Raw genomic sequence first — 72,089 nt, forward strand, 5'->3', positions numbered from 1 at the left:
GAAGAACTATTTGATGAAGGAATTTCTAATGAATGTGATGCAATAATAATAGATATGTTGGATAGGAACAACATTCTAAATGAGAAATTAGAGCATTGAAAAGAGAACACGAGATACAAGTAGTAAGAATTTGTGAAGCAACTAAACAAAATAAAAAGGTAGAGGAAGGAAAAGGAAAGGATGAAGAAGACAAATCAATGGCAGATGAAGACAAAAGACAAATGGCTACATGACTTGATGAAAGGATCAATGAAGTAAAAAAAATGACCTGGAATCAATTTGAATTGGTTAATGAGTTACTAAGTGAAAATCATGAGATTTAAAGAAAGGAGTTGGAGATTGACAATTTGAAATCTGAAAATGATAGACTGGCGAATGAGTTGAAAGCTAAAAAGGAATTCATTGAGAGGTTGAAAAAAACTACAGAGGTTATGATATTTCTTAATTAATAAATGCATGCACCAAGAAGACCTCAAGACACCTTTGGACTAGGGCTATTACAAGCTCCTATTAGGTATCAATCAAGGAGAATAATCAAAGTAAGGAGAATAAAAGAATGTGACCATGAAGCCAAAGAAAAAGATTCTTACATGCTATTATTGTGGAAACCTAGGCCATACAAAAAATGTTTGGAAAGTCAAATTCTAAATCCAAATTCAATGATTATTATTTATCTTGAATTAAAAAAGGTCATCAAGCACACAAATGTAGATCAAAGGGCAATATGACACCAATTACTTCTATATTTTAAGGTTACTACTATGCATGTTAGAAGTATGGTCATAAGGAAAAAGATTGCATATCTAAAGCAAAGAAAAATTTGTCACCTAAAGGTCAAAGAAAAGTACCTAAGCAAGGTAATATCATAAATTGGGATTACAATACCTATGTCAATTGTTAATATTGTGGAAAACATGGACACATTGCAACAAATTATGCTAGGATACATCCTAGAGGAAGGTATGGAAACTCGAGAAATTTTGACTAGTATGTTTCAATTTTTAGAAGTTCAATCACCTAGGAAAGACTCTATGAGCTGAGCATCAACACCCAATTTTTAGGAGAACAATAAAAAGGAAAAATTCAATGCTAAAGAAGTAAGGAATGAAATGAATCAAACATGAAGGAAGAAGTTTGATGGAAGTAGTAGTTCCAATGGTGAAGTTGTGATCATCAAATCCAATGTATTAGGTGATCCCCTCACCTCAAAGTAAAGAAAAGAGGTATGTATGGAACTATATTTAAAAAATTTATATCATACACTAGTTCCTAATATTGTATATGTATAAGTCCAAATAAACATAATGATAGATTCATAAGGACAAAATATAATGCTTGAGTTGAGATGAACTATGGTATTAAATTGAAAATCTAGGATGTGCAATTTGTAGCATGTGTTGAGTGATTGAGCAAAATGAGCAATAAAGTGATTGCCAAATTTCATAGAGTTGACTGAGATAGCTATTGGGTACTTACACCATGTATAAAGTATTAATTAAAGACCTAATTCAACCATTTAAACCTATATAGAAGATCTTATTGATAATTTCTCTTACCCACTAATTGAGAATCTACAGAGAAAGTAACCAAGTGATTGAAGAGTGAGTTCAAGCTAATTTGTGAAAGAATTCCTTGCATGCCATTGATGGTACAAGGTTAGTTTTGTGAGGTTTATTGTGGATTGAATTGTTAATCTTGGGAATCCAAACCCTAGTTACATAGTGGCATCCAAAAGTGAGAAGAAGGATGTGTTGAAGGGTAACAATGCTCATATTGTTTGAAGTGAAGTTTTCCCTCGACCAAAATTCAAGTTGTACCCTAACATCACATTGAAGGGAGATTATTCTCATGTATTATAATTGATTCCATCTTGATTAATTATGGTTCATGATGTGAGATTATGTTACATGTACAAGTGAGGATAAAATGGTGACTTTGAGATAAGGAATGCGTATGACAAGTTATGTAAAAATTATAGATTGAAAGGTGAATGCAAGGTAGTAGTCAAGAAAGGGTTAACACATGCCCTAAATTTCTTGAGGATTTTTAAAGTAGAATGGATCAAGGTTGTGTTGAGTCACATTTATGACATGATGTTGTGGCTTGAGAATGGACTAGTAAAGATTACTAAGGTGATTGTGAAACATGTTACATGATACCTTATTACAAATAGGTTTAAATAAATTTGATGCCAAGGAAATATGGAATTGGTAAACTAATGCTTGTCCTCAAGCATTGCATTTCCTAGTCAGTGACTTGAACTCCCCAACTTCTATCCTCCTTTCCTACTGCTCTTGAAGGTATAGTAGAATCATCTTTTTCTTTCCTGTACTTCCCTTCTATTGTCCTCCTACAGCTCATCGAGTCTATCAACATTAATGTCATATAAAGGCCACATGAGCACTAGAGGTTGCATAGTGAGTGGGCACCATAATTTTGGTCTGGCTTGTTTCCCCAACTCTAGATTCTTTGGAGCTCAATGAAGGGTAGCCTCCAAATTGATGGGACTATGTGGCTCTAACCTTTTAAGTGACTCAGATAATTTGGCCCATATACTTCTAGCACTAGCCATAGCTCTCTGGAAGGAAAAGTAGGGTAAGTTCTCATAATCAACATAGGCCTTGGTTTAGGTAGTGAAGATTCTATCCGTTACTTCCTTATTCTTATCCCCATAAGTTAATCTAAACCAGTCCCCAAGGACTTCTTCTGGTTTACTGCTCTTAGCTCTTAATGGCAGGGGCTTTGTCCTTTCCTCATCTCTATAATTATTCAGTTGCTTATCATAGTTTTCTTCATTAGACATCTAGGACATTAAAGCTCTTAAATGTATATCCCCTATATATAGTAAAGGATTCCATTGGGTTTTTTAAGGGATAATAAAATTATGCACATACAATTCACAGAGCAAATTATGCAACCAAGATGGAAGAGTCTGGTATAAACCATATAATTCTTGGGCCAATTTGAATTCTACATTAATATCCTTAAGAGTTAGCATAAGTTGGAATAAAATAAACTGTTCCTTTAAACAAAGAGCATAGATCTATGGCGGTGGTCTACAGTCAAGTCCTCGATTGGCCAATTTGAGAGCATGATCCATTCATTGTTTTTTATTTGCTAATTGCTCCTTCAAATATGCAATTTATTCACCTTGAGATACTATGACTTTCTTAATCTTTTTCCTTTCCTCTTCCCATAGGGCCTCAGTAAACATATGTTGTCCAAACAACTAGAAAAGGATTTTCTACAGGGTAATGGAACCACTGTCTTCTTCATGGTTTCTTTTCCTCTTTCTTTTTTCCCTCCATGAATGATCTACAAAATCAATAAGCCATGTTGATTTACAGGGAACTAGGGTAGTGTTTGGATAAAATTTCTTAGGAACTATTTCATCTTTACTACTTGAAGTACTTGGTTGGCCTACTAGGTATCATTTGGATTTTTATTAACTTCAACCCTACATTCCTCATTAGGGTTTTTGAGAATGTCTATAGTTTTAGGATGAGGAGGAGAGTGATTAGGAACAATTTGTACAGGGGATTCTTTAGTAGATAGCTTGGACAAAGTGGATTCTTTACAAATTCACCCTCTCATTCTAGGGCTTCTTCTTACAAGGGTTTCCTCTTGTATCATAGCCCTTTGCCTACCTTTTCCTTTTGGTGTCTCTACTATAGGAGTAACCACTATAGGAACCTTCTTAGTTCTCTTTTGCTTTATGACTGTAGGGTTTGGCTCTTCTTTCACCAAAACAGAGATTTCTTCTTGCAATTTTCATTTTCTCTTTGTTCAGCTAGAGGTAGGTTTCTAGGTTTCTTGAATAGGTAAAGGCATAGTCCCTTGCACATTTACTTGGAAATTTTCTTGTACATTTCCTTGCACATTTTTTTCTTTAGCCTCTTGAGTGCTTTTCTCAGTAGGTTCATTAGTGGGAACTACATTCTCTTCACTGGACTGTTCATTAAGGGCAACCTGGGGTCGTAGGGTTTTAGCTTGGACAAATTCTACCCATGACATGGGAGAAACATCCCTAAGTGACCTTTCCATGAGTAACTTAATTAGGGTATGATGGGTGATAGAATTGTCCTTCCCCTTTTGGGTTTCTTCCACACTAATACACAACATATTGTACAAGAAATTGGCAACATTTACCGGATGATTATGCCTTACATGACTAAGCAATTTAAAATGGTTTGCATGTAAATATGAAAATATTCCTTCACATGTGAGGTACCTAATAATGTGCATGGCTAGCTCATTGTATGGCATTAGAAGAGATGTTCTTTTGCAACCTTGCTTGGTGATGTCCATCTGTGGATTAGTTGGTATAACAAAGTGAGCTCTGGTTGATCTTGCATCATGCATATTGGGATAATGTTCTCCTATTGCTGATAACCAACTTACTTCTACTATATGCTCTTCTACAGCAATCACCATTAAACCCCACATAGAAGCTTCTCCTTCATGAAATATCTTTGTGAATTCTATGGCTGCTTCATCATCAAATGTAATCAAACTTAGGAAATACCCTAACCAATCACACACATTAAATCTCCTTATGGCCTCTACATCTAAGAGAAAAATGGTATGTTCCACTAGTTCTCATCTTTGCAATTGTCCACCCATTTTTGCTTAACACTTTCACTTGCTTAACCCTTTCACTGTCTGCACTGCTTGCACTATTTCCCCCTTATGAATTCAGGCTTCTTTTGTTTTTTAACAAACCCATTTCACATTTCATTTGATAGGCAATTAATGTCATAATGATTTTTTATGAGCAATAATATGGCTTTAATGAGAGTAAATCATGGATGTGTGTGAAAATCATCCAAAAATGGAATTCAGATCACTTAAAATTTAATTACAAGTCACATCATAGCCTAACAATAAAATCATTCAAAAATAAGGGGTATGACACCTAGACACTTGTGTACTTGTAAGAATTGAATTCCACCGATGAAGGAAATATGAAGTTTTGGAAAAATCTTTATGAATAAATGGAAATGTCATTGGGTATTAGTGACCTCCTTGCCCCCTATGAAATATGGACAAGTGTCTACACTTGTCAAACTTAGTATGGGGTATAGAACTTGTATTATGCTACCATAATATAAAGAATGCAGTATTAAATATAATCAATGAAATTTGCGTACTATAATTGAATAATAATTTGAAATTCTTATACTTGTTATTTGAGAGTTGCACATACCAAAAGGTGGTGGAAGTTACATCAGCAGTGACAACATACATCAAAAAACTTGCAGTGTTTATTGAAAGCATTAGAAAATGATTATGTAGAAAGTGGGTGGGTGGAAGGTAAAGAAATGAGATGAGGTGGATGGGTGGAAGGCAAAGAAATGAGATGAATTGGATGGGTGGAAGGTAAAGAAATGAGATGAGGTGGAAAGCGAATGGAGAGATTTGGAACTTTATGTGGACATAAAGTCTTTATTGTAAGCATGCACGAAGAAATTAATGTTGAAGAGCGACAGTCAGAAGGTCAACACCTTCGACTGCAGGAAGAGTTATTTGGTTTGTATGTGAATTTAGCTGCTAGAACTGCTACAGGAAGTCCTCTTTTGTTTGGGGCCATTTATATAACTTGAGTCTATGACCATTGACTAATAATTTAAAAGGTCCTAGGTTAGTGGGAGTTAATTGTATAGCTCCATTGTCAAAGACATGATTAATTTCATATGGATCCAGCCATCTCATCTACATCTTTCCTAACATATCTTTAAATTTGGAACCATATAGTAGTGCCCAGTCACCAACTTGAAATTTTTTATTGATAATGTGGGAGTCATGCCAATGCTTTATTTGTTTTTGTACAATTTTAGTGTGCTCCAGAGTAGTTTTGTGCATTTCATCCAAAGAGTTAAGGTGTAGAAGACATTCTCTCTATGCTACAAGAAGTTCAATGTCTAACTCCAATGTAGTTCTTAAAGTTTTAGGTTCAAATTCAATGGAGAGCATTGCTATTTTACCATATAGGACCTCAAATGGTCTAAATCCTATAGTAGTCTTCCATGTTGTTCTGTAGGCCCAAACTGCTTATTGTAATTTGTTGGTCCAATCCCTATAGTGCAAATGAACTATTTTTGTTAGGATGTTCTCTAATTCATGATTTTTGACCTCTACTTGACCATTAGCTTGAGGGTGATAAGGCCTGGATTTTTGGTGCCTAATATTATATTGTTCATCAATTTTGAGATCATATTAGAGGTAAATTGCACACCTTGGTTAGTGACTAGCTCTTTGGGTATACCATAGCGAGTAAAAATTTCTTCATATAGAAATTCTACAATATTTTCATCCTGAGTATGCTTTATAGCCTTGACTTCAACCCATTTGGTTAGGTAATTAATACACACAAGGATATAGGATTTCCCATTGGATGGAGGATCAATTGGACCAATGAAGTCCTTGCCCCATTTGTCAAATGGTGTTAATGTCATCTATGGATTAAGAGGAATTTCATCTGTTCTTGTTGGTCGGCCCATCCTTTGACACTTATCACACTTTCGTGTATAGTTGGCTGCATCTTTGTGAAGTGTACGATAATAATAAGCAGTTGTCAAGATTTTCAAGGCTGTTCTTTTTGCTGCAAAGTGCCCTCCACATGGTTCATTATGACATGCATGTAGAATGTCATATGTCTCATCCTCTCTCACCCATCTTCTCATAACTTGATCAGGTCCAGTATAAAACAAGAGATTATCTATCCAAGAGAAATAAAAACTTTTCTCTACAAGTAGCTTCTTTTCCTTGTAAGAAAAATGTTCTAGCATTTTATTAGCTGCAATGTAATTAGCAATATCTACATACCATGGAGTTTGAATAGCAATATGAAATAAGTGCTCATCTGGAAATGCATCATCTACCAAAGTACTGTCATTATCATCATGATAGATTCTTGATAAATAATCAGCTACAACATTGGCTCTTCTAGGCTTATCAACTATAGTTATATCGAATTCTTGCAACAATAGTAACCATCTTACTAACCTGCCTATTATAGCAGGTTTGTTCATGAGATATTTAATTGCTTCATCATCAGTATGAACAAATATGGGGTAGCCAATTATAGAATTTGTTCAAGGCATAAACTACTGCTAATAATTCTTTTTTAGTCAATGTGTAGTTTAATTCAAGTCCATGAAGGCTCTTGCTAGTTTAATAGATTGCATTTTAAAGATTTTGAGATTGTTTCCCTAGAACTGCACCTATGGCATAATCAAAAGCATCTATATATATATATGAAAAGGTAAATTCCAATAAGGGGCTTGTAAAATTGGGGATGCAGTAAGAAGTTTCTTAAGCTACAGGAAGGCTTCATTAAGTTTAGATGTCCAAATAAATTCAGCTTCCTTTGTGAGTAAATTATACAAGGGACTAGCTATTTTGCTGAAATCTCTTATGAAATGTCTATAATATCCAACATGACCTAGAAAAGATCTTACATCTTTCAATTTTGTAGGTATGGGTAATGTTTGAATTACCTCTATCTTAGCTAGATCCACTTGTATTCCTATAGTTGATATGAAAAAACCAAGTACTACACCTTTCTACATAACCATGAAATTTTTTTCACTATTAAGTGCCAAATTATGTTCTTGAGACCTTACCAAATTTTTTTCCAAATTTTTCATTGCTTCCTCAAATGTGACTCTAAATGTTGTGAAATCATCAATATATATTTCCATACAATCATGTGATATATCAGCAAAGATGCTAATAACAACTCATTGAAATGTTGCAGAAGCATTACATAGACCAAATGGAAAAATAGAATATGCAAAAGTACCCCATGGGCATGTGAATGTGGTTTTGTCTTAGTCTTCAGGAGCAATGTTGATTTGAATATAACCACTATACCCATCTAGAAAAGAGAAACACTTCTTGCCAGCTAGAGTGTCTAGAACTTGGTCTATGAATGGTAAAGGAAAGTGATCCTTTTTAGTAGCCTTGTTCAATTCTCTATAATCTACACAAATTCTCCATTTCCCTCCCTTTTTGGGCACTATGACTAGGGGTGGCACCCATCTACTATCAAATATAGGATAAATAAAACCAGCAACAAGCAATTTTTGCAATTCAATTTTAACTATTTCCCTAAGGCTTAGATTTATCCTTCTCTAGGGCTGATGGAGTGGTAAACACCATTCATTGATGTATATCCTATGAGTGCACAATGTAGGATTCAACCCTTTCATATTACTATAATCCCATGCAAAGGTTTTTTCATGCTTTTGAAGAAACTCTTGTAATTGTTCCATTTATGTGGGTGTTAAGTTAGGATTAACATGAAGATTATGACCTTTAGATAGTTCAACAATAGTGGTAGACTCTACCATAGAAGCTTCAGAGATTGGACTTGCTTCTAATTCACATGGTAAGAGTTGATGGAGAATATTAGGTTCTTTGAGTAGAGTACAATTCTCATCACATTCCTCATATGTGATTAATTCCAACACAGAACTTTTAGATACATCCTTTTCTACCACACAACTATTGGTAAGAATATTTTGTAGTACTGAATCTTCCTCTTGCAACTTTAGAAAGTATTTTAAATGTAACATCATGAGCTATACTATAGAATTTAATTCTTCTTCTTCATTCCCTAAATTTGGCCAAAAAGATGTGCTCAAATCTGGTAATGGTTGTGCTAGAGGATATAAATCAAATTTCTTTGTTTCTTGGCCATTGGATATGGTCATATTCCTTGATCTACAACTTATATTTGAATCGGCTATAGCTAACCATGGTCAACCTAGTATGTCAAGGTAAATAGATAGATTAACTTTTGGGGACAAAATCATGAAGTCTGCAACATATTCTAGAGAGTCTAAGGTTACAACTATGTTTTCTATCATCCCATCAAGGGTGATAGTAGAATTGTATGCAAGTTGCAAAATTATTGGTGTAGCCCTTAATCCCTCTATTTTCAACTTCTTCATAGTATCTTTGGTCATGACATTTATAGTAGCTCCAAGATTTATTAAAGCATTTTTAATAGACTAGATATTGATACTGACATTTGCAACTGGACTACTTGGATCAAAATATTTTGGTGTGGTCAATTTTCCTAACATAATATCAACCAATTGTCCCATAGCATGTACTATGGTGGGGTCCTTTTTCTTCCTTCCAAGCTTCTTTAGGTAGGTATCTCTAATGTCTTTTTCATAGATTAGAACATCTTTAATGGCTTAGAATAGGGGTATTTGGACATGCATGTTCCTCAATTGATCAACAATATCAAAAGGTTGTTCCTCTTTTTGTACAAGTTTCCTTTGTGTAAGCTTTTTTGAAAAAGGAGGTTCCATCGTTGGTTGAGCTTGGGTTGAAATAGTGACATTGGTATGGTTAACTACTTTAGCAATTGGGGGTTTTGATGCTACAAGAGTATCTGATATTTTAGTTATAAGAGGCAGTTTAGGTGCTGGTAAAGTTGTACCAGATCTCAGATGTATATCTGCAACATTTAGAGTATAAGTAGGATATTGCTGAGCATCAACACTATACATGGGTTGCTATGGCTATTGGCTATTTGGATTTAGCTAAGGTTGTGCAGGTAACTGTTTCTATTTTTGAGTTCTAGGATTTGCAAGTGGTGGCATTAAAGTAGGTTGTTGAACTGGAGGTGGTAACTATGGAGTATTGGTATTTTGGTTAGGCCACTATTAAGGTCCCCTCCATTGGTTCATAGACTACCAAATCCATTGGGGTGGTTGCCATTGGTTCTGCTGGTTTTTCCAATAGTTCTATTGGTTCTACCATTGGTTATTATGTTGGTTAGGCTAGGATGGTTGGGAATTCTGAGGCCATTGGGGTTGTTGTGGATTGTTTTTCCTAGCATTATTCAAATTAGGTTGATGTTGTGGAATTCCTACCATATGAATTTGAATTTTGCAAAAGAACCTGAGGCATACCTTAACGTTGGGCCTATGGCTGATGTTGAACAATAAAAAAATACTTGCTCATCATCTCCATCTATCTTGAGGTACTCAGTTGGAAGATGTTGGTTCTCCATACTTGCAACTAGTTTGCATTGGCAATCCTTCTTTTGCTTCCAACAATAGATTAGATATCTTGAGCTTTAAAATACCTTGACTGATTCCTTTAGTGACTGTGGAATGAGGTCCTCAGCCTTTCTTCATAGTTGACCTTGAATATTTTTGACAAATCTTCTTGAGGTCATCCTAGGAAGCATGATATACATATCCACCAACCATCAGGTCCAATGCTTCTAGACAATCATCATTCAAACCTCTTAGAAAAACTAGCTTTTGTAAATCCTCAGACAACACATGTTGAGGGTCTTTTTGCAATGTATACAAGAAACATGAAACATAGTCTTCCAATGTTTCTTCCTCCTTCTTTGATATCCTGAAGAAATCATCTCCTCTTGAACTAGATGCTTTGCAATACTCATATTTATCCAGAAATAGAGTTTGCATTTCATCCCAAGTTCTTATTGCATTAGCTCCTAAGCCCATGAACCATCGTAAAGCTCACTCCTTTAATGTTGCTGAAAATAATTTGAGCTTATGGGCATCAATGTTGTAGTCAAAACTATGATAGAGTATATCAAACTCAAACAAGAAAGTTTCAAGATCTCAAGTTGTAAAGCCATAAAACTTTGGGAGAGCAGTTGGAGGGATGTTTTTGAGATTAGCATTGGTTACAAGACTTGGAAGAGGGAATGGAAAAGTAGGTTGTTCCATTATTAGAGGTATTAGATTTTGAGGTTGTTGCTGAAAAAGAACATTGGGTACTAGGTTATTAACAACTGGTGGATTTAAAGTATTGTTATCAAGGAAACTAGCCAAAATTTTAGAAAAAGGTTGAATACCACTTGTATCTATAGGTTCTTCTTGTGAAGATGATTCTATAGGAAAAATAGGGCTTGCATCTTCAAAAGGCAACTCAACTTCTTCTTCTTCAATTTCTTCATTCAAATTAATAGACTCTCATGGAAGAAATCTGCCATATTCATCTCGTTGTCTTCCTGTTCGATGCATGTAATTGAATTCTTCACACTGGTGATGAAAAATTTAAAACTAGAAATTTTTAAAAACTTGATCTAAGAACTATGACTCAAGAATGCTCCTAGCTTGACAACATCCCTAGCAACGGTGCCAAAAATGGTCTGCCTCACAATAAGTGTACAATAATCATGCTCTAGGGCATGCTTAGGAATAATGTATTCAATCTAAGGATTATTTTTCCCACTATGAGGTGCATTTAATCTTGTCAACCCAAAGATGTATACTTGAAATGGTCGGCACAATATGTGCACTAGGTCTCTTCATGAGTCATTATGCTTATGCTATAGGAAAGTAAAATGCAAGAAAAAGAACCTAAAATATCATTGCAAGAAACTAACACACTTAACTGGAACAAATACTAGAAATGTAATGAAATGTTAACAACTATTCCAACTCAGTTCATCTACTATAACTATTCTCACATATGCTGCAAGAACATTCACAGAGTATGATTGTGGAAGAAGGAACTACAACTTCTACTTACACTACTAGAAATGCTAGAAAAGAAATCTATACTACTCTAATATAATCTAATCCACCTCCCAAGTGGCCCCCCTTGGTTGGCTTCTTCTAATCTACTAACACAGAATAGAAGCCAAAAACTATTTCATTATGTTTTAGAAATTTAGTACATGGGAACAATACATAAAACTATAAAAAGAACAACTCATTGCAAAAGTTAACAGTTTCTTGTCATAAGATTTTTCCTTCTACCTAAACTAACACACACTGCCTGATCCCTACAAATAGAAGATTGACATTTATTCTGAAATAGAAAATTAAACAACCTAGCTACAAATGCACAAGAGAGAAAGAAGGAAAATAATAGCTTAAAGTAGGAATAGAAGATAACGACTTAAATCAAAAATAATAAAGTCTAGGCAACTGATTTGACATAGCAATAAATGCAGAGAATATAGAGAGTCTTTATGGCTCCTCCATACTTGTAGCCACGTCCTTCGATACTATTATGACTTTTCCACCATGGCTTAACTTCAACATCCTTCTCCTTGAATGCTATTAGCTATCTTCAATGTTCATCTTTGAATTCTTCCAATCATCTTCAACTTCATTGCTAACATGTTAGTTGTAATCTAGAGATATTTGAAAATAAGCATTATCAAATTAAATTCAAATATAAGAACAAACATTCGATAATTATGTGAAATACTGCATCATATATATGATATTGGCAAAAGATGACATACTATCTACCCATAGGGTAACCATTGGTTTAGGTAAACATAAGTTCACAAATGTTTTGATGAAAATGAAACAAAGTATATAGAAAAGTGTTTAAAAACTATCATGAAATAGAGGCAATAATTAGCCTCATCATCTGCCCCCTGGTAAATTAATGCTTGTCCTCAAGCATTGCATTTCCTAGTCAGTGACCTGAACTCCCCAACTTCTGTCCTTCCTTTCCTGCTGCTCTTGAAGGTATAGTAAAATCCTCTTTTTCTTTCCCACACTTCCCTTCTATTTTCCTCCTACAACTTGTCGAGTCTTTCAACATTAATGTCATATAAAGGCCACATGAGCATTGGAGGTTGCATAGTGAGTAGGCACCATAATTTTGGTCTAGCCTATTTCCCTAACTGTAGATACTTTGGAGCTCAGTGAAGGAAAACCTCCAAATTGATGAGACTATGTGGCTTTGACCTTTTAAGTGACTTAGGTAATTTGGCCCATCTACTTCTAGCACTAGCCATAGCTCTCTGGAAGGCAAAGTAGGGTAAGTTCTCATAATCAGCATAGGCCTTGGTTCTGGCAGTGAAGATTCTATCCCTTACTTCCTTATTCTTATCCCCATAAGTTAATTTGAATTAGTTCCTAAGAACTTCTTCTGGTTTACTGCTCTTAGCTCTTAATGGCAGGGCTCTGTCCTTTCGTCATCTCTATAATTATTCAGTTGCCTATCATAGTTTGCTTCATTAGAAATCTAGGACATTAAAGCTCTTAAATGTATATCCCCTATATATATAGTAAAGGATTCCATTAGGTTTTTGAAGGGATAGTAAAATTATGCACATACAATTCATAGAGAAATTTTTTTTGCCAAGATGATAGAGTCTGGTATAAACCATAGAATTCTTGGGCCAATTTGAATTCTACATTAATATCCTTAAGAGTTAGCATAAGTTGGAATAAAAGAAATTGTTCCTTTAAACAAAGAGCATAGATCTATGGTGGTGGTCTATAGGCAAGTGCTTGATCAACCAATTTGAGAGCATGATCCATTCATTGTTTTTTATTTTCTAATTGCTCCTACAAATCTATGATTTCTTCACCTTGAGATACTATGACTTTCTTCAATATTTTCCTTTCCTCTTCCCATAGGGCCTCAATAAACATATATTGTCCAAACAACTGGAAAAGGATTTTCTACAGGGTAATGGAACCACTGTCTTCTTCATGGTTTCTTTTCCTCTTTCTCTGTTCCCTCCATGAATGTTCTACAAAATCAATAAACCATGTTGATTTATAGAGAACTAGGGCAGTGTTTGGATAAACTTGCTCAGAAATTGTTTCATCTTTACTACTTGAAGTACCTGGTTGGCCAGCTAGGGTATCATTTGGATTTTTATTAACTTCAACCTTACATTCCTTATTAGGATTTTTAGGAATGTCTACAATTTCAAGATGAGGAGCAGAGTGATTGAGTTTATTGTTCAAGTCATTTCTCATAAATTCTATTAGTGGAGCTAACTAAACAATGTATGATGTGTCATTGTAGATGTAGGACACAAAATAGTGAATAAGGACCATAGTTATGATCTAGCTCATCTTCAACTCACCCAATTGGCTAAGAACCTGAGAGAAAAAAGGAAAGCAAATAATAGTTCATGTAAGTTTGGTTTTCTTATTGTATGCATTTTCTTTTATGTGCAAAAATAATTTCCTACAATAGGGTATATACAAAGGCCAATATCCCAAAAAATTAGTGAATATATCTGTCAAGTGGGTAAATATTTAAAAACTATAATTTATAGTTATTTTGATGATTTCAAATAGAAGATGAGTCAAAAATTGAGAATCCCTAAGTTGGTTGTTGATCAATATTATAATCACATGTGTTTTCTTGTTAAAACTGATTATACTTATGTTCAAGCTATTATACCAAGAGTCACATGGCTAATACCTCTTTAATATGAGGTGAACACTGATGAAGTCTCAACTACTATAACTAAATTATTGATCGAAGAGATAGATAAGAATATTGAACCATTTGACATGTAGGAGAAAACCAAGGTGAAAATGCTAATGCAAATAAAGGTTTGAAAATTAGAGAGGAAAAGATAGAAGATGATAAAGAACCTACAAGATATATTTGGTAAACTCCATTGATGATCCCAGAAGGGAAAGGAGAGGATATGAACAATGTAGAAGATGAAGAAGACAAAGAAAAATAAATAAGAAAAAGGTAAAATAGAATTTGTAGTTGCCAAGCCCAAGGAAATCAAGGAAAAATATGTTGTTGTGGTAGAACCAAACGTGAACAAAAATATGAAGAATATGGCTACCAAGCCTACTCCCACACCACCAAGGGTAACAAGACAAAGAACCAAGGTAGCTAACACCCTAGTTACCAAGCCACCAAAGAAAGGTATAGTAAAGGTCACCAATCCCATTAAAAAGAAAAGTACTAATAAAAGGATAACATATATTGTAGAGGTTGAGGAGAACAAGATAAAGAAGAAACCAAGAAGAAGATTGATAGTGAAGCTTGATGATGATGAAGATGAGATGGAATCTAATGATTTAAGAAGAGAGACAAGTAATACTTGCAAAAATAAATGTTAGAATCACAATAATAATAAAACTAACTATATTATCCTACCCTCTAAGTTAACCCCAATCTTAAGGATGTCTCTAGATTTGGCTTCATAGCTCATAGCTACTTCATCGTCATCCTAGGAGTGCACCCCTTAAGATTCTTCCTAGATGGGCATCCTCTATCCAAGGCCAATGACATATGCATATGTTTGACAACATCATAATATTCTGGCAACGTAAAGAATTCTCAGCCCTGGTGGTCAGTTCAAGGTGTTAATACCATAATTCTCCTAATAGGTTAATGTATTATTACTCAATTATTGGCCATGGAAAACAATGGAGATCTTAATATCTCCATGCTCCATGCTTCGATATCAAATCTTGGCCATGGTAGACAATGTAGATATTAATATCTTACATGCTCCATGCATCGAGTTCACATTGATATCCATGGTGTTAACCCATGAGATAACACAATATTATCCACAATTATTTCTCATAAATATATTCATAAACATCATTCCAACCTCTTTAGTTTCCATATCGAGTGCCGACTAGATCTAAAATAGTTTGGGTAAGGGCAGATCCATACCATAAAATTTTAGGCTATGGGGACCGGTGCACCAGGTTTTATACATAACATAAATATACCTTTCTTACCTTCTTCTTTTCCAAGAGTCACACCTTTTCATAATACAAATCCTTAAAGTCACAACAATTAATAGTTATAATCCTTTCAAAAAGTCACAACACTTCATAACTAAAATCCTTTGGAAAAGTCTCAATACTTTATAATTAAAATATTTTTGATGAGTCACAACTGTTCATAATTATGACTCTTTCAAAGGTTCACATCCTTTCAATATCATTGACACCTTTACAGAAGGTCACTTCCTTATTTTCTTCATATTACTTACCTCTTCCATTTTTCCTTTTGAATTGCTCTCTTCTTCTCTTCCTTTTCTCCCCTCTCTAAAATAAACTCTCCTCCCTTTTATATCTTAATTTTAAGGAGTCATGTCTATCTATTAAACATCTCTTGAATTTTTATTAGATTTAGTTAATTTATATTATTCTATGTTATATTATTTATTTACTTACTTATATGTGTTTATTTTATTTATTATTAAATTCTAATTAGAAAGTTAACATTCTTTCTACAATATTGTCTCTTGTATTTAATTTTATTTCTTTCTTTCTTTACTCATTGAAATTTTATTATTTTTAAATTATTTAAAATATCACATTAAATATTATTTTATTAATAATATAGATTAAATAATTATTATTTTCTTGGTTTATAGTTTAGTATTATTTTTAATATAACTTTATTATTTATTTAATAACATTGTATTATCTAATTATCATTAAAATTCTATCTTAAAATGGGGATATGACACCAATTTAGAGTGTATACACACAAGAAGTCTCAAGATATTGATGAAATATGTGAAAAATTAAGGATTACTATAGGATTATTAGGATTCAATTATATAAAGTATCATACCTTGGGTAGGGTAGATAAGGAAAAGGTAGAACATTTTGTTGTCATGATGGTGCATTTCAAATACACACCAATTGAATTAGGCCAAGGACTACCTGAAGAATTGTATAATAAGATTTTTGCTAAATGGAAATGAGCATTAACAATAGAGAGAAATATGAAGGAGGCTACAATAGCCCAAGTAATGCCTAATTTAGGCAAGCAACATATGTATATAGCATTAAAGGATATTTTAAAAAGTTTCTACCAAAAATAATAGGCTATATGATTCTGAAGAATAAAATTGAAGAAGTTGTACATGAAAGAAGGATAACATGAAATAAATTTTTTGGTCTAATACCTACTGATGACAAAAAAATGATGAAGAAGAGAAGGAGACTGGAGAAATGGAACTTGATAATAAAGAAGACATCTATGATGATCCTGAGTAGCTAGTAGAGACTATACATCAAATGCCACAAGAAATTCAGAAGCAAATTGATATTGTCATAATAGAGGATGAATCCATAGAAAATCTATTGATAGATGTGACTAAGGTTGAAGCAGAACCATAAAAGATTGGGAAGACCAAACAAGAAATGAAGGAGAAAGCTCCTAATCTAAAGCCAATAAGAGAAGCATTATTGGACCCCAATGTTACCATTGTACAAATAAAATAATATCCAAAGATTAGAGGTCAAGAGACATCTCAACAGGTAACTATTAATATCATTGATACATCTACAATTTTTGTTGTTACAAATGTTCAAGTATAGATAAAGAGAAAGGATGATACTATTGTTACCGAGTAGAAAAATGTGCTAGAAAATGAAGAAAAAAATGCACACAAGGGAAGTAAAAATGTAAATGTTGAGGAAGAGAAGGTAGAAAGGAACCCAGATGATCAAGTAGAGAAATCTACTATTGGTGATGCAAGACCAATAGCCTCAAGACCTCTCATTGAGGGAACAATGGAGGTAGGATAACTAAGTTCCACTAGTGAACTCAAATCATTAGGGACCAAGTCTAAAGAGGTCAAGGATACACAATCAATAACTTAGGGACCAATATTTAAGCTTCAAACACAAGGCTTACAACTATCAATGATGATCCCTAACTCCAAAGGTAAGAAGATCAAAAAGAAGAAAATGAAGTCACTTGGAAAACTTGTGATAATTGACAAAGTTATTGTGATTCCAAATTGTGACATAAATAACTTAGTCTATGATTGGATGAAAAATCTATAAAAGTAATTAGCTAGTAAGAAAAAACAAGAAGAATTGAAGAGAGGGCAACAACAAAAGTAAGTATTGCATGAGATCAGAGATATTTTACTAGAGATTGTTGATGTGTAAAATATCAATGCACACACACCTATTATAGAATAATTAGTTTAGATTGTGGAAAAGCTAAATGACTTTGACATAGATGCTAATGAGAAAATGATGCAATAGTTAGGAAAGAAATTTGAAATGAAAGTTTTGGAGAAAGTCTCCATAGAAATTGCACTGAGGAAAGTTAATCTTTCAAACCTTGTAAATATTTTAGAAGAAGTTGTTAAGAATATCCATTCTTTGTATAAGAAAATGTGTGATGTTACATATTTTACTAAGAAAAATTAGGAGGTACTAGATAAGATACATTCTAATTTACAATATTTATGAAGTACATTGAGCATGAATGCACATTCAATCTCATTTTATTTTAACAAGTTGACATTTTCCCAAATAAGGTTGGTTGAGTTGATGGTTGTGGATGGAAAAATAAGGGCTAAGCTTATCTCAATTCAGACAATAATGATACCTCACTTGGACATTATACAGAGAGAGCTACAATGAGATAAGTGAAAAGAGATCCAAATCTCTGTACTACTAATAGCTTGGTAGATCTAGAAGCTATGCTAGAACCCCTGCCCCCTAGTAGCCATAAGTGACAAAAATAGGGGGGGTGGTAAAAGGATAGATCCATGTCACCTTTTAGGGCCTATAAACCTATTAAAACTTAACTTTTTTCAAAAACTAAAAATACCCTTTTATAGATCTTAGAGTCAATATCATCATTATATAAATTTCATTGTGTTTTGATTAGTTATAATATGTTATATTTTTCAAAGTAAGATGCTCCCTTGAAAAAGGAAAAAAATAGTAAAGCATACAAAAAATAAAATAAAATTATATATATATATATATGTAGAGGAGAACATCCTCTTCAAGAACATGTAATATTTTTTCAAAAAGGTGTAGATTTGACAAGGAAGTTTTTATGGGAGGACAAAACTATTTGTTTTTTATAAGGTTAACCTTGTGTACTTATAACAAATAAAATATACATTAAAAACCAGAATTTCTCTTTTTGTTCCCTATTTATACGTGTCATCTATAACATATTTTCAAAATATAGAAAAATGATGATTTACATATACTTGTTTGATAAGAACTACACCATATCTTTTTCATAGTTAAAAAAAGACTTCAAAATTTAAAAAAACATGAATAAAGTCTTATTCAATAAAATTAAAAAAATTATACACATAAAACTCATTAATGTCACACATTTCATCACTTAACATCATCTTAAAATTCTAAATACAAGTACAATTTTAATGTCATTAAAGTTGAATAGTTTGTATTCTAGGACCATTTTTATTTATAAAAGGTGACATGGGTTTGTGCTTTTACCTAGGGAATATAACATAAATTTTGATGAACAAAGAGTGCATGTATATACCAAGAGCACAATCAACATGTATATAATGAATGCCAAGTGTAAGGTATGAAAAATTCATGGTGGGGAGGGGGGGGTAGTTTTGAAATTTTAAAGGTTTACTATTTTGAAGTTTTTTCTATAGTGATCATATCGATCATGACCAAGCATTTTTGTCACTAATGTCAAAGGGGGAGATTGTTGAATCCTTAAGGCATGTTTTCTATTAATTTCAAATGCTTTTTCATTTTCTAAGGTGGAGTTGGTCAGTCATCACTATGATTGAGCCATCTTAATAGGCCAAATAAATGAGTGAAGTAGTGTACTTATTTAGCTAAGACCAAGTAGTAGTATATACCAAGTACACACCATTATCGTCAAGTAAAATCACACAAGCTAAGTAATGAAGAAGCCAAGTTAGATAGAATTATAAGCCAAGAAATCCAACAAGGGATGAGATCAGTATGAGCTAAGGGATAGAAAATGATATTAGTTAAAATTGAGCACCAAAACATTATAGAAGTCGAGTAAGATAGTTTTATATAACTATTTGTAATAGCACATAGTTGTATATAAATCATTTATTCTGAGTTGGAAGTATGTTTAAAAGATTGAGGAGAAATTCAAAGAGTTGATTATGTGTTCATTAAAGGATCATCAATCCCTATGTAAGGTAATTAATCAATCTAAAATTGGAAGGACTAAGCAACATTTAGGACAAATATAGATAATTTATTTTGACCAAGAAACTTTGTGAGATGATTATGAAGGAAGAGTAAACCCTACATCAATAATGAGAGATGAAAGAAGTTGTAGGAAGGTACTAAGTTAAGGTAAATTGGTGAGATAAGGATAGAGGCATCTTAGAAGTGAAGTATAGAGTAAAGAGATACATCAGTGTATGGAAGTGATCAAGGAATTAGATAGAAGATATTGGTTATCAACATTATAGTGCATACCAAAGGATCATGTACTAAACATTCTAATAGGTGTTTTAGGGTTCAAATCTCTTAATAGATTAAATATAAGAGGCCTTTATAAATATCCTAACAAATCTGTCACTTATTGTGATGTAAAAATCCTTTAATCAAGGTAAAACCTAGCAGTTATTTTAGCCTATAACAAGGAAGACCCTCACAGGGTAGATCATCAAAACTGATAAAAAATTGTAGCCTTAAGAAATACAAATTTAATGCTGTAGTAGTGATAATTTTATGGGTTTCATCCCCACCATAATTTTACCTTCACATTGGAGGGTTTTTATGTTACCAAATCTATGTGTTAATGTGTTATACATTTATGAGTTTTTATTCATGCAGTTAGAAGTTAGATATGATATTTTGTTGATGTGAATCATTACATTGATATGAGGTGAATGTTCAAATGAGGGTTTATGTGATGTTATCAAATGTGTTTCATTCTTGATGTGTGAAAAGTTTTAGATCTTGATTCACCCCTCCCTCTCAGTATCTCACTTTCCATATTAGATTTCCAATAGGGTGGTGGAATGATGAAGGAATTATGAAGGAAATAGCTTGAGGATTAGATGTATGAAATGGTAGGAAACTTTTGGAAGAAGATGGATTGGAAGCTTTTGTAATCTTTTGAGAGATACTATTTACTATTCTTTGTGAGGTCATTTTCAACTAGCAAAATGACTTTATTTCATGTAGATAAATCCTAGAATCTATTATTTATGTGCATAAAAAAATTCACTCAATGGAAGCATATGCTTTAAAAAAAAAAAATTAGACTGTACCTTTCTAAAGCATATGACATATTTGATTGGAATTTCCTCTACAAAATGATAAAGGCTTTTGGATTCAACTCGAGAGTCATTAATTTAATTTACCAACTCATTTCCACATCTTTGACTATAGTTTTGGTGAATGGGTCTTTGTCCAACTTTTTCAAACCACCAAGAGGTTTTAGGAAGGGAGATCACATTTCCCCCCCCTTTTTTTTTTTCTATAATGACCAAACCATTGGGTAGATACATTAATAAATTTGTCCAGGAAGGAAGAATTGTTGGATCATGGTGTAAGTGTCCCAAGGGTTGCTCACATTGCCCCTTAAGAGACCTAACTTGTCTCTACTAGGTACCTATTCACCTAGATCCTTGATTGGTTTAGGTGATTCACTAACACCAATCCAAACTCATCTTTAAAAGGTTGATGCCTTTTGCTTACCCTCAAAAGACTAACACTCTATTTTAGTACTCTTTTCCACACCTCACTTAGAGTGATCTAAGTGTAATTTGTTCATTAACTTCATCCTTCAATGTAGGGCCATCCATCATCCTAATATAACTCCATTTTCTCCCATATTTAGCCTTTTGGAAAGTTCTTTGTACCTCTTCCTTACCAATTTCAAGTTTTTGGCTCAAAAAACCTAATTAGGCCTAGTTCCAATTAGCCCTAATAATCCACTATTTCCTCTTTCTTGCTAAAACTCTCCAAACAACCTAAAAAATAAACTCTAGATTCAAACACCCTTTTGGATTCTCTAAGATATTTTTTAGGTATCAAAACCCTAATTTGTTCGTATAGGTGTTTCCTATTATATAGGTCAAATAGGACTAAAAGACCTATTTCCTAGGACTAGGCCAAAAAATTTCTTAGAAACTTACCTAGATGGATTGGTAAGGCCTCAATATCTAGGATATCTCAAGACATGACTATTACCTTTCTATAACTATACTTTTTATGTACAACACTTCTATCCCCTGCATGAAATCATTGTTTCAACACTGCTAAACCCTTAACAGGACCTTCCTAGCTCGCCTAGGGCTTGACACTTAAAATTGAAAGACAACTCCTATGGACTCCTAGCTTTATATACAACGTATAAAGAGGTCCCACATAAAGATCCAACCAATTATTTTGAGTTCCCATGGTTGAATCTCATGTGGGAGCCATTTTCCCTAACTCTACTTGAGTAAGACCAACAAACTTTCACTACCCTAAAACAATTTATTTAGCACACTAAACCAAAACTAAACCCTTAAATTATAAAATTAAAAAACATATATAATATGCTATAGATCATGGTACAATCACTGTATCAATACACTTAATGGATTAAAGTAGTACCATTTAGACAAAAGCTTAAGAAGTTGTTGTAACACAGTCCAAAATTCTATTCCACACACCAAAATTTAAAATGTATCCATCTCCACTACCTAAATTCGAGTCTTGGCTCTCATATATTCTATATACATCATTTTAGGGCTTGTTAGTTGAGCATAACTTCCCATAACTTGGGGAATCCAAAGTTTCCATTTTGCAACATTTGCAATAATTGTAAATGTTGCCATGACAAGTTTTTAGCAACATTTGGCATCTTTGCACTTATGCCTCTACCCTTGTTTCTAGGACCTCTAACCTCCATATCTCAAGGACCCAAAGCCTTTTAAAGCCATAATAGCATCTCCACATCCATTAACCACTCTAACCTCTAAGACACCTTAAAGATTCAATCTCCTTAACTCCTAACATTATGAAATGTAAAAACAACTAGCAAAGACTATTAGTGTGACTTTAGTCCTAATGAATAACTCACTTAGAAAAAATTTAAAGAGACCTTCTAAGGTCTAAAAACAAAATAACCTAAACTCTTGACTTGGCTAGAGTCAAGTACAAGCCAAACAATGGAGGTTTTCCTAGGTGTGCTCTTGCACCATCCTCCCCAAAATGAAAAGATCAATCAACCCTTGGATTAAGGATATTTGGATCCATCCCCAACTTTTTAAATTTGATTCCTTTATTTGTGTTGCATCAACATCACTCTACCCATGCTTCTTTATCAAGTGCTCCTTGTATTCCTTTGTTCTAGTCTTCTTATAGACTTTTGTGTCCAAGATGATATCTGATCTTGTACCTATAGTAGTAGGTAGTTGTAAGTCTTCAACATCCTTGATCACCTCATGTATGGTTTGGTCACTGTCCTACTGTGGTCCCTTATAATGCACTAGGTCTATAATGTTGAAGATGGGTGATAATTCACTATCTTCAGGTAGTTCAACTTGGAAAGCATTGTCACCATACTTAGCCAGTATAAAACAAAGTCCTATCCTCTTCATCTGCAACTTATGAAAGACTCCTTTCTTCAATCTTGATTTGTTAAGATGCACCATGACTAAATCATCAACATTCAACTAAAATTACCTTCTAGTTTCATTCACTTTAGCTTTGTGTTTCATGGTGTTCTCTGTCAATGTCTTCCTGATTGTCTCATGAACCTCTTTCATGGCATATGAAAAATCATCACCATACCCACTTTCTTTGATTCCATCTTTAAAATTTTTCAACTCATAGATGTAATAACCTAAAAATGGTCATCTAGACTATTAGCCCCCTTCTTAGCATTTTGGCTAATTTAATTAATCATTTACCTAGACCAAATTGCTAATAATCAATTAATGTGATTATAACCTATAGTTTGACTATGCTATCCTAATTTAATTATTTGATTAAAAGAACATGTCCCCTTTTAATTAAATAAAAGACCCATTTTTCTAACCTACTTAAAGTGCACACATAAAGTCTTTTTTTCTAATTTTTAAATTAAAAGAAAAGGCTTTGTGACTTTTGTCCTATATGACAAGTCAACTTATATTCTATTGGTTGATTTGTGTGTGCACACGGATCACTCCTCTTTTTCAAATTCCACAATTTATCATCCACCATCTTCATCTTAATCTCTACTATTCGTATGACTTTGAAAGGGAGAGAGCCTTACCTCTCAAAGGATCCATCCTCATTTTAATATTGTTATGTTGTAGGTTTTCTAATAGGTTTCCTTAAAGCTTTGTCGAGAACTTCTCATTCCTTGTCTCATTCTTTCATCACCATTTCATACTAGTTTAGAAACATCTTTCATGGTAGTTTAGTCCTTTTTTCAATAATCTAAGATCACATAGCATAACTAATTTGGATTGTAATACTTTCATTCTTGTTAACATAGCTGCATTTTGCATATTCATTCTAGCTCAGTCTCCATTTGCATTACATTTTTTGAGATTTCTCATTGTATACAATTGCATTTTTTCTCTTGTCTCAAAGAACTTCCTATTGCATGGTTTACTAGCAATAGGTGTATCTCTAAGGCTCAACTGAGAGACTTCATACTTGAATCATACATTCTTGCACTCCATGGATAGGAAGCTCTAAGCCGACATCCAAGCATTCCAAACTCATGGAATATTTTGAATGAAAGGTTTTAGAGTGTAACACCTTTTATGTGTACTTGAGGGTTTTTTAGAGTTCTCACTTTGGTTTTAAGGCTAACCCATATGTAGATTGGTTTGAAGGCCAAAACCCTAGGTTTTTTGAAGATTTGATAATATCTCCTAAGTGTCTTAGAGTTTGGTTCTAAATTTATTTTTTAAAGTTGACTATGTGCTCAAAATGTCTCAGTCCAATTTTCATATCATTTTGACTTGATTTGTGTTAGTTATTATTTTTTCTTTGTTTTGCATAAAAAGTCATTTTTGGTTGCAAATCAATGATTTTTTAGAAAAAATTACATTTTCAAAATTCTTTTTGAATTCTACAAGGGAAACTTTCTTTGTGTTTTCAATTTTGAGGTCATATTAAGGATCAAAAACTCTAGTTGATAAATTTGGTCTATTTTGACAAAATGGGTAACTAGGACACAAATGAAGAGATTTTTTCTAAATTTCTTTCATTTTTGGAAATATCTCTAGTTTTTAGTACAAGTTTCTTCTTTTTATTTCTATTTTTGAATCCTAAATCATAGAAAAAAATTCCAATTTTGTTGACTAGGTCAAAATCAAAGAGTAAAACAGAGATAATTTTGTGATTAGATTGCACTTTCTTTGCATACACTTGGTTGGCAGATAACTTGGATCTTTGAGGTAGCTAACCACTTTTTTTTGCAGGTCTTAATTGGCTATTATGCCCTAACCTTGGTTGTTTTGTAGGGATTTTCTTATTTTATTGCTAAAAAGAACACATGTCAAAGCTTCAAATGCATAAGGGCTACTGACACCTATTTGCAGGGTTGCCCAATGCATAAAAACCCAAAAAATTGCTTGCTATTTTTTATAGCATGTGAAATATATACTAATTGTTTATTTTTTTGTAGGCACATTAAACTTGCAATTGGGATTCCTTGGTGATAGGAGAGTATGCTCTTCACCCTTGTGATGAATCAAAAATCTTGACTTATCTTTGGATTTCAAAAACAAGTGGATAACTAAAGCTTCTTGGTGTGTTTGGGGGAAGCAATCAAGATAGGAGAGTAGTACCTTCACCCTAGTGGTGAATTAGAAATCTTGACCCTTGAAAGTGGATCCATTTTGTGGTAGTTAGAATCCTTTAGAGGGCCTACTCTCAGATAACTTGATAGGAATAACCCAAGTGGGGACAAGCAGATTACCCAGCTCTTCCAAACCACTATAAACTCAAGGCTACCAAGGAAACAAAACCTTGGTAGACATAGTTTTTGTCTTCACTTAGTTTGATCACTTATGGAATTTTGACCATAAGGAGATCATTAGGCAAGAACGCTTAAGGTGCTCTTATGACCGCAAAGTTTGTTACCCACTGCAAGGTGGGGTGTCCCTTAATTGTGTATAAGAGGAACAATATGAATGGAAGCCCTTTATAAATACCCTAAGATTAGTAACTACCTTATTTTTCCACTCAACTTCTTGGTGCAAGGATCAATCCTAGTGGACTACCTAGATCACCCAAGATTTTACACTTGCCATATGTGTTCCCATAGTTGTGCTTATGGCACTTCCATGAAAAAGAAAATATCTCTTATGGGCAACCAATTGGTGTGAGGCGAAGGAGCATCAAGCATGGGCTAGGTTGTTGAGTAATGAACCATAACTTTAAGGTAGATTTCTTGGCTATTGTTTTCAAATATGTTGACCAGTGTTAACATTCTTGCAAATCAAAGATCTCGATAACATTGGTAGGAAGGCTATTTTGATATCACAAATGTGTGTTGGCAAGGTTGTTTTTACCCTTGTTCAATTGTTTGAGACATGTTAAAACACCTACTATTTGCAAACCTTGCTGATAATTGACACAAACTGGAAACTTACACTATCTAATATGAAAATCACTTGATTGCAAAATTGAAACATTAAATTTTGGAGCCAAAACTAGTCCTTTTGCACAAAAATTGGCACTTTATCACTTGTTCTCTAGAGAAATATCACATGATAGTCTCTTTCCAAAATTGTGTCACCCTATTATTGTAAAGTTTATTGCCCTGCTATACGTCTCTTTCCAAAATTGTGTCACCCTATTATTGTAAAGTCTATTGCCCTGCTATACTAAAATCTATCAACTAGCCTTGTGTGAACTATTGTCTAGAAGAAAAGTATCACACAGATGTTCTAAATTGTGTCATATGACATATTGTATTATCCTACTATCACCTGGTTTCTGATAAAGTATCAACTGAGACTATTAATTTCCAAAATAGGGTTTGTGTTCTAATTTTTTTGATCTAATGTCTTGTCACTTCAGTCATTCCTGGTCCTGGTTGCACATCCAGATGTTAGGAAGCTATCCTAAGTTGAAAAGATGGGTTTAGTCTATCAGATGTAAGTCTTGAAATGTCATTGATGAATCACTTGTCAAAATCTAGTTACCATTCTATTTTAGCTATTTTCTATTGAGCTTCTTGCTCACTCACTCAGCTTGAGTCACTAGTGTTGTAAGTACTTGAGCACTATTTGACAAGCCATCTATTATAATTTGAAAAGTAACTAATCTTGATTGTAAGAGCTTCAATCTGATATACTTTTCTTGTCCTATTAAGAAAAGACAAATCTTTACGTGCCGGTCACAACTAGACACCAAGTTGGTAATGGTAACCATACCCCTTTCATTTTCAAACAATTGCAGACATAATCTAAGTGCCCTTGCAAACAACCTTGTGTGAAAGACCCTAAATCTACCTAAACACAAATAGTTAATGTGTGACATAATCCACTTTATAGCTTTGAGAACCTATCTAGTACACCCTTTGAAACACCCAAGGGTGAAAATAGTTTGATCACTATGGTGCACCCCAATGAGGTTTGACATCACTTAGAAGAACAAGTGCATGAAAATAAAAGGATATTGGAAGCAATATATGCTAGGGAAAGAGAAAATCAATGAGTTGAAATTGACAATCATGCACACCATGAGGGGAATAGAGGAACCTATTCTCAAAATTCTTTTGATGGTAATTATGGAAACAACATGCCTCCAAGAACTCCTAGAGTCACCATAGGGGCATGCCCTTCATCACATAGGCAATCCCATTATGAAAGTGATGAAGAAGTAACTAGTGAAGATGTTATCAAATTCCAATAGGACAATTTTGCTCGAAAATTGATGCTTAGAGCTTTAGAGGAAAATAGAGATCCCTACTTCAGATACATGGAAACAAGGGGATGGAAACTCCCTCAAGGTTTCAATGTTGAATGCATAATCCAAAAATGAGAGCCCACTAAGGCTGAAATCTTAAGGGAAGAAATACAAGAACTGAGGAAATAATTTGCACAATTGCAAACTTCAAAAGAGTTGCCTAAAACTTCATTTCTTGAATCAATATGTGCTCTTTCATTTGGTAGGACTCTATACATGCTACCATTTCCTAAGAATATAGAGGTTCCTATGTATGAAAAATATGATGGAAATGGTTACCCTCATTATCATGTGAGACATTTTTATGTTATTAGCACGAACTTTATTCATGAAGACACTTTTCTTATGCATCTATTTCCTAGAATTCTAAGAGGGCAAGCCATGGAATGGTTCACAAAATTGAGTCCCCCTCTTAAAACATTTGACAAGCTTGCACAATGTTTTATCCAACAATACTCCTACAAAATTCAACATTCAGTAATTGTGCTGGACTTATGCAACATCAAACAAAAATTGGAAGAACTTTATGCAATATACCTTCAACAATGGAGATCCCTATACTCTCAGTACCCTTGGTAGGTTTTTGAGGCTGAAAATTTTGACATTTTGTCAACATGCTTGTACCTGAGTTATACTTTGATCTAAGAAAATAGTTATTCACATCCTTCAATGCTATGGTTGAGAGTGCATATCGCATTGAGGATGTTGCTATCAAAAAGGGTGACATTGTTATAAACAAAGACAAAAATAACAATAGAAATGGTAAAGAAAAAGGCAGACCTTGGAATAAAAACAAGTATTTTGTCAATGAAAAATTAGTGGACACTCCTAAGACCAAGCAACCTACATTTAACCATTCTAATGCTACCTATGCTACAAAGTAACAAGAAGGTTCCAAACTACAAACATTTGACAAGAGCTCTAAGTTTACCAAAAAATGACATTTTTATACACCAATGGTTGAGCCTTACGAAGTGGTCTTAAAAACTTTAATTGCAAAGAAGCTGGTTACTATACCAGATAATTACCAACCCTATGACCCACCCATCAAACCCTCATGGTGGAGAGAGGATCATATTTGTAGTTATCATCAAAGAACAAGTCACAACACTAAAAATTGTTTCAAGGTTAAGAAATAATTCAAGACCTCATTGAGCATGGTAAAGTTGTCACAGATGGCCTCGTCAAAAATATTGATCATAAAGTCTTTAAACAACCCTTGCCAGAATACAAGAAAGGTCAAACTTCTAAAGCTACTAAAAAGAATCATGATGCCAAGATCAACTATACTTATGCTGATATAGATAATAATATAGGCATGCTTGAGCTCATTAAATATTTATGCATGGCAAGTTCTAAAGATGCCAACCAACTTGAGGATGAATGACCCAAAATTGTCCTAAAAATGTGCAATGCTCCTCAACATCATAATGATACAAGACCTAAGATGGTACTTTGAGTGGCCAAATCTTCCTCTTCACAAAGAGAACCACTTAACATCGTCACTAGGGGGCAATCTAAGGTTATCCTAAAAATTGCTCATGATCCTAAGAATGCTTCATCTTCTAAACAACAAACTACTGCTAGGATTTCCAACTATGACCTTATCAGCCAACTATAAAATACACTAGCTCAAATTTCCATTTTTGAGTTGTTAGAATTATATCCTTTGCACAAGGATATCCTCAAAAAAGCTTTATGCTTTGCCAATGTTCCCACATATATTGATGTGGAATGATTCCAAGCTATGGTGAACCATATCTCTTCACCTGACCATATCACCTTTTCTAAAGAAGATGACCAAGCTCTTAGTCATCCCCACAACCTTGCTCTCCATGTCAAAGTCCAAATCTTCTCCACTTGTGTTCATCAAGTCTTGATAGACAATAGTACAGGGTTAAACATCATTTCATTCAATGTGATCCAATAGTTGGGCATGTCTAAATTTGCCATCGACCCTAGATGCAAGGTCACTATAGAAGACTATGATTAGGTTGAAAGACCTTCTAAAGGTCTATTTGTGCTTCCAATCAGAGTTGGTCCAGTTGAGAAGGATATCATTTTCCAAGTCCTAGACATACCACTTGCATACAATTTATTGTTGGGATGACCATGAATTCATGACATGCAAGCAATGCCTTCTACGTATCATTAGTGCATCTATTTCCCTTTTAAGGGTACTAAAATAGTTGTCCTTGGTGATAACTCAATGTCTATCAACATGTTATCTACTAGTGAAACACTAGTTCCACATAATTTCTCTTCTCATGAGCAGACATCGTCCTATACAGGGTGTGAATAGAAATTGAAAATGATGAGTTGTAGTATGGGTGAATACACTCTAGACACTATTGCTGCTCTAGCTATTTCCCCTCAGTCTTATGGGAAATCGTCTGCCAAAAAGAAGCCTTTTGCTTTTTCCATGACTCTTTTTGGCACTTTTGTGTAGTCCTTAGTTCCCCTAGAAGTAGAGAAATAAGAACAAGCTATTAAATATTGGATCTATAGGGAAGAGGAGGAGGAAGTCACATTCACTACTCTAGTTTCTCCTAAAAGTTATGGTAAAGGCTATAAAATGTTTGGAAACATGGGATATCAAGGCCATAGGTCCTTAACTGGTAATTAAAAAGCTCTTATTGAACCTTTAAGTCATACTCAAGGTCATGGTACTCAAGATACCACTGGCATAGGTTTTGGGTTAGAGGATGACATACTAATATTTGATAGAAGTGCACCCATGTCTAGCAACTTAGAGGATGATGATCCTTCCTTTGTTGCTACCACTTCACAAGATGAGGACTTTATCCTTGTAACTTCTCCCCTTTGGGGAGAAGAAGCTCTAATTACCAATGATGATGCTGAAGCTTCCACTTCTCAACAACCAGAACTAGATGAATCTGAACATGAAGACATGAATAGAGGTAGGATTAGACAAAATGTTGCTCATCTGATTGCTAGAGATTAGAGTACAGACTCTCATGAGTATGAATGGGAAAGCCTATCAGACACATCTTGTGAATTAGGAGTGGATGTTATTCATGCCTATGCAACCCAACCAAATGTAGTAGATGAGTCTAGTATAGGGTTAGATGATTTTGGTTCGCAACATGCTTTAATGGATCATATTGGTCCCTTTAGGTCTATTCCTGATTTTGAATCCTTTGTAACATTCACTATAGGTTCAACTTTGCATGTCACTAGAGATGACTCCTTTCACATTAACAACCTTGAAGCTTCCACCTCACTCTCATTGATCCACCATGATCTCATAGATTTGTCCTTTCAAAATCAAAGACTTGACATACAATCTTTTCAAAATGACTATGAGATCACTTGTTACCTAAATGCCATTGAACTCATCACTTCTTCCACCAGTGAACCCATGGTTAACATGATGGAATCAGATATCAAGTACCTTAGTCATAAAATTAAAAGAAAAAATAAATGGTCAGATGGTGAAAACCACATTGTGGTAGTTTTTGAACCTAAAAATAGTAAAAAGAAAGATGTATCTAATGGTGAAAACCTCCCTGAGGCACCTACAGATGAGGTACTTGGTAGTTTTCCAAGCTATTTTCAAGATAGATCATCAGTTCTCATTAAACCCACACAACCTATCAACTTGGGGACAAAGGAATCTCCTAAAAATTATTCATGTAGCTCAATCATTGTCAACTGAGGAGAAAGCACATTTTGCCAAATTATTTCAAGACAAGAAGATCAATTTTGCATGGACATATTCAGATATGCTAGGGCTTGACATAGATCTTATCATGCACCATTTGTCTATCTCGACTGATATCAAGCCCGTTAAAAAAAAACTAAGAAAGATGCATCCATATGTGGCCCTATTAGTCAAAGTAGAGTTAGAACAACTCTTGATTGCAAACTTTATCAGAGTTATTGACTATGTAGAATGGATTTCCAATATTGTACCCATCTCTAAACATGATAAATCTATCCAAGTTTGTATTAATTTTAGAGACCTTAAAAAAGCATGCCCCAAGGATGACTTTCTACTACCAAACATCGATATGATAGTGGGCATGACTGTAGGTTATAAAATGTATTCTCTCATGGATGAGTTTTCTAGGTATAACCAAATTAAGATAGCTCTAGTTGATCAAGAGAAGACAACCTTTACATGTGCATGGGGTACTTTCTACTGGAATGTCATTCCTTTTGGGCTCACAGATGCTAGTGCTACCTATCAAAGAGCAATGACCACCATCTTCCACAATATGATGCATAAAAATATGTGATACTATGTTGATGACACATTGAAAAAATCTAGAAAATGAGACACACATCTCAAAGACCTTAGTTTGATATTTTTCTGTATGGAACAATTTTACCTTAAGTTAAACCCCAAAAAGTGTGCCTTTGGTGTCACTTTTGGAAAATTGCTAGGCTACATCATCTTAGCCAAATGTATTGAGGTTGATCTTTAAAAGGTCTAGGCTATCATGAAAATGCCTCCTCCAAGAAATATCAGTCAACTTAGAAGTTTTCAAGGATGTCTACAATCCATAAGAAGATTCATTTCTCAATTGGCTAATAAAGCTCAATCTTTTAACAAGAATTTGCATAAGGGTTCTACTCATATCTAGAACGACCACTGTCAACAAAGTCTAGACCAAATCAAATGATACTTGGAAAAACCTCCAATTTTGATGCCACTCATTTTAGGTGAACCTTTGATCTTGTATATCTCAGCTACAACTTCTTCTTTAGGAGCACTATTAGACCAAAGTGATGAAACAAATAAAGAAAGGGCTATATATTATATCAATCAAAATTTGGTTGCTTACGAAATGAACTACACTAGTATAGAGAAAGCATGTCTTGCAGTGGTCTTTTATTTTCAAAAGATCCAACATTACATGTTGGCACAAACAATTCACCTAATTGCTAAAATTAATCCCTTGAAATATTTGTTGAGCAAAGCTGTGATTACTGGTCATCTAGCTAAATGGATGGTGATTCTTTCAAAATTTGACATTTAGTATGTCAAACGTAAAGCCATCAAGGGGTAGGCCATAGCTAACCAATTAGCTGATTTTCCCCTAGAGGATACAACATCCATGCAAACTAAGTTTCTAGATGCCTCAATTATGTACATCACTGAGAGAGCTTGGAAAATTTTATTTGACAATTCTCATACACATAATGGAGCTGGAACAGGTCTCTTGTTTGTTTCCCCTCATGGATATATGATTCCTAAATCTTACAAACTCTTATTCCCTTGTACAAACAACATTGTAGAATATGAGGCACTCACAAATGGGATCAAAATGGCTCTTGAATGGAGAATAATCAAATTGCACATTTATGGAGATTCTCAACTTGTTATAAACCAAGTGAAAAATGAATATCAAACAAAAGATGACAAGTTGATCCCTTACAAGAAGTTGCTAGATGCTCTAAGGAACTATTTCACTTTTGTGATATTCTAGCAAATTCCTAGAGCAGAAAACAAGGTTGCTAATGCTATGGCCACTCTAGCATCTATCCTCTAACTACAAGAACATGAACTGCGATTTGAGTTCTTGGTGGAAGAACTACATAATCTTGCGTATGATTCCTCAGATAACCAAGTGATCTACACTATTTTAGGTCATGATTGCTCCTGCTATGTGGCTATCTTCTTTTATCATTGTGATCAAGTTATTCCTAAAACCCTCATGTGCAACCAAAAATGCCAACTCCTCTGCAATGCTTCCATTACACTTTGGTCTTTGGTGACTTGTATAGGAAGAGTCTAGATGAAATGTTTCTTAGGTGTTTAGAGCTAGAAGATTCCAAAAAGTCACTCGCTGAAGTCCACAATGATATTTGTGGGGCACATTCTAATGGCCTTGTACTTGCTCAAAAACTACTTAGGATGGGTTATTACTAGCCTACCATGCAAGCTGATGTTGTTTGTTATGCCAAGTCTTGTTAGAAATATCAGCTTCATGGAAACTTAATTCATGCTCCTGGATGTGAGTTAATTCCTTCTGTGACATATTTTCCATTTCAACAATGGGCCTTTGATTTGGTAGGAAAAATTCACCCAAGTTCATCTACTTTTCACAAATTCATCATTACAACAACTAAATATTTCACCAAATGGGTTGAAGCTATGCCACTATCTACTACTACAGGCAAAAATGTTGCCCTATTTATACTGAACCACATTATTTGTTGTTATGGTATACCTTCCTCCATTGTTACTAATAATGGAGGATAGTTCAAGAATAATGACTTCAAACAATTGTGCAAGAAGTTTTGAATTAAAAAAAATTGGTCCTCTATCTACTACCCTCAAGGGTATGGACAAGCTAAGGCCTCTAACAAAACATTGCTAAAATTCTTACACTGCATGGTTCACAAGTCTAGGAAAGATTGGAACCTACAAATAAATCTAGTACTTTGGGCCTGTAGAAAATACCATTTGTACTACTACAGGGGCCATGCCTTTTCTCTAGTCTATGGCTCTAAGACTATCCTCCCATTAGAAGTCAAGATCACCTCCTTGTGAGTCTCCTTACATGGGTTGATAACTAATGAAGACCATAGAGCTATGTGAGTACAAGAACTAGAGACTCTTGATGAACGTCGTAAGTCTACCTTTGATCACATGAGGGGTAATCAAAAGTGCATGTCTACTCAGTATAACAAGAAAGTTCACCCACATGGGTTTGAAGTTGGTGAACTTGTGCTTAGAGAGAATCCCAAAAATCAGCAGCATAGAGAGCAGAAGGGAAAGTTAAAACCTAACTAGTTAGACCTATACATTATCACAACAGTATTTGGGTCTGGTGCTTATCAGTTGTCTACTCTTGAAGGAAAAAAACTTACAGAGCCTATCAATGTCCTACATTTGAAGAAGTTCTATGCTTAGAGGCTCTTTCTTGGTTGTACATATCTATGATCCTAAAAAACTCCTAAAAATTAGAAAATGTCCTAAAAAAATGAATATCTTATTGAAAACCTAGCAATAGGTGCTTTGATGTATCACCCAAAAATATCAAATATCTCAAAAATACAAAAAAATTGTAAAAAGTCTTGAAAAAATATGTCAAGTGATGAAAACCTAGAAACATGCACTACTTGAGACACATGCACCTATGTCTATCAATCTCAATCATCGATTTCACTACATATTTCCTAGCTTGGGATTATTTCTTGTCCTTGTCTCGGGGGCACTGCTACTTAGACTATTGAGGTTTCCTTGTGCATTAGGGTTTTTTTAGAAACTCACAAAATAGTGTTTCTTAACACTACCTCCAACTTGACATCTAGTGTTTCTCAATACTTTTCAGATAGTTTACCTACAGTCTCCGATGTCACGATATTTCTCACTATCAGAATCAAGTCTTGAAGAAATGGCCAAGTGACTTACACATAGACACTTAAACACTTTAATGAATGAATTATGTTGATCTTTATTTTCTTTGTGTGATGTCTATGCTGATTTATTTTCTATATGTTCCATCCCTAATAGTCTTTTGAGGATGTCGTTGACTAGAAGACTGGGGGCATGGGGCATGTTTTCTTGATTTTTGCTTGTGGGTATACTTTGTTTTCCTAAAGGTGTTTTCAAGCATTTAGGCTTTTCCTATTTGACACTTTGACCTAAAAACATATCATCCTTGACTATTTTCACAAGATCGCACTTGGGGGTTATCCTAGTGCTTATACCTTAAACAGGTCTAATTTTGCTATACTAAACTTAGGGAATCTAATTGTGTAGTTATCTTGAATTACATTACTCTGATACTTAGATTGGATTTCCACATGTCTATCTGATACTAATCATATTCATATCCTCATAGTTATACTAGTGATGGTTGTATGATCTCATGATGTCCCTAATAAATGCTCAATGATGAAATTAGAGTAAATATTATGTGTTTCTTTCTGGTAAACCACTTTGCATATTAGCTTGCATTTTAGGTTCATTCTCTAGCTAAGTCTTGCATTTTTTTCATATGGGAAGAACTCTCTCTCCATCATTTCAAAGACATATTAGCTAACTACTTTCATATCTTTTGTGCTTTCTTCTTGATCATGTCTTTTCATCCTCTTGATCTTTTGCTTCGTCTCTTTGCTATCCTATCAGCACATCTATATAACCTTTTGATCCCTGGCTAGTTTTGACATCCTAGATCCATTTTTGGGATTGAAATCAAAATCAGAGTTCATCTTGATAGTCAAAATCACATTTTGAAATTCTACCTTCTTCTAAGCAGTTAACTGATCTTCTTTGGTCTAATCTTTGAATCATCACTGGGGCATCTTTATTTCTTCATGTCTTCATCACTTCTTTACTTCATATCTACTCAAATTTACCTTTTCATGTCTAAAATCATCTTTGTACTCAATTTGACCTAATTTTTATGTTGTACCCTTTGTGGTCAACTCTAGTCAAACTGGGGCATTTGGTCTTTCCTTAATAGTCACTCTTTGGTTCTAATCATCTATCTATCATCTTGGATATTGATATATCCCAATATACTCATATCTTATTCATTCTTGCATCCCCTTATCTCATTTTGATTTTGATCCTAAGGGGGCAAAAATATTCTATCATCACCTACTACAACTATCTATTTCTTAGGAGCATTTGTTTGATCTTTTCACTTGCTCTTGATATATCTACTTTTCTAGGTGTTAGTGTTCTTGAATTCTGACATTATCTTTCTCCTAATATTCAGTACTATCACTATTAGGTTGTACATTCAGGATGTGCTATCTCTTTATGCATTTCATTCTTCAGAATCAAATATCTATATCTATTACTACCTACTTGGCTTCTATTTTCTTTGATGTAATGTGTTCCTAGATTTATCATGCATTAGTCAAAGAGGGGCAAATATAATCACCTGAAAACGTTCATCTAGACTATTAGCCCCCTTCTCAACATTTTGGCTAATTTAATTAATTATTTACCTAGACCAATTTTCTAATAATCAATTAATTTGATTATAACCTATAGTTTGACTAAGTTATCCTAAGTTCATTATTTGATTAAAAGAACATGTCCTTTTTAATTAAATAAAAGACCCCATTCTTCTAACCCACTTAAAGTGCGCACATACAGTCCTTTTTCTAATTTTTTAATTAAAAGAAAAGGCTTTGTGACTTTTGTCTTATATGACAAGTCAACTTATATTCTATTGGTTGATTTGTGTGTGCACATGGATCACTCCTCTTTTTCAAATTCCACCATTGATCATCCACCATCTTCATCTGAATCTCTACCATCCATACAACTTCAAAAGGGAGAGAGCTTCCCTCTCAAAGGATCCATTGTCATTTTAATATTGTTATGCTACAAGATTTCTAATAGGTTTCCTTAGAGCTTTTGGAGAACTTCTCATTCCTTGTCTCATTCTTTCATCACCATTGCATACTAGTTTAGAAGCATCTTGCATGGTAGTTTAGTTCTTTTTGCAATAATCTAAGATCACATAGCATAACTAGTTTGGATTGTAATACTTTCGTTCTTGTTAATGTAGCTGCATTTTTCATATTCATTCTAGCTTAGTCTCCATTTTCATTACATTTTTTGAGAATTCTCATTGTAGATGCTTGCATTCTTGCTCTTGTCTCAAAGAACCTCCCGTTGCATGGTTTACTAGCAAGAAGTGTATCTCTAAGGTTCAACTGAGAGCCTTCATAATTGAATCATACGTTCTTGCACTCTGTGGATAGGGATATCTAAGTCATCATCCAAGCTTTCCAAACTCATGGAATCATTTGGATAGAAGGGTTTAGAGTGTGACACCTTTTGAGTGTACAATAGACACCCCTAGGATGTAGTCCATAAACTATATCAAATGGACTCTTCCCTATGAATCTATTTATGGTACCATTGTAAGAATATTCAACTTTCCCAATCAATTGATCCCATAGCTATATTTACTCCTTAGTTAAACATATTAGAAGATTTCCAAGGCTCCTATTTACAACCTCGATGTGACCATTAATTTGGGGATGGTAGGATGATCCAAAGGACAAGTTGGTGCCCAACCTTTTCCAAAGAGTCTTCCAAAAATGATTCATAAACTTAGTATCCCTGTTTGACACAATGCTGATTGGTAACCCATGGATTCTCACAATTTCTTTGAAGAATAGGGAAGCTATGTGAGTGGAATCACTAGTGGTCTTGCATGACACAAAATAAGCCATTTTGCTAAACCAATCTACAACCATATACACACTATCCATTCCTCCTCTTGTCTTGGGTAACCCAACTACAAAATCCATGCTTAAACATTCCCATGGCCTAGTAGGATTTGGTAGTGGTTGGTAAAGACCAACATTTTTAGAAGTGCCCTTCTCTTTTTGATATATGACACAACTTTTCACATACTTCTTAACATCAAGATTCTTTCTAGGTCAATAGTAAAACCTTGAAACAATATCTTGGGTCTTATTGATCCCAAAATGTCCACTCAAAGCTCCATTATTCTTTTCTTGTATCAAATTCTCTCTAATAGAGCCTCTAGGAACACACAATTCATTCCCCTTGAACAAAATATCACTTTTGTAAAGTATACTCAGCATGACTACTATGAAAATTATTATTATATTTAGCACATACCTTATATATATATATATATATATATATATATATATATACATATATATATATACATGTATGTATGTATATATGTATATATACATGTATATATATATACATGTATATATATATACATATATGTATATATATATATGTATATATATATGTATATATACATGTATATATATATATACATGTATATATACATATATATATACATATATATATACATATATATATACATATATATATATACATATATGTATATATATATACATGTATATATATATACATGTATATATACATATATATATACATATATATATACATATATATATACATGTATATATATATACATATATGTATATATATATGTATATATATATATATGTATATATACATATATATATATACATATATATATACATATATATATATATATACATGTATATATATATATACATATATGTATATATATATGTATATATATATGTATATATACATATATATATATATACATATATATATACATATATATATATATATATATATATATATATATATATATATATATATATATATATAATCCTCATCATTTGCATATAGATCGTTGAAATGACCTATTCACATGCTCTTCAATTGAATTTCTTGGAGTGTGAGTGCCCTTCTAGACAATGCATCTGCCACCTTGTTTATAACACCCTTCTTTGCTTGATATTGAAGATATATGCTTGTAGGTATTCAACCCACTTCATGTGTTTGTGACTTAAATTCTCTTGTGAATTCAAGAAACTAAGTGCTTGGTTGTCTGAATACATAATAAACTCCTTGGGAAGTAAATAATGCCTCCACTTTTTTAGTTCTTAGACCAATGCATACATTTCTAGATCATACAAGGAGTACTTCCTCTTATATTCACTCAAATTTTTAGAATGAAAAGCTATTGGTTTTCCCTCTTGAATTAGAACAACCCCAATTGCTACATTATTAACATCACATTCAATAGTGAGCAACCTTTCAAAGTTCTGCAACTCTAAAATAGGTTGAGTAGCTATCTTTTCCTCGAGTAACTCAAAACTCTTGTTAGCATTATCATTCCACACAAACTCAATTTTCATTCCTCCTTTGATAGTATCTAACATAGGAGCAAAAATTGCACTAAATTGTCTTATAAATTTCCTATAGTATTGTAAAAGACCATGAAAACTTCTTATCTTTGTTACTGACTTTGGAGTAGGCCAATTCATGATAGCTTCAACCTTGCTTGTATCCATTTATCAATTGACCATGTGCTAGGACAAACCCACGGTCCACTAGTTTTGTTTTGATGAACTCACACTTGTCTAAGTTGATCATCAACTTCTCCTCATGAAGCTTCTTTAAAATAGTGTCAAGTTGTTCTAGGTGCTCACTCCTTGGATTGCTATAGATTAGTATATCATCTAGATACACTACTAAAAACTTGCCTATGTAGTCCTTAAGAACTTCATTCATGAGTCTCATGAATGTGGAGGGGGCATTAGAAAAACTAGATGACATAAAAATCCATTCATAAAACCCTTCATTGGTCTTGAAGGTTGTTTTCCATTCATCTCCTTCATGTATCCTTATTTAATAATAACCACTATTCAAGTCTATCTTCCTATATTACTTGGCTTCACTTAGGTAGTCCATTAGGTCTTCAATCCTAGGAATATGGAACCTATACCTAATGGTTATCCTATTTATGGCTCTTGAATCCATATAAAGCCTCCAAGTTCCTCCTTTATTTGGTGCAAGTACAATAGGTACGACACATGAACTAATACTCTTCCTAATTAGACCTTGGTCTAGGAGTTCTTGTATTTTTTTGCTATTTCCTCATTTGGTTGAGGAGTAATTTTGTAGGTCACTTTGTTAGGTAGGGTAGCTCCTAGTATTAGGTCTATCCTATGGCTTATAGCTATTCTAGGGTGTAACATTGATGGTTGTCCATCACTTACAATACCTTGGTAAGCTTGCAACATACCTTGAATCTCCTTTGGTAACTCTATCTTCTTAGTCTCCTTGTCTTCACTTTCCCCTTTTGGCCTTAATTCCAATGTATAGCCTATGCCTTCACTCTCTTGCACGATTTGTAGGAATTTCTTTTCCATCACCATGAGCACATTTGGACCAGTTGTCTTTGTTTCAACATCCTCCAACAATGACTAAATTTTGAAGGTTACATTGTCTTTCTTGAAAGAATAGGAATTCTTTCCTCCATCATGTATGGCTTGGCAATCAAATTTCCATGGTCTACCTAGCTACAAATGGCACGCATCCATATGCAACACATCACATATAACTTTTTCTTTGTATCTTCCAATTGAGAGCCCCACCCATGCTTGCTCATTCACTAACACACGTTGGCCCTTATTTAGCCATGTGATATTATAAGGATTAGTGTGAGGTATCCTTGTTAGTTTTATCTTGTTGACTAATTTCTATGACACAATATTGTCAATAGACCCTAAGTCAATACTGACTTTACACACTTTTCCCATCATCTTGAACTTAAAAAAATCTCCTTTGGCTTAGCTCCTCCTTCACTGGCTCTTTGATCAAAGTTCTCCTCATCATGAGGCTCTCCCCTTCTTCTAAATTTAGTCATACTTTAGCATGCTTGTCTCTAGTATTAGACTCATCTTGTACTAAGTTTTTCCTCTTGTCACCTCCTTGTGATGAACCACTCTTCTCTAGATGTCTATAAGCTAGGTTCCCTGTTTGATTACAATGGTATCATTTCATATTGGCAAAGTAGTTTCCTCTTCTTCCTTGTCTAGCACTCCTTCCTCTAGAATTAGAGTTTCTTCCTCTATCACCTCTACTTGAGATTTCTTCTTGCTATCCATTGAATTTCAGCTCACCTTGAGTCCTTAAATCTAAACTTTTCGCACCATAGCCACCTCTTTGAACTCTATTATCCTTGCTTTTAGCTTTATCATTAGAGGTTTCTTGTTTCCTCTTTCTTTTCTCTTTTATCTTCATGGCCATTTGATAACATTGCCTAATGGTTTTGAATTTCACTATACTCATCCCTTCTTGAATTGACCATTTAAGGCCATTCAAGTACCTTGCAAGCTTAATATCTTCCTCTTAAACTACCTTGGATCTCAAACATAGCTTTTGAAATTCCTCAGTTTATGCTTGGAAATCCAAATCTTTTTTTCTAAGATTTTGTCTTCTCCTATGAAGTTGAACTTCATAGTCATTGGGAAGATAGGTCTGCTTCACTTTGTTTACCATACCCTTGCATGTAACAATAGAACCGTTTCCATCCTCCTCTCTTTTAATTTGCACAAACTTCCACCAAATAAGAGTTGAACCTCTTAGTCTAGACTTGTTTACCATAGCTTTTTGTGCCTTAGAGATACCATAACATTCGAAATTGTTCTCAATGTTGTTAATCTAGTCCACAACTGAGTCTGGATCCATTTGTCCACTAAATAGTAGTACTCCTTCTAGAGCTTTGCCACTCAATGCTTTTAATTCCTTTAAGAATGGATCTTTAGGAAGAACAAGGTTAGGGGTTTCTAATTCTTCTTCCAACTCTAATTCCTTCTCCCTTACTTCTTTTTCTTCATTTAGGTCAATTTTCTCTTTGACTCTATCAATTTTGTCTTGGACTTCACCCAAGAGTTGCTCCATTTGAGCTATTCTCTCCCTTAGTAACTTGTTGCCTTCTTTTTTTTCTTCAACCTTCTTGGATTACTCAATGTTAGTCACCATGTTTTTGTCTTCTACTATTCCACTTGGTGTATTATCTCCCACTAATTTTGTAGGCTACAACATCCATAAGTCTAATCAACATGTGCTCTGATACCAATATGGTGTGAGTGTTCCAAGGGTTTCTTGCACTGCTCCTTAAGAGACCTAGCTTGTCTCTACTAGGTTAGTTTAGGTGATTGAATAACACTCATCCAAATTCCTCTCAAAGAGGTTGATCCCTTGTGCTTCCCTTAGAAGACTAACACTCTATTTTAGTACACTTTTCAACACCTCACTTAGAGTGATCTAAGTGTAACTTGTTCACTAAATTCATCCTTCAATGCAACGCCATCCATCATCCTAAGATTACTCCATTTTCTCCCATTTGTGGCCATTTGGAAATTTATTTATGCCTATTCCTTACCAATTTCAAGTTTTTGGCTCAAAAAGCCTAATTAGGCCTAGTTCCAATTAGTCCTAGTAATCCACTATTTCCTCTTTCTTGCTAAAACTCTCCAAACAACATGAAAAATAAACTCTAGATTAAAACACCCTTTTTTATTCTCTAAGAGATTTTTTAGGTCTCAAAAACCTAACCTATTTGTACAGGTGTTTCCTATTATATAGGTCAAATAGGACTAAAAGACCTATTTCCTAGGACTATGCCATAAACTTTCTTAGAAACTTGCCTAGATGGATTGATAAGGCCTCAACCTCTAAGATATGTCAATATATGACTATTAAATTTCTATAACTATACTTTTTCCATACAACACTTCTTTCCCCTGCATGAAATCATTGTTTCACTCTGTCAGACCCTTAACCGGACCTTCCTAGCTCGCCTAGGGCTTGACACTTAAAATAGTAAGAAAAATCCTTCAGACTCCTAGCTTTATATGAAACATATAAAAAGGCCCCACTTGAAGATTCAACCACTTATTTTGAGTTCCCATGGTTGAATCTCATGTGGGAGCCATTTTCCCTAATTCTACTTGATTGAGACCAACAAACTGTCACTAACTTAAAAACAATTTATTAAACACATTAAACCCAAACTAAACCCTTAACTTATAAAATGAAAAATTCTTATAATATAATATAGATCACATTCCAATAATTGTATCAATACATTTAATGGATTAAAGTAGTACTATTTTACATAGTCCAAAATTCTATTCCACACACCAAAATTTACAATGTATCCATCTCTCCTACCTAGATTCAAGTCTTGGCTATCATATATGCTATATCCATAATTCTAGGGCTTGTTAGTTGAGAATAACTTCCCATAACTTGGGGAATCCAAAGTTGTCATGTTGCATGCAACATTTGCAATTAGTTTTTTGCAACATTTGGCATCTTTGCACTTATGCCTCTACCCTTGTTTCTAGGACCTCTAACCTCCATGTCTTGAGGATCCAAACACTTTTAATTCCATAATATAATCTCCAAAACCATTAACCACTCTAACCTCCAAGACACCTTAAAGACTCAATCTCCTTAACTCCTAACATTATGAAATGTAAGAACAACTAACAAAGGTTATTAGTCTAACCTTAGTCAAAATGACTAACTGACTTATCCAACATTGTAAGAGACCTTCTAAGGTCTAAAAACAAACTAACCTAAAATCTTGAATTGGATAGATTCAAGTATAAGCCAAACAATGGAGGTTTTCCTAGGTGTGTTCATGTACCAGATTGCAACTGTCATTTGCTAATTTAACTTATTTGCATGAATAGTTTATTGATGACACAATATTTCTAGGGGCATCTACTATTAAAGAAACTAAAAATCTAAAGAATTTTATGATCACTTACATGAACAAAAATGTTCAACTTATTAATTGGGGTAAAATCTCCACGTACTATATTATACTCCAGAGGAAAAATAAAGAAAAGTTTCTAAAACTTATGTGCTTCTCTCCACCTATCTTAGCCTCCCTCTTGGTATCATTCCTCTTGATTCATTCTAAAATTCCATCATTTAAAGGATCAATATGAAACTTTTTGGGTGGAAAGGATCTATGATTACTCAAGTAGGGAAAGTCCAACTTCTTAAATTTATTCTTCAAAACATGTTGGTCTATGCTCCAAGTCTCTTTTCCATTCCTTTAAAAAATGGAGATATGATCAACAACATTCAAAAAAAAAATTTGTGGTCTAGTGTTAAAGAGAAGGACCAACTTCCTCTAGTTTCCAAGGAAATAGTATGTAAACCTAAGAAAAAAGGAGGGTTGGGTTTAAAAACTATCATGATGGTGAATGGATCCCTTTTGGAAAAATAATGCTAGAGAATTTTGGAAGAAGAGAAAAAATGGAATTTGATCATTAAAGTAAAATATCTCTTTGAAACCCTTAATACAAAGGATTTTTTTACTCCTAACCTATTGATTAATTGATCTTTAAAATGGAATAACATTTAGGAAGATAAATGTATTATTGAAATAACCCAAAAATGGTCATCTAGACTATTAGGCCTCTTCTCAACATTTTGCTAAAATTGCTAAATCACTTATCCTGATCAAATCCTCAACAATAAATTTATTTGATTTTATCTTATTGTTTGAACACTATATCCTAAGTTATTTTTTAATTAAAAGGAACATTTCCCATTTAATTAAATAAAAGACCCCTTTCATCTCTTATCCTAAGTTGCACACATAAAGGCATTTTTCCATTTTAAAAATCAAAGAAAGTCTTTTGTCTCACATGGAGATAAAAAATTCAACTCTTTATGATTGGTGGAAATGATCTTACACATGGATCATGCAAAAGTCAACTCCCAACCCTTAATTATCTCTTCTTGTGTCATAATCTCCACCATCTATACTTATTTAAAAGGGAGAGCTCTCTCCTCATCTAAGTATCCACTTCTTTTGCATTAGTTTTATGTTGTAGGTTTTTCTATAGGTACTCTTGGAACTTTGGAAGATCTTGTGGCTTTATTCTCATACTTGCATAGCATTGTAGTTTAATGTCATATTAAATTAGTATAGTTTCTTTCATGCAATATACTATCATACCTAGCTTAACTAGAAGGATTGCAACACTCTCATCTTACTTGTTAATTTGAATTTCTTGCATTTCATATAGTTTAATTTTATTTTGCATAGCATATCATAGTGATTCTTGGACACTAGCATCCTTTCTCTTGTCTTAGAATCTCCTATTTCATGGTGAACTTACAAGGGGCTGAATTCTTATGTTTAGGTAAGAGTCATTTCATTTTTATTTTTATTCCTTTCCACATCATGACTAGGGAGCTCTAGGTCAATATTTGAGGCTCTCAACCAATGAGACCTCTCAAATACAATGACTAAATGAAGTGTACATTTATGTGTGTACATTTTTGGTACCCACCATGGGGAATAACAATTATACTTTGCCTTTCTTTTCAAATTTTTGTCACATTCTTGCTTTCTATTTTTGTCTATTTATCTTTTTTTATCGATGAGGTTACCGTGCGATACTTTTCTAGTATCGTACAATATTTCTTTTCTATAGTGATATACTTTACTAGTTAAAAGTGTTGCACACTGTACAATATTCTATTTTAATGCCCCACCCAATGACCCAAAAGAAATTAACCTAAAGTTTCACTAAGTTTGTCAAACATTTTTTTTTTGAAAGATAATAACACCAACAGATAATATAGTGGAAGCATTCATTCACATACTGAACAACCATCATAAACATATTACAATTATTAAGGGTCCCATTACATTGAATCACTTTAAAGTTTAAATAAATACTAAATCCAATATATAAAACATATATTAAAGAATAAATACAACTATAAATCCATTTAAATAATATACAATTATAGGATGCCACTTGGCAATAAATAGAATGACAATCATCCATTGTACAAGTCATAGGGTATCAGAGGCTAAAATAATATACATCATGAAATAGATTACGTTATCTCATAAGATTTATGAAATCAAATATAATACACTTAGAGTATAACCATCCATCATAGAAATACAAGATTAGATAAAAATGAAAATCTCTACAAACACATCTAGCAATGACATTTGATAGTCGGATCTCAATGGTATAAGAAAATGTACTACCACCCAACCTCATGGGACCTAAATGGCCCACTCCCACTACACTAAGGAGATAAAGTCAACTCCCAAATGGATAACAAACTCAAAATTCAAAACCAACATCTAGGTTCAAGAAATTACCTAAAAGAAAACTATCTCAAAGGGTACCAAGACACAAGTATCAAATTGAAAGGCTTTGCATCTTCTTCTTATACTAAAGGCTTACCTTTACATACTTTACATACTAGTTACGACTAGACTCCAAGTCAATCAAGGAAGTCATCCCTCTTTTACTTTTGTGCAATTTTCCACTCCTACTAGATGTCCTCATAAGAAATACCATGAGGAAGAACCTTTCTTTGATATGCAAGAAGAGGATAACACCACTACTTGACACAACCCATTTTACTGCTTTAACAATTTCTCTAATACTCTCTTTGACACTTGTAGGGATACAAATAGTGTTTCTCTCACCATGAATCCCAAAGAGAGTAAACATCACCTAGAAGACCTTTTTGTAGTTAGAGAAGAATAAGCTCAGTTGGATAGAGAAAGACTAGAAGAAGCTAGGTGTATAGACGCTAGAGAAATGTCTCTTCCATACACTGAAACTAGTACTTGTGCACATGACTTTGGAAATAGACATTCTCATGGAAACTATAGCAACCCATTCATGAACAACCCATGTTGTGGAAACAATGGGAATGACACACTACCAAGATCTCCAAGGACACATGCTAGAAGATGTCCCTCATCACCTAGACCATCACATTCATACCATGATAGTGAGGTAGATAATGAGGTTACTAGTGAGGACCTCATAACATTTCAATAGGATAAACTTCTCCAAAAAATTTTGCTAAAAGCCTTAGAGAAAAATGCAGACCAATACTTTTAATACATGACTTCTCAAGGATGGAAACTCCCTTATGATTATGATGTTCAAAGGATCATATAGAAAAGGGAGACAATTTAGGTCGAGCTCCTAAGAAAAGAATTGCAAGGGCTACGAATTCAACTTTCCCAACTACAAATGGAAAAATAAAAACCCAAGATCTCCTTTGTAGAAACTATATGCATTCTACCATTTGATAGAAATTTCTACATGGTGCTATTTCCTTGAGATATAAAGGTTCCCAAGTATGATAAATACAATGGAAATGGTGACCTTCATGACCATGTGCATCACTTCTATGTTCTTAGCCTGAATTTCATGCACAATGAAAAATTCCTTATGAGACTATTTTCTAAAAGCTTAAGGGGATAGTCCATGGAATGGTTTACCAAGTTATCAGCTCTCATCAAAACATTTAAGGAACTTGCAAAATGGTTCATCCAATAATATTTTTACAACATACAACACCCTATTACTATGTTGGATCTTTTCAACATAAAAAAAAACAACGCAAACCATTTGTTAGAATATTTAGAATAACTGGGGGGGTTGAATCAGTTATCAAAGGTCCATATGTACCAATTGAATGAACAAATAATTAATTTAGATCTTAGCATTTTATTTCTCACCCTCTATTATAAAATTTTAGTATCATTAGTTATCTATCCATTGCTCTAAATATTAAAAACTTGTAGAATATAAACATTAATCAATAAAACACCATAATAACATCCACACAAGTTTGACACTAGGATTTAATGTGGAAACCAAATTTGGGAAAAATCACTAGTAACATGTCACTAATTTTCACTCTTCCAAAGTGAACCCTGTTAGGAGCCAACCTTGTTAAAGGTTATACAATACACATTGTTAAATGTGACCTTGTTAAAGGATTTAATCAGCTTGTTAAAAAGTGGCCTAGTTAGAGGACTTTAGAATATTTAATTATAATGTCACCCTATTAAAATATTTACATATGACTATTAGGTCACTATGACTATTAGGTAAACCTTGATTAAAGGATTTCAAATACTATTCATAATGGTTAGAAAGTAACAAAATGTTTGATCTATTAAGTACAACTCACTTTGCATGTATAGTTTTTTGTTTAGTTCATAATCTGATTTACTGTCTAGCCTACATTTTCGTCTCAGTTTTGATTCTCTCAAAAACCCTTAAAGCAATCATCCTTCACCTCTTAACTTGATTCAACCTTATACTTAGATTCTCTAGTCAAGAACATTAGTCATAGCTCCAACTTCACAAGCATCCACATACATGCATACACACAAACATTGTAATATCACCTCTATACCTCCTTAAATAGGTAATTCTAATATTTTTATTCTTAAACACCACCTTAGATCTTAGGATTTATGATTAGATCCATCAAATACAATGAATCTATTCATCATTTTATTTTTCTCTTTTTTTCTAGAAACTTCTCTTGGAACCCATCTCTTAGGTCACTTACCTAATCCTCTCCTAGAATTAAATGATCTAAATCATTGATCCTTATCTTCAACATGCTTTCCATATCCCAAGAAATCAATTTAGTGACATGGAAATTCTATCCCTCGGCTAACACTAAGTTCTAACACTCAATCATCACTAGATTAACTTTTCTTGACACTTACTATGGCTTAGTTGACACTAGCATCAATTGACATGCACATAAAAATTCTTTAGTCTTCCAATTTGTTACTCGATCAAGCCTATGCATTTTATCTATCTTTGCTCATACTTTCAAGACTTGAACATTACTATCTTCTCCTCTTTTAACATGATTTAAACAATCAATTTATTTTGTCAAAGTCTATCTAATCAAATGTCCATTTGTAGTTTCCTTTTCAAAACTCAACCTTTCCTCTACGTGCTTTTGTTATGAGAAGCTTCTCAAATCCTCTTCATCAATCAAATAGTTATGACACTTAGATAAGATAGAAAACTGTCTCACCAATAGGTTTGACACCAATGATAACATAACAATTGTTTCAATTGTAGTTTCCAAAATTATCCCTCTTTGGCATTGATGGAAACACATTTAAAATATTGGAGGAGTATTTCAAGTTACCATATAATCCAAAACATTTATACAAACTTGAAAAAAACCTTCAATATATGAGATCTTCATTAATATCCTTAGTTTCATTTTGATTCATATCTCTAGTTTGGCTAACACATCAAGTAAATATTATGAGCTCCCTCTAAGTGATCACTCTCTCTTACTTAGCTTGCCTCTTCTAGTTTTCACTTTCTCCCTCTATCATTGTGATCTTTTATTTGTAATTTTCTAACAATCTCTCCCTCTTTTACAAAAATGTCAAAAGCATTATCTCTATCTCATGCATCCTTCTCATTTAGTTACCTTAATGCTAGCTCAGAATTCTTCATCTATCATCTTTATATGGCTGATCCATTAATTTTTGCTTCTTATTTACTACTACCTTAGGTAGCTCCTAAAGTAGAACTACCTACATCAATGTGTAAGATAACTTTTTCTTAAGTAGCTTTGTCTAGGGGAATCATCCCTAGTTTACCTCTAAGATATTCATGAACATTCTTAGGTAAAGCTTTAGTGAATATGAAGGCTATTTTTTCTTTAGTATTCACATATTCCAATTTCACTTCTTTGTCTAGAACTAGCTCTCTCAAGTAATGATACTTGATAGCAATGTGCATTGTCTTTGTGTGCATAATAGGGTTCTTTTATATGTTAATAGATCTTGTCTTATCACAATAGATAATCACTGGATCAGTAATCTCTTCCTTCATACCTTTCAATAGTTATTTAATCCATAAATGTTTAAATAATTCACTGCTATTGCCACATTCTCAACTTACTATTGATTGGGAAATGTAGTTCTACATCTTGCTTGTCCATGAAATAAATCTTTTTCCTAGAAATAATGTGCCATCACTTATGCTCTTCCTATCATCAACATTTCCTTCCTTATCAAAGTCAATGAATAACTTTAGATCAAATCTATCATTCTTCTTATAATACAATCCATTGTCTTTTGTTCCTTTTAGATATCTTAGTATTCTTTTCACCACCATTATGTGATCCTCCTTAGGACCTCCTAAAAATCTAGCAACTATCCCAACTGCTAATGCAATATTAGGTATTTTATGAACAACATATTGCAGCTTTCCAATCATCCATCTCAATTTTGCCTAGTTTACATAAGTAGAATCATCATTATTAGATAGTTTGTGTCTAGTAACCATGAATATACTTACTGGTTTTGAATCTTCCATTCCAAAAAAAATTAGTATCTCCTTGAAAAATGTGGATTGTGAGATGAAGATATCTTTCTTCATTTGATACACTTGTAAAACAACAAAGAATCTAATCTCACTAAACATAAACATTTCAAATTCCTTCTTCATTTTATCAACAAATAATTTTCACAATACATCCTTGCCTCCAAATATGATATCATCAACAAAAATTTTAGAGACAATTTTTCTTTCTAGTCTTCAAATACATATTGTTGTTATCATTTGTTCTTGCAAAACCAATCTTTACCAAATAGTTATACAGTCTTTCATACCATGCTCTAGGGGATTATTTCAAACCATATAAAGCTTTGTGCAGCTTACACACAATATTCTTCTTGTTGGGATCCAAATATCCTTTAGGCTATTCTATGTATACTTCTTCTTCAATCATTCCAGTCATAAATGTAGATTTGACATCCATTTGGCATACCTTAAATCCTTTATAAGAAAAATATGCAAGCAGTGTTCTAACCCCTTCTAATCTTTCTATAGGGGAAAATATTTCTCCATAGTCAACACCTTCCTCTTGTGCATATCCTTTTCATACCAATCTATCCTTGTTCTTTTCAACTTCATCTTTTTCATTCAACTTATTCCTGAATATCGATTTTGTTCCAATAACATTTTTATCTTTAGGTCTGGATACTAGGTACCATGTTTTATTATTTTCAATATGTTCAATTTATTCATTTATGGCTTGAATCCAATCCTCATTCTCCAAAGTATCTTTTATAGATTTGATCTCAAACTCACAAAGTAAGCATGTATCACTTCTAAGTCTTTTCCTTGTCATAACACTAGACTCTTTACCTCCAATGATTTTTTCAGATGCACGGTGTCTTCTCACATATTTTTCTAACACATGCTCTCTTCTTCTTTTTTCTTTAATGGTTTCATCTTGAAAAATGATTTCAAGTTCATTATCTCTCTCTTGTTCAAGTTGTGGTTCATGTTCTACATGCTTGACATTGTTTTCCTGATATTTAGATTCCTCTATATGTGATTCAACATCATTTACCTATTGTTTGGCAACCATAATTCACTACTTGACAGTTGCCTATTGCAAGTCAACATTCCTAGTATGTTGAGTATCTGCAACTTTATTTTCTTATTCAAGTGGAGTGCTTGGAGCACTATCATTCACATATATGAATGAAATTTAGTCTTTAGTTCTATCTTACATTCAACTTCATTCTTCTCTATATATTCATCAACTTTTGCATTTGCATTTTCCACAACTTTGTTAATTTTAGAGTTCAAACACTTATAAGATTTTCTCTTAGTGGAATATCCAAGGAATATGCCTTCATCACTTTTACATCAAGGTTTCAATTTCTATTATCTTTGAGTATATTAAATTTACTTCCAAAACTTTGAAATAATTCACATTAGGTGCATATCCATACCACAATTCAAAAGGTGTAGCATATATACCTTTCTTGACTTGTACCCTGTTCAAAGTATAAACAACTATACTTACAACTTCTCTCCAATATATCAGTGATACATTTTTCTCCACCATCAATGTTCTAGCACAATCTATAATTGATCTATTCCTTCTTTTAGCTATTCTATTTTGAGGAGAGGTCCTAGATGTTGACATCTATCTTTTTATTCCTCTATCATTGCAGAGTATATTGAGCTCATTGGAATTGAATTCAATACCTCTATCAAATCTCAAGCACTTCAGGCTCTTCCCTATCTCCTTTTTAGCTCTAGCTAAATACACTTAAATAATTGAAAGGCATCAAATTTTTCTTTAAGAAACATTACAGTCATCATTCTAGAATAGTCATCAACAAATAGAATGAAATATTTTTCTCTATAATAGATTTGAACACCAATAGGTCCACATAGGTCAGTATGAACTAATTCCAAAATATCATTAGATGAATATTTTTTTCTCTTGAAACTAGACTTTGTCATTTTTTCCAATTGATATCATTTACACATAGTATTATCAAGCTTCTTAACTTTTAGAAAACCTCCTACTTTTCTCATTTTACAAATGCTAACCAAATTGTCAAAATTTACATGACATAACCTCTTGCACTATAACCAAATATCTTCATGTTGTGCAAACATACATGTCTCATTAGATAAATCTAGATTGAACAAGTTACCTCTTATTTTATCACTACTTCCAATTAGTTCACCATCAACATCAAATAATTCTACCTTTTTGTGATGGAATTAGACTTTGTAACCTAATTTGTTTAATGTTAAACACTCAACAGATTATAGATAGGTCCTTCAATGCAATAAACATTGTCACATTTAATCTTATTAGTTAGCTTAATTGATCCTTTACCCTTCACTAGAGATGGAACATCATTACCAAATTTAACAAAACCACACTTGTATGGTCCAATGTCCTTAAATTTACTTCTATCACCAATCATATGAATAGAGAAACCACTATTAATTATCCATCTATCACTTTTATTCACATAAAAGATCAAATAAATTTTCTCATCTTCATCATAATCTTCTTTCATGGCAACATAGACAAGTTCTGTATTATTACTTTTAGATTGAGTATCGGTTTCTTCTTCAATAGTATAACAAGGTTTCTTACCTTTTTCCTTATAGACCTTGTTCTTCTTGAAGTCTTGATCATCTCTTCTTCCTTTGTACTTGTTTTCCTTCCTTTCATCCTCATCTTCTCTATCAAGGCACCTTGCAACAATATGGCCAACTTTGTTGCATGAAAAATAGATAATGTGAAGTTTACCTTTGTATTTTCCTTTGCCTCTTTCAAATCTCCTAGAAATCAGTTCTTTAAGTTCATCAAGTTCATTAACAAAAGTATCACTATCACTTTTCAGACATTTTTCTTTTCCTTTCTTTCTGAGAACTTGATGTTATTTAAAAGTAGGTTCAATAATAGCAAGAGTGTAATTATCAAAAATTCTCAAATGTAGCAAGCCTACCAATTATTCCTTCTAGAGTTAGGTCATTACCTAGAGTACACCTTAGTTCTTTTATTGAAAAAAAACACTAGTTGCATAGATATAAAGTAGATTTCTCAATACCTTTCTGATTATTGTTTCATCTTCAATCTTTATATTAGCTCCTCTAATAGCATTGACAACCTCTTTGATTCTTGCATAGTACTAAACTATGTTCTCACCTTTTTTTTCATTCTCATTTCATCAAAATTTCCTTTCAAACTTTTTGATTTGACTCTCAAGACATTGTTATCTCCTCTATAGATGGTCTTTAGTTTATCCCACATTTCTTTTGAATTCTTGCACCCTTTTATGTCATCAAACTAGGCATAGCTTAGGGCTAAACCAATCTCTAGCATTAATTGATTGTATTCTTTCTTTTCTTTCAAATATTCAGCAATCAGAGGGATTTTTGTTATTTTCACATATGGATTGTCCTATAAAATCCAATGTAGCATCATCAATACTTTCTATAAGTAGTTTCATCAACATTTTCCATGTAGGAAAAATTTTCTTGTTCAACTTTGGCACCTCCCTTTTGTATGCCATGATATTTAGCTTTGAGTACCTTCAAACTTCTCTCTACAGGAACCAATGCTATGATACTAATTGTTAGAATATTTAGAATAACTAAGAGGGAGGGGGGGGGGGGAGGGGGCAGTGAATCATTTATCCAAGGTTCAGATGTACCAATTAAATAAACAAACAATTACTTCAGGTCTTAACATTTCATTTCTCAATCTCTACTGTAAACTTTCAAATACATTAGCTAGCTATCCACTATTCTAAATATAAAAAACTTATAGAATGTAAACATTAATCAATAAAATACAAAATAACATCCACATAAGTTCAACACAAGGATTTAATGTGAAACCCAATTTGGGAAAAACTACCAGTAACATGTCACCAATTTTCACTCTTCTGAAGTGAGCCCTGTTAGGAGCTAATCTTGTTAAAGGATGGAATAAAAACTGTTAAATATGATCTTGTTAAAGGATTTAATCACCCCATTAAAAGATACCTTTTTAGAGGAAGTTAGAATATTCCATTACAATGTCACCTTGTTAAAGGATTTACATATGACTATTAGGTCAACCTCGATTAGAGGATTTCAAATATTGCTCACATTGATTAGAAAGTAACAACAAGTTAGATCTATTAAGTACAACTCACTTTGCATGTATAAATTTGTATTTTATTTATAAACCAATTCACTATCTGGCCTCCATTGTCATCTCAAATTTTATTCTCTTCACAACCCTTCAAGCAATCATCCTTCACTTCATCTCAACTTGATTGCCTTCTGCTTAGATTTTCTAGTCAACAACATTAGTTATAGCTCCAACTTCATAAGCATCTGCATACAAGCACACACATATACATTTTAAATTCACCTTTGTACCTCCTTAAATAGTTAATTTTTATCTTTTTCCACTTAAGCACCATCGTAGATCTTAGGGTTTATGATTAGATCCATCAAATACAATGAATTTTTTCATCATTTTTTTTCCTTTTATTTTCTACTAACTTCTCTTGGATTCCATCTCTTAGGTTGCTTACCTAATCCTCTCTTGGAATTAAATGATCCAACTCATCGATCCTTATCTTAAATACTCCTTCCATATCTCAAGAAATCAATTTAGTTTTTTAGAAATTATGATTCCTCAGAAATTGTTAAAATGTTTCATCAACCAACACTAAGAATTGATACTCGATCATCACTGGATTACTTGGTCACTATTAAACTTCTTTCTCAACACATACATTGTCACTCAGTTGATACTAATACTTAATCAACACTAACTTTTCTCGGCACTTAATGTGGCTCGGTTGTCACTATCATCACTCCCCCTGTATATCAAAATTCTTTAGTCTTCGACTCTATTACTCAGTCAAGTCTATGCATTTGATCTATTTTTTCTCATACTTTCAAGACTTGAACATTACTGTCTTCTCCTCTTCTAACATGATTTAAACAATCAATTTATCTTTTCAAAGTCTAACTAATCAAATGTTCATTTTTAGTTTCCTTTTCAAAACTTAACCTTTCCTTTAGGTGCTTTTTCTATGAGCAACTTCTCAAATCCTCTTCATCAATAAAATAGATATGACACTTAGATCAAATAGCAATCTATGTCACCAATAGGTTTGACATCAAAAACAAAATAACAATTATTTCAATTGTAGTTTTGAACACCATTTTCTACATAACTAAAATGGTGGAGACCATTATATTCTAGGTATCCCAAACAAATTTCTGAGATTGAGAAGATTGACATCTTTATCAACACACTTATTTACCTCATTCAACAACATGGTTGAAAGTTCCCATCACATTGAAGATGTTGCTATCAGAAAGGGTGACATTATTCTAAAAAAGGATTAAAATAACAATGGAAACATAAAAGATAGGGGCAAGCCTTGGAGTAAAAATAGGTATGTAGTCAATGATGGATTCGTAGATGCTCCTAAGAAAAAGGAACCAACCTTTCACTTATCCAACACTATATATGCTACCAAGAAATAAGAGACCTCCAAGCAACAATCTTTTGACAAGGCTAAGAAACCCTCTAGACTAAGGCACACTTACACACCCATGGTTGAGTCATATGACATGGTCTTGAAATTTTTTCTCAACAATAAGCTCCTCATGCTACCTAATAATTGTTAGCCTTATGACCCACTTGTTAAACCTGATTAGTGGAGAGATGACCAACATTTCAATCACCATAGGAATAAGGGTCATAATATGGATAACTACTAAAAACTCAAGGATACCATTAAAGATCTAATTAATGAGGGAAAATTTGTCACATATGGCTTAGTTAAAAATTATGATCATAATTATTTTAAACAAACATTTCCCAAATACGAGAAGGGAGAAACATCTAAGGATTAGAAAAGGTTATTGATGCCAAGATTAGCTACACATACACCATTAACACAGATAATGTGATAAACATTATTGAGCCCATAAGTGAAAGCATCTACATGATGGGTCCCAAGTTTGATGAGGAACCCAATTATGAAACAAACGATAAAAAATGTAAGGAAGTCTTGAGAACACACAATCCTCACCAAAAATTCAAAGACATTAGATCTAGGGTGTCCCTTAGGGTGGAAAATTATTCCTCTTCTTGTGGTGATACGTGGAATACTATTACTAGGGGGAAATTTAAGGTTGTTCTCAAGGTGGCTAATGATTCTAAACATGCTTCATCTTCCATTATGGACTCTCATATAGATTCTATCTTCAAGTTATTAGAGTTGTCTCCTTTTCCCAAGGAGATCCTAGAGAGAGCTCTACCCATAGCTAATGTCCCTACATATATTAAGAGTGAGAGTTTCTAAGATATGGTAAACCATATTTCCTCACCTCAATATATTACTTTTTGAGAAGAAGAAAAGTCTTTTAGTCATCCCCATAACCTCACTCTCCATATTAAATATGACAAGTTTTTGAGTCATTCACATAATATTTTATGGGAAACCTATAAAAACTAGGGAAAAAAGACCATAAATGCTAAAAAATGACCCTAAATGCTCAAGAAATTGACAACTTACAAGGGCACCATACTTGGGAGGCCAATTATGCAACCAATTAAGATTGAAATGGTGTCTATATGTCGAGATCCCTTCCTTCACCATTACTATCTCCCTCAACTTCTCAAAAGGTCTCAAAATCACAAAAAATAAAATGAATTGAAAATGACACTTGGACCCCTTATATAGACTTCCAACCTAATTTTTGTTTCTCAAATTGTACAAAAAATGCACCCATAACTAATTTTTATGTTTTGGATCTATTCTTGGAATTGAAATCAAAATATGGATTCATCTTGATGGTAAAATTTGCATATTAAAATTTCTTCCTCTACATAGTTGGCTAACTTTTTGAGGCCTAATATTCAAATCTCACTAGAGTATCATCATTTCTTTGTTACTTCATCATTACTACTCTCTTCCACACTTCTTACTTACTTCAGTCCATTTTATTTAACTTTCATTTCATCTTTCTCCTTGATTTGACCTAGTTCTAATGCTTTATCTTCCTCAGTCAAATTTAGTCAAACTAAGAGCATATTATTACTTCTCAATAGTCACTCTTGTGTTTTAATCACCTTTTTATCATCGCAAACCTTGATTTGCCTCAATTTTATCACTTTTTTCTCATTTTTCCATCTCCTCTACCTCATTTTAATTTTGATCCCAAGGTAGAAAGAGTATTCTATCATCACTACAAAAATGTTTTCTTGCTATGGCTATCTATTTCTTAGGAGCATATGCTTGAACTTTCTATTTTCTCTTTATCTATCATTTTTATCAACATATTAGTCCTCATCATCTTGAGTTATGAGATTGTCTATTTTTTTCTAGTGTCTAGCATTGTCGCTAGTAGGCTATGCATTTGAGACTTTCTATCTCATTCTATACTTTCTTCTTTTGATTCATACCTCTCTATCTACTATCACCTACTTGAATTCTTCATTCTTTGATGTAATGTGTTCCTAGACCAATCACAAATTAGTCAAAGAGGAGAAAATTTAATCACCCAAAAATGGTCATCTAGACTTTTAGCCTACTTCTTAGCATTTTGCTAAAATTATTAAATCATGTATCTCGATAAAATCCTCAAAAAATAATTTATTTGATTTTATCCTATAGTTTTACCACTATAACCTAAGTTCTTATTTAATTAAAATGAATAGGTAACCCTTTAATTAAATAAAATACCCCTTTCATCTCTTACCTAAGTTGCACAGATAAAGGTATTTTCCAATTTTAAAGATAAAAGAAAGTCTTTTGTCTCTTTGTGATTTGTGGAAAAGATCTTGCACATGGATCATGAAAAAGTGAACTCCCCACCCTTGATTAGATCTTCTTGTCTCATAACCTCCATCATTCATACTTTTTTAAAAGGTAGATCTCTCTCCTCATCTAAGGATCCACTTCTTTTGCATTAGTGTTATGTTGTGACTTTTTATATAGGTACTCTTGGAGCTTTGGAAGATCATGTGGCTTCATTCTCACACTTGCATAGCATTTTAGTTTAATGTCATATTACATTAGTATATTTTATTTTATGTAATAGAGTAGCACACCTAGTGTAATTAGAAGGATTGTAACACTCTCATCTTGCTAGTTAATTTTCATTTCTTGCATTTCATATAGTTTAGTTGCATTTTTTATAGCATCTCATAGTGGTCCTTGGACACTAGAATCCTTTGTCTTGTCTTAGAATCTCCCATTTCATGGTGTACTTGAAAGGGCATGAATTCTTATGCTCAGCTAGGAGCTATTTTATTGCTATTTACATTCCTTTACATGTAATGACTAGGGAGTTCTAGGTTGATATTTGAGGCTCTCAACCCATGAAATCTCTCAAATAGGACTTAGAGAAATGCACATTTTTGTGTATAGAATTACTATAGAAGGAAATAGATGGATTCTTGGGAATGAAAAAAGGATAAGGTTTTGGGAGACTCCTAGATAAAATAAAATTCTCTATCTATTAATCCTTCCTTTACTCAAATAGTTGCAATTTACAAAGATATATTTGATAGGGAAGTTATATATTATAAGATAAATAATGAATGGGTCAATTTGAAGGATATTAATCTTATCCGTGTTCTTATTGAATTGGATTTGAAATCATGGTTTATAAGACCAAATCAAAACAATAAAATGATATTAGATTATAACCCGGATGGCAAGTTCTCAACTTCTTTAGTCTTTTCTATGCGGCTTAAAAATGCTGATACTTCATTTTGGTCTCATGCTCATAATAAAGTCTTAATTCGTAAAATGAATATGTTCTTTTGAGTTTTATTACAAAATAAGATTATTTTTATTGATAATTTGAGTAAAAAAGGATGTAACATTCCTAATTAGTGTCATCCTTGTTGTAAAGAAGTTAAATCTTTGGACCATCTCCTTTTGCATCATTCCTATTATGCAAAAGTATGAGCTAATAAATTTCAGAGATTAAATGTTTGTTTTTTTTTCCCTAAATATGTTTAGGAATTCTTTGAACAATGGAAGTACATGATAAGTATGAATGTAGCTAAGAATCTATGGGAACTTATCACTTTGCATGTTATTTGGAATATATGCAAAGAAAGAAAGAAACAAATATTTTGTGATCAACATATTGCAATTAAAATCGTTGGGGAGAAGGTTTTTAGAAATGTCAATATAAACTTTGATGTCTAATTACAAATATTTCAACAAGGATAATAGGACTGATTTGAATAATTGGAATTTTTTTGGCCTCATAGAAGATCAATTAAAAGAAAGAGAATAATTGGTCTAGTAATCTATGTCAAAGGGATAGTATAAGGTAAAATTAGATAGTGTGGACAAAGGAAATTTGGGAATGCTAGATGTAAGGGAATTGTATGAAATGAAGGGAGAAGTTTCTTAGGAGCTATTAGTGTCCCATTGGGAACTCAAACAAGTCACTGTGCAAAAGCTACAATAGCTCTGCAATCTATTAGTTTGGGAAAAAAAAAGAGGTTATGATAATGTTTGGTTAGTTGGGGACTCTAATAAAATTATCAAATGCATAAAATGAATGTATAAATCTTCTTATTTTATAGACCATATCATCACAAAAATAAAGTTAATTTCCCAAGGTTTTAGAAACTTCATATTTCTCATGACTTTATCGAAGCTAACAAAGTTGTCAATAATTGATCCAATGTTGGTAAAATAAATCAAATGAAGAACTTGAATGATATGAGTGATGATTTAATGGATGATATTATTAATTATAAATATAACATTAGGGCAGGGTTCACTTTGTTTAATGAGTGACATGATGCCTTGTACTTGTCACCATCATTACTCTAACCTTCTTCATGAGATAATGTGAGTTATCATAATTTTACTTTTAATGCCTCATGTTTTCTAGGTTCTTAAAGGCATTGATATTTTTGAATTAAACCATTGTTATATCTATAAGTCTATTTTCTCTATGAATATTAATGGAAAATTAAACCAAGAGGAACCTAGCAATTATGAGTGGAAGCATGAAGAATTGGTGTGGAAGAAATTAAAGAAAAAAAGACTTACTAAATATCAGGAGAAGTTGCATGGTTTTGACCAAAACATTACTAAAATGTAAAGGTGGCTAGGTATCTAAGTGGTTTTAAGTGGAACATACAAGAAGAGATCAATCTATGCACACCTACAATAGTCTATAAATGTTTCCAATTGGCTCTTAAGGTAGAAGAGAGGAATAAGAAGTTAGTATCCAACTTCAAAGGTAGGGGTAGAGGCAAAGATAGTAGATATAAAAGAAGTTATGGTGGTAGAGGCTCAGATACAAGAATATAAGGTGAAACCAAGTTAAAAGAGAAACAAGAAGGGAACTCAAATAGAGGTAGTTATAGTAGAGGAATAAGCTATAACTATAATGGGAGAGGAAGAAGTAACCAAGGTGTTGGAAATGTAATTCATGCTAAGTAACTAAGATGGGAGGTGAATCAGGAACCACTTAAACTTCTTCTACTTAACCCACTTTTTTAAGTTGTCTAATCTACTTGCATGCAAGAAACATAAAGTAGTAAACTAACAACACCATAACAAAATATTTGCTAACCCAGAAACCCTCCAAGTAGAAAGTAAAACTAGGGTGGGGATGACACCCACAATGCTTCACTACTATAGTAATAAAGTTGGTATGTTAAGGCTTACAATGATCACTTTTAATGATCTTACTCGGTTAAGAGAAATAAAGATTGTTAGTTCCACCTTGTGAAAGGATTTATACAATACAATTAAGTATGTACTCTATTAGGAGTTTCTACAAAGGACTGTTAGGTCCACCCGATTAAAGGATTTGGGACTAATGCACCTATTAGGATGAATTAGTGGATTTATCTCTAAAATGCAACTTTGATTGTTGATGAATATACGTTGAAGTAAATTGATCACCTAACTATGATAGATGATTCTCTTCCTTCCTTGGAATGCTTGTAGCCTTCAAATAACCTGCTCTTCCATATTCGCTAATGTTCTTTGATTATAATTATTACATATCATATTTAGATAAATAAAATACTTTATACTTATATCCATCCAAATAATTCCTTTATAGGTCTACTACAACATAACTAATTCAAAAAATAATTACCGAGTCAGCACAGTGTTGTAAGTTAGGTCCAATAGCTTATTCAAGTGATGTTGAAGATACTCAGGAAACACCATCATCTTGGCTAACTTTTGCACTCGGTTGATACTAGATTCTTGGTTCATGTTGATCACTTGGTAGACACTACTAACCTAGTTCATACTATTCTGCTAGCTTGATTATACCTTGGAATAAAACTACTCTATTGACTTAGTTCAACTCGATTAATACTACAACTCAGTATGAACTATTTACTCGATTGACACTATAGATTTCTACAAAGTTAACTTTGTTTCCTTGGTTCGTTTGTGAGCTCAATTAACATTGTATACTAGTAACTTAGTTACTAATGTCTTTTCATTATGATTAAGTGTTTTGACACTAACTAACAATATCTTGCCATGAGATTAACAATCTCCCCCTTTGGCATTACTGGAAAAAACACAGATCATACACAAGATCTGAAAAAATTCTTCAATCAAATTCTCCTTTGAGTATTCTTTATTTTGTAGCTTGGTTTGCACTGAAGACTCTACAACTTGGTTTGAACTAAAAACTCTCTTTTTGGTTTTCAAAAAAAAAATGGTTTTCTACTTTTTACATATCTTTCCTATTGTACATATTTCTCTTTACATGTATATAAGTATGCAGATTTACTTTCTCTATATAATTTCCCACTTTGTACACCTTTTCCCCATTATTTTTGTTACAAATGCAAAAATATATACAAGGTTGATGCAGGAGCATCTAGAGGTATAAGGGCAATCCTATGTCATCCAAAAAAATGTACTTAGACTTAGTTTCTATTTCATGTGTTTTCATTTTTGGATACCCATTTGGGTCAAATAAAGGTTCCAACTCTCACAGTTCCACTATCAGTGTTCTAGGATAGAGTATTTGAACACCTTGGGATATGTGTAAATGCCAAAAAAATAGGAGTATGTAATTGAGCCATAATTTTGGTGAATTAGAGGGTGTAAATTGGCTGGATTAATGTAATTGTAATTTAGAGCATTCCAAAAAAAGAATCAAGTCAAAAGGCCCACGGTTTGAAAGTTATCACAGTTTTTTAGTTTCTGGAGACCTCCTAAGAATGCTTCAAAGTTAGGTTAGGGGCATTAAATGACCTCAAATAGGGCCAAAAAATGGGGGATGAGCAAAGCTTGTCCATAGGGCTATAGAGCACTTTGAGATCTTTTTGAAAATGTAAACAGTTTGTCAATTGGAGCTACGGTTCAAAATTTATGCCTCTTGAAAGTTCGGTTACTGTTTCTGGATTCTTCTAATTTTGTGCCGACTTCTAATGCGACTTCTAGAGCCTTCTATTTGGTCGGTGGATGCCAACTAGAACTTTCTAGAATGTATTCCTAATCCTTAACCCTCTGGGGTCTATTTAAGAACATTTTTGGCATTGTAAAAGGCAGTTCAGAGTGGAGTTTGAGAGAAGGTATTGGGAGAAGAATTTATCTCTAGATTTATGCTATTGTAAGCCCATAGGGCATGTTTTGAAGTCTATTTTCTCTATACTGAATGTATTAGCTTATTTAGAAAGTTAATAAAAATTTTCCTTTCTTGTTGTGTCCATTCTGTGCTTGGGTTGTGTCCCCATCAGGTGGTATCAGAGCTAGTTTTCTTGAGTGTGTAGACAGAGCATTGACTGTGAGGCAGTTTGCACCAGGGCTGTGTGGTTGTGGGTTTGAATTAAGAAGATGCCTCCATGAAGAGAGCATGGTAGATGGGTCAAAGCTATTAATCTTGAGGAGGTTAGAGCCCTCCAAAGGTAGGTACAAGCATTGTAGGAGGAGCTTCGTAGAGGAAAAAATGTTACTGCAGGTGACGAAAGTGAGGATGACAATGAAGAAGAAGAAATTAGACCAAAAGGGGAATTTGACAGGAAAGTTTTGAATCATGCAGAGGAAAGGCTTTTTAGGGCCATTACTAAGTTTGGAAAAAGACCTACAATTGATGTGGGTGTATTTTCAGGAAATTTGAAACCAGATGAGTTGATCGATTGGATCAATGAATGGGAAGAGTACTTTGAGTATGAGGATATCAGGGATCCAGATAGGGTTAAGTTTGCAAAGGCCAAACTGAAAGGTCATGCCAAAATCTGGTGGCAAGAGGTTCAATTGGAAAGAAATACAAGAGGAAAGGATAAGATCACAAGGTGGGATCGCATGGTGGACAAATTGAAGAAGCAGTTCATTCCTTTTGACTATGAGCTTGATTTGTTTAAGAAGATGCATGGGTTAAAGCAAGCAAAAAAATTAGTCCAAGAATATATAGAGGAGTTTTATCGACTTCTGATTAGAGTAGGGCATGTAGAAGAAAATAAGGAGAAGGTTGCTCATTATATCAGTGGGTTGCAACCTAGCATCCAGGAGGAATTAAGTCTGGTAAGAATGACCAGCGTTGAAGAGGCATATCAGCTTTCCCTACAAGTTGAAGAGAACCTAAATAAGAGGTTTGAAGGGAGACAAAGAGGGCATGGTCAAGGAGGAAGGGGTAGTGGTAGGACATTTGGAGGTCGAAATGAAATGCAAAAGAAAAATGAAGATGTGGGTACTAGCAGGAACTAGAGGAACGAGGGTTTCAACTGCTCCCGTGATCAAGATTTTGGAAATTAGAGAGGAAGAGGAGGCTTTTGTGGTACCTATTTCCATTGCAATGAAGAAGGTCATCATGCCTTTGAATGCCCTTAATGACAAGGAAGGATAGATAGGAGAGCTGAGGGTCAAGCTAGGGTTTCTCATGTGGATGAGGATGCACAATCATCACATTTAGAGGATGTAGAAAGAGGAGAGACTTTAGTAAATGAAAGGGTCCTACTAAGTGGTGAGATTGAACTAGGACAAAGGAGGAGTTTATTTCGTACCAAGTGCAAGTGTGAGGATAAATGTTGTGATGTGATCATTGATGGTGGTAGCAGTGATAACTTGGTATCAAAGAAGATGGTCTCTAAGTTGAAGCTCAAAAGGGAGAAACACCCCTAGCCCTATTGGATTGCTTGGGTGAAAGATGATCATAAGGTCCTGGTAAGTGAACAATGTTTAGTGAAATTCAAAATTGGGAGTTACCATGATGAAGTTCTCTGTGATGGTATTCCAATGGATGTTTGCCATCTATTGTTGGGTAGACCGTGGAAGTTTGATAGGCATGCAGTACATGATGGTCATGCAAACACATACTCTCTAACAAAGGATGGAGTTTGCCACAAACTGAAGCCCATGAAAAAGGAAGGTGAAAAGGTATGTAACAGTGCTAGGATTTTTCTTGTTGATGGAAGGAAGTTTTTAGATGGCATGAAACATCAACGTATGTGCTATGCTTTGATCCCTAGGAAAGATAAAGAAGGTAGTAGTGAAATACCACTTGAAGTTTCAGATTTAATAGGTGAGTTTGGAGATATCATCTCTGATAATGTTCCAGAAGGATTGCCACTAGCAAGGCAAATCAGTCATCAGATAGATTTAATCCTAGGAGCTAGTTTGCCTAACAAGGCTACTCGCAGGATGACTCCTACTGAAACTAAGGAGCTAAATAGACAGGTGTAGGAGCTATTGAGGAAGGGCTTGATTTGGGAGAGCCTAAGTCCATGTGTAGTACCTACAGTACTAGCACCAAAGAAGGATGGAGAGTGGAGAATGTGTACAAATTCTCGAGCTATAAATAGGATAACCATCAAGTATCAATTTCCTTTGCCAAGAATGGATGAACTTATGGATTGTTTAAGTGAAGCTCAGTACTTCACAAAGATAGATCTCAAAAGTGGCTATGACCAGATATGGATTCGAGAAGGAGATGAGTGGAAAATAGCCTTCAAGACCAAGGAGGGTCTTTATGAGTGGTTAGCAATGCCCTTTGGATTGATAAACGCCCCAAGCACCTCCATGCAACTTATGAATGAGGTACTTAAGAAGTTCTTGGAAAAATTTGTTAAAATCTATTTGGATGATATTTTAATTTTCAGCAAGACTTTGGAAGAACATTTATTGCATATTCATAGTGTTCTTGAAAGGTTAAGGGAAGAGAAACTGTTAATTAATCTGAAGAAGTGTATCTTTGCAAAAAGGGAGTTAGTCTACTTGGGGTTTGTTATATCACCTGAAGGTCTCAAAATGGATCCAGAGAAGGTAAAAGCCATCTTGAAATGGCCTACTCCAAGGTTTTCTACTGAGGTAAGATTGTTTCATGGTCTGGTTAGTTTTTATAGGAAGTTTATTAAGAATTTTAGTGGCATATGTGCACCCTTGACTGAAACAATAAGAGGGGATAGAAATTAGTTCAAATGGACTACGACAGCTGCGAGAAGTTTTGAATTGTTGAAGAATAAGGTGGCATAACAACTTGTGTTGGCACTTCTAGATTTTAGAAAGGTGTTCAAGGTGGATTTTGATGCTAGTGGCAGTGCTATTGGAGCTGTATTAAGCCAAGAAGGTAAGCCTATTGCATATTTTAGTAGAAAATTGAATGACGTGAAGAAGAAGTATTCTATTTATGATCAAGAGTTCTATGCAATAGTTTATGCCTTAAAGAAATGGAGGCATTATTTCTTACCAAAGAAATTTGTTTTATATACTGATCACCATGCATTACAGTACCTAAATAGCCAAGGTAAATTGAATCAAAGGCATATGAAGTGGGTAGAGTTCTTGTAGAGCTATACATTTGTGTTGAAGCATAGAAGTGGAAAATCTAACAGGGTTGCAGATGCACTAAGTAGGAGACAGTTGTTGCTTACAGTAATGTAGGTTGAAGTAGTTGGGTTTGATGAACTCAAGAATCTATACCCTGAGGATCCTGATTTTGCTAAAGCATGGAAAGCTTGTAAAGAGCCTGTTGCCATAGATAGAGCTAAGTGGTTAGACTATCTGATTCAGGATGGTATGTTGTTCAACGGCAGTCAATTATGCATTCCAAGGAGTTCCATGAGGGAAAATCTGATTAAGGAGAAACACAGTGGAGGGATGGCAGGACATTTTGGTCGAGATATTGCCATTCTTAGAGAACATTATTTTTGGCCTCAGATTTCACAGGATGTGAAGAAGTTTGTAAAGAGTTGTTAGATTTTTCAAGTTGCCAAGGGATTTAATCACAATACTAGACTATATCAGCCATTGCCTGTCCCATCAAAGCCATGGGAGGACATAAGTATGGATTTTTTTCTTGGATTGTCAAGGAAAAAAAGGGGTAATGACTCAGTATTTTTGGTGGTTGATAGGTTCTCCAAAATGGCACATTTCATTCCATGCCACAAAACTCATGATGTTGTCCATATTGCAAACTTGTTTTTCAAAGAGGTGGTAAGACTACATGGTCTCCCAAAGAGTATAGTTTCTGATAGAGATACTAAATTTGTGGGGTATTTCTGGAGAACATTGTGGAAGAAGTTGAGAATAGACTTGAAATTTAGTTCCACACATCACTCGCATACTGACGGCCAAACAGAAGTGGTAAACAGAAGTCTAGGCAATTTGCTGAGATGTTTAGTTGGGGATAACCCCAAGGGGTGGGATTTGATTCTACCACAAGCAGATTTTTCTTACAATAACTCTATAAATAGGAGTACTGGTAGATCACCATTCCAAATTGTATATGGAAGTAGCCAAAGGACTACACTAGAATTGAGGAAGATAGAACAAGGGGAGAGGACAAGCGTTGAAACTAAAGAATTTGTTGAACATATCAAGCATCTACATGAGGAGGTTCAGGCACACATTACCAAGATGAATCAAGAGTATAAAGCTAGGGCTGATCAAAGGAGAAGACATAAGGAATTTCAAGTAGGGGATCTAAACATGGTACACTTATGAAAAGAAGGATTTCCAACCGGTACTTACAACAAGCTAAAAATGAAGAAATTTGCCCCCTGCAAAATTCTGAAGAAACATGACTCAGGAAATGCATATGAGGTGGAGTTGCCAAATGGTATTCACATTTCTCCTATTTTCAACATTGCAGACTTAATAGAGTATCATGATGATGGTGCAGTTTAGGAGCCGATGTTAGAACCATGTCCAATTCTTGCTTCTAAGAAGGAGGAGATAGAAGACATTCTAGATCATCGTGTGGGAAAGAGTACTAGAAATAGGCAGTATGAAGAGTATTTTTTCAAGTGGAAAGGATGGCCAATAGAGGACTCAACTTGGATTTCAGTAGCTGAGGTTTCCCATTTGGGATTTCCTCTACCATTCATAAAGTGACAGGGTCGCTTTTCAATCTACCTTGGGTGTCTAATGCAGGAGCATCTAGAGGTATAAGGGCAATCCTGTGTCATCCAAAAAAATTTACTTAGACTTAGTTTCTATTTCATGTGTTTTCATTTTTGGATACACATTTGGGTCAAATAAAGGTTCCAACTCTCACAGTTCCACTATTAGTGTTGTAGGATAGAGTATTTGAACACCTTGGGATATGTGTAAATGCCAAACAAATAGGAGTATGTAATTGAGCCATAATTTTGGTGAATTAGAGGGTGTAAATTGGTGAAATGAATGTAATTGTAATTTAGAGAATTCCAGAAAAAGAATCAGGTCAAAAGGCCCCACGGTTTGAAAGTTATCGCAGTTTTTTGATTTTTGGAGACCTCCTAAGAATGCTTCAAAGTCAGGTTAGGGGCATTAAATGACCTCAAACAGGGCCAAAAAATGGGGGATGATTAAAGCTTTTCCATAGGGCTATAGAGCACTTTGAGAGCTTTTTGGAAATGTAAATGGTTCGTCAATCCAAGCTACAGTTCAAAAGTTATGCCTCCCGAAAGTTCAGTTACCGTTTCTAGATTCTTCTAATTTTGTGACAACTTCTAATGCAACTTCTAGAGCCTTCTATTTGGTTGGTGGATGCTCACTAGTACTTTCTAGAATTTATTCCTAATCCTTAACCCTCCGAGGTCTATTTAAGAACATTTTTGGCGTTATAAAAGGCAGTTCGGAGTGGAGTTTGAGAGAAGGTGCTAGGAGAAGAATTTATCTCTAGATTTATGCTATTGTAAGCCCATAGGGCATGTTTTGAAGTCTATTTTCTCTATACTGAATGTATTAGCTTATTTATGAAGTTAATAAAATCTTCCCTTTCTTGTTGTGTCCATTCTGTGCTTGGGTTGTGTCCCATCAAAGGTTATGCCAAAATGAGAAAGAAAATCATGGTGTAGCTTCAAAATTATAGACAAGGTCTTATCCTAGTTATCTTGTAGCACTTTTAAAATGTGTAGATTAATCTATATCTCTACTAATAACTCATACACGTGATCTACAGCTGACAGATTTGTGTCCTTGAGTAATATCCTTTCATGATCCATTCTCTTCTGCATAATGTCCATGTGGGGAAGTATCATACCTTGTATATCAATCAATGTTTCCCTTATTTTGGCCTTGTCCCTTAGAGGAATTGGAGCTTGGATGAAGTGCCAATTAATTTGTGCTATCATTAAAGTCCATGCCAATCTAGGCTAGTTTCTCTTTTATTTCCTTGGCAAAGTTGTTGAAATCACTCAACTTTACAAATAAAGATATACCATTATTTATAGTAATTTCTAACGTGAAACGTGAAAATTAAAGTAGATAGTTCTACTTGATCTATTTTTATCTTTTGTGCTATATTTTCTAGCACTTTATTCTCAAATTTCCTTTTAACTTTCATAAGTAGTTTATCCTAACCATCAGTGTCCTCATTAAACTTGTGTACAATATCAATTAATTGATCAATGATAGGGGATTTATCATTTACCTCTATAGATAGAACATCTAAAAATACTTATTCGATGTCTTCCAAGACTTTTCTCTTATCTCTTTTAGCCCTTAGCATTCGTTGATTTTCTTTTTTCTTCCATAGCTCTCCCAAGATATCCATTTCCTCTATAGAAAGATTGGGTTGGTCAAAATTCAGGATTACAATATCCTCATCAAGATCATTTCCAGCTACTATGTTCCCTTTTCCCTTTCTCTTGATTGTTGAAGAAGGAATGATTTATTTTCCCTTGTTAATTGAGTCCTTCTGTTGTTGTAGCTTGGTTGAGACTATATGAGCCTATTACTCAATTGAAGGTAGGGGAACCTATTGCTCGATAACTTTTGGGATAGATCTTGGTGAAGGTGAAACAATCCTCACTTTACTACTTTGTTAAACTATGTTCAATTTGATAGATTTTTTCTCAAGTGTTGCCTTAGGTGGAGTGGTAGGAAGTGATGCCATGACCTCTATAGTAATATTCTCAACATCTAAATCCTTAATTTTCTGAATCTCTAGAAGAGCTCCTTCTTTCTTGATATTTAAAAAATATTTTCCACATATTTATTATGGACTACACAACATCTTCTAGGTTTTTGGACAAAATTTGGAAAGCTTTAAATCTAGGAGTATGTCTACCCTCATGATTAGACATTTCCTACTTGATTTTTGTGTTAGAGAAAATAGGCATCATCCTATATTCCTTTCTTTTCTCTAAAAGCTTCTTCTTTACTAGTTGAGGATATATAATGTAAGGCCATGCATTTAATAGAGCCCTAGATAATCCATCACGCTTGCAGCTAACAAGTAGACCAAGTATGATGTCATGTAGAAATTTCTATTATTTCTTACCACCATTAGTTGTTCACCCAAGTTCTCACTGAGCATAGAGGCCCAATCAAGTGGCATCTTCATCATCTTGTCTCTATAAAATGCACCATCCATATTTTTAAATGTCCAAAAGTGGAAAAAACCATGACTCTACTCAAGAGTATGATTGAGTATCCAATATCTTCTTTCACATACCCTTGTGTCATATCCACTTTTCCTGATTTCCTCTCTAGAGGAGTCTTCTCAATAAGGTATGAAGACTATATGATTTCAAAGGCTTCCTCCATATGTTCTCTATACCATCCCTCTACTTGGTGGTAGCTCAATATGATAAATTGATCTACCCTTGGTAGATGGAACACCTTCTCTATATTGTTAGATCAGAGATCCAAGATGATCTCTCCAGTTATGCTTTTCATGACCCTTTCTTTAGGAACATATTGTAGGATTTGAGAAAAAGCACATAACAAATCCACAAAGCCCAAGAAAACTTGCATGCAGAAAACTTGTCATGGAGAAGAAAATGACAAGAAGAGGCAAGGGTTTGATCCAAAAAATTTAGATGAAGAAGAAAAATATTATTCAATGGATTCTTGATAAATTTACAAAGAGATCAATCCTTATAAAGGAGATCAAAACCCAAAAAGGGTAACCTAAAAGCCTAAAAAAGCTAGGGTTGCACATTATAATAAGTAAAATATTAATTATATGTACCTACAAGATAGCTTAAGCAAACTGGAGTACTAGGCAACTTAATTAATTAAATCAAAGTGATTTAATTAATAGGTGAAAAAAACTAATTACTCTAACACCCCCCCTTAAGTGAAGCTCAGGAGGTAAGCTAACCTAGCATAGCTATGAAAGCAAAAAAAAATGGGTCCCGGTAACAAGGCCTAATCAGGTACCCAATACAAGGAAATCTTTGTAAACTAGAGAAATAGAGAAAACCACATGGGAAAAACCCTACTCCAAAAAGAGATAGCAAAGAATGTTCCAGAAGAAGGAACAAAGAGAGATCATGAAGAGAACCATTGAAGCATGAAAAGCTGCAAAACTCTGTCAAAAGGTGCTGATTTGTAGAACCTCTACGGAAATAGAAGGCAAAAACCAAGTGTGTCTATATGGTAGATGATCCATCTCACCAAAATGCATAGGTAGCCAGCCATTGCAATCACCTAGTATGTAGGATCAAGTACTAAATACATAGCTCACACTAACAAACCATCAAACCAAGGAAGCATAGAACAACAATATAACCCCCCCTTAATGCAGATGGGGTGAGGTGACAAGCAACTGAAAAGATGGGCCAAAAATCTCCTACAACACAGGAACCAAACACATCAAGAGTGAGGTACAGACACCTATAAAGGCATGTGTCATCGATACATCATGGGGCTAATGTCATGGAAGGGACACTCACTTGACAAAGGAAGAGGGCCTAAATGGAAATCAACTATCCCACCCATGGCACTTTATAAAATAGTGCAAGTACAACAAATCACAATGATGAAAAGGATCTCGAAATGTAAGAGTGGCACTTTATCTCAGTGTGTTTGCATAAAGATTCTTACAATGAATATAAAAAATGATTAGAAAAATCATAAGGGTGGTACAATAGAAAGTACAAGCCAAAATGAAGCATCTAAAGCAACAAAATCAATCCTCGGACCTGAAACAACCAAGATATTCACCAAAATGCAAAAATGCATATGACTAAATAAAACATTCCTAGAGAAAAATATGGAACAACAACCAAAATCACTAGAAAGAGCATGGAAACAACTTTCCAACGATATAAAGAAGTCCAAAAATGGAGATCGGATGCTCAAGATATGCCTCTTAGAGTGCAAAATAGAACATCTAGCTTTGACTGCCAAAATAGGCAACCAAATTGCATCAAAACCCAAAAACACCTATACCAACAACTTCATCTCGAAACTAGCTTTTCGACACATTTTTTGAATCAAAAAAATATGTCTGTATGCTCAAGTTACGAAAAAAAACTGACAGGGCCCCTGAAATGCATGAAAATTTATTATTTTTAATTAAAAAATAATAATAAAAATAAAAAACTACTGTCAACCATCACGAGCAGCGGCAAAGCAACACTTTGTCTAAGCTTCAGTTGTGGTGGTGGTAGAGCGGAGGTCTAGAGGCAGCCGCACCAGCGGAGGAGGAGGGTAGGTGGTTCGTCGGTGGCAGTGGAGCCACAGTGGCCACCGAGCCGCTGGCGGTCTGTGGGACTGCTAGCGGTAACCACTGATAGTTTATCGCAGCCATTACCTATTTTAGTAACCACTAGTGGTTTTTGCTAACCACAACAGCCAAAAACCAATTTTTTGTGTATTTTTAAATATTTTTTGCCGTGATCTGCATGTCAAGGGTTGTATGGGCCTGTCGGACAATTTTTTTTTGCCTCCCAAATCAACATTGTCCAAATCGGATAAATTTTATATGGAAACAAGGGTTTGATGCCTTCTAAATCCATCTATGATG

The sequence above is a fragment of the Cupressus sempervirens genome, chromosome 7 (genome assembly GCF_028749045.1).
Source record: "Cupressus sempervirens isolate cs-2001-9-10 chromosome 7, ASM2874904v1, whole genome shotgun sequence".
In the NCBI taxonomy this organism is placed as follows: domain Eukaryota; kingdom Viridiplantae; phylum Streptophyta; class Pinopsida; order Cupressales; family Cupressaceae; genus Cupressus; species Cupressus sempervirens.